The sequence below is a fragment of the Xyrauchen texanus genome, chromosome 35 (genome assembly GCF_025860055.1).
Source record: "Xyrauchen texanus isolate HMW12.3.18 chromosome 35, RBS_HiC_50CHRs, whole genome shotgun sequence".
NCBI classification, from domain to species: domain Eukaryota; kingdom Metazoa; phylum Chordata; class Actinopteri; order Cypriniformes; family Catostomidae; genus Xyrauchen; species Xyrauchen texanus.
Genome location: NC_068310.1, coordinates 1,315,265 through 1,367,764, shown reverse-complemented (window position 1 = coordinate 1,367,764; position 52,500 = coordinate 1,315,265). Strand labels below are relative to the sequence as shown.

Genomic DNA, 52,500 nt, shown 5'->3' with positions numbered 1-52,500 from the left:
TGAGGATTAGACAACTGAATTTTTATTTTGACTTTTGAGATCATTGAGATGCCACAATTAGACAGGCAAGCCACAATTCTTCTCACTATTAACTTGAATTGCTGTATAACCTTAAGAAAAAAAAATGTTTTGAACCAAATTCAGAAGTGAGAACCAATATTGCAACCAACTGATGATGTCATCGTGCTTGAATCAGCAAAAACGTATGTGCTAGTTATTTTACTTCTAAGTGCATCCCCAAGTACAGGTTGCTTTGTCACTCATGTGTCTCGTGCCACAATTCTATTGACACCGAACTCCAACCACCTCCTGCAGGTAATGCTGATGTCATGGTTGGGAGGATTACTTTGAAATGTATTCCACTACAGATTACAGAATACAGGCTGGAAAATGTCATTTGTAACATGTAGCATTAGATTACTCAAGGTCAGTAATGTAATCTATATACTTTGGATTACTTCAGTACTGGTAGATTTTTTCACTTGTTTTGACTATAAAAATTCAAAATACACGTGTTAAAAATACATTCTCTGAAAAACTGAAATATCTTATGCAGTGTTGTTTCTAAAACAAGATCACATTTATATGGCTAAATATTCCTTCCATCTGAAAGGACTGAATATTAAATGAAACAAATGACAATAAAATGCAAATTAATCTCAATGATCTAAAAAGTGGAAAACTAATATTACTAATATTTTGTATTTTAAATACGTAATCCCATTACATGTATTCCGTTACTCCCCAACCCTGTCCACATGACACATTAACAACTTTTCATGCCATCCGAAACTGCCAGTGTAAAAGCCCACAAAACTGACACTATAGCGGATTCCGGCGTTACACACACTCCACTTAATAGACACTTCGAAGACTCAGACGATACACACACCACTTAATAGACACTTCGAGGACTAAGACGACACACACACTCCACTTAATAGACACTTCGAGGACTAAGACGACACACACACTCCACTTAATAGACACTTCGAGGACTCAGACGATACACACACCACTTAATAGACACTTTGAGGACTCAGACGTTACACAAACTCGTCTTGAATGACTCTTTGGGGGACTCTGATACTGAAATACAAACAATTGAGGATAGAAAAAACACACCACACTGTATTGTACAAGCAAACTTTTTAAAATTGACTTTGCAATATATAACATTGGCATGTAATATTCTTTGCAACATCCTGCCAATGTACTACATATGCACAATCATTCTCTTAATCCTAAGAAATGCCAAGATGTTGAAAAAGCAGTGAACACATTGTAGAAGATGAAATATAATATATAAAGAGATCGAGAACCTTGGCCTAAACAATTAACTATATCTTCACTCCTCCCTCTTTTCCTCTACTTCAGTTTCACTCCTCCCTCTTTTCGTCTACTTCACTTTCACTCCTCCCTCTTTTCCTCTACTTCACTTTCACTCCTCCCTCTTTTCGTCTACTTCACTTTCACTCCTCCCTCTTTTCCTCCACTTCACCTTCACTCCTCCCTCTTTTCGTCTACTTCACTTTCACTCTTCCCTCTTTTCCTCCACTTCACTTTCACTCCTCCCTCTTTTCGTCTACTTCACTTTCACTCCTCCCTCTTTTCGTCTACTTCACTTTCACTCCTCCCTCTTTTCCTCCACTTCACTTTCACTCCTCCCTCTTTTCCTCCACTTCACTTTCACTCCTCCCTCTTTTCATCCCTTTCACTTCTCCTTTTAACAACTGTTTTTTTCAAGAGAAAATGAAAAAGTGTTACAGCTTATGAAACAAAATTCCAAAAAGTGCTGAATATTGAAAAGTCATTTTACTTCTACACGGCTACAAAGCACCCTTTGTTTTTGAGATTTGTGATCCTGTTTCAGCACATAGTTTTTCAGGCCAGTCCATGTTCGCTCCTTCAAAGCCTCTTGCTCTGCTTCAATGCATCTTTCACAGTCTTGCTTACCAGGAACTTTGCATGTCTTTATGAACCTCATCATGTGCCTTTCTATTGCTTTTACCTCAATGTCCTCCCATTTTCTTTTTGGAGCCTTTAAAGAACCTGAAAAAATAAGGAAATTAAGTTTTAAATCAGAACCAATCATGACATATTGTAATCTGTAGATTATTAGAAAATGTGAAAAGCCCTCAGATGCTTATTGCTCAGGGATGCCAACTGCTTACATTTCAGGAAAATTCCCAGCTTTGAAACCCAAATCAGTCACCTACATGATGTGTGTTTGAAAGAGTTTGTGTCGAGTGAGGATGGGGCCAAATGGCCAATGGAAGTTAGTAATATTTGTGCTATTCTTTGACGATCTGACAGGAGTGCAGTTTTGGATAAACAGCGGAGAATAAGGTGAGGCTGCCTATGATCACATAATAGTATAAACACAATACTATTAATCTTCTGCTAAAGGTGCTGTTTCTGTCCTGGTAATGTTGTAATTAAAAATGACAAACAAAATTATCACGTTACCACATGGGATTAATTAGTAAATTGTTCTTAATCATGAGTAATGCATTTACCGTTGTGTTCTGATGTTCCAGTGTTTATACTGGAGGACTTTTATAATGACGTCTCTGTTACTTTCAGTTTTTTCCTGCCTTTCCACAGGTGTGAATGTGGGTTAATACACACAAAGTTTTTTAGTAATACTCTTACAAGTGATGTATGCTTTTTTTGAAACACTAAGTTTGAGTCATTGCAGTTTATAATGGTTATGATAATGCAAGTTCCTTGTGGCGATTCGCGAGCATATGTTAACCGCTATTTACTCTTTCATTAGCATAATAGTGCACATATTCATGAACGTGGCTGTATGGTTGATGTGCAAAAAAAAAGGAAACCCATATACTTCCAACTGATTAATATTGTGGAGGATGAGTGTTAAAGAGATTTAATGCCCATTTTAGGACTGCACAATATATTTAATTTATTGATATATCGCAAACATGCATATCACAAGGGCTTGCAAAAATAAATTATTTTAATACTTAAAAAAAAAAAACTTTCATGATGACTTTTTCTTACATTGAATGAAGTCACAAAAATGTAATAACAACAATTGTGTCAAAAAATAAAAATAGACTCATTCAGAATATCCCACAATATGCTGAAATTAACTATATTCATTTATTTTACAAAGCAAATACAAATAATTGCATTTTGATATCAATCGTAAATGGCATAAATAAATATATTGTAAGTGACCTGCATGCAGTTTGGAACAAAAGACAACTTTGTGATCTCTGGGATAGATCGTAGATACTGTAGGCATCTATGCTCTTTACCATCAAATTATGCTAGCAGTGCTTTTGGGAAACACAGCCCTGATCTTTCCCATTCTACTTTTTAAAATTAATTTCAATTTAAAAGGTAAAATTTTAGCACTTCCAAAATCAGTGATTATTCAGTGATTAATGATGTCAAATTAAACGATTCATCACGATTAAAACTTTTAATTGACCGACAGCACTAGTTGTAATAAAAAACACAAGATTGTGTCATATTCTTATAAACATTGTTTTATATTATACATATGTTCTGTGATTAATGAATACAATTGTAATTACATTAAAAAAAAAAAAGATATGTGTGAAAATATAGAAGTCATTGAACAAAAGCCAGCAAAACAGCGAAAGCTTACTGAATGTACATTTAAATCATTCATTTTATTTAAACCTGCAGTCTATTTTCTCTAAAGAAAGCCCAGAGGCATACCCCAAGATATAAAACAACCTTTTTACTTCCGAACTGGCATCCCTGATTGTTGCCTTTAGTTAATATAAAAGTAATTATTGGTGATTAAATGATTGATTAAACTTTGCTTACTTTGATCCTTTTGTGATCCAGACAGTTGAGCCGTCTCTTCTGGGGATGCTGACTAAGATGGGTCGCTGCAGTCCTCCACATCACTTGACATATCATTAACGAGGGGTTCAAATTGTTCTAAAAGAAACCATTGATGAATGAAAATATAATATCGTCATAGCATCATACATTCAAATGTAATTTTCTTTTTTCTTACATTTTCTGTCAAAAAACTTGCATAGACAAAAATATTAGCATAGACATGCAAGCATGCTCATACCATTTGGGTCGATTTCAATCTCATCAAGCGTCTTTCCTTTGAAGTCCGAGAGTGTTCCCTTCTCCATAGCTAACAAGACCTTGCTCATCTTTGCCAGCTGCAGCGTCCCCTTCGGTAAACGATAGTATTGTCTGTGGATTCTGATATCATGACCGAGGAAATCAGCCAATTGATCTGCTTTGTTCTCATCAAGGTTCAAGATTTTTGACATGGCTGCTATGTGTTTCCTCAGCTTAGTTGATGACAGTGCTTCTGGATTCTTTATGCCACATTCCTGAGCAGCTCTGTAAATGCACTCTCCTCCTCGGTAGGCAGACATCGCTCCTGATCTATCAAACAGAAAAGGATTCGTAGCTGGGACTTCACAAACCTCACGTGTTTCAACAAGCAGCTCCATGGCAGAAACCATTGAAGGCTTGAGAAGCACAGGAACCTTTCTCCCTCGTTTACCACGGATCTCAACTCTGGTGAAGTGCAGACACAACTTTCTCTCGAACTCCGAAAGACAGATCGCTAGGTCTTCATGTAGCTCAGAAGAATCCCTGCTTTTAAAAGCTGCCAAAAGCATTAGTGATACCTCACCTTCTCTTCTTCTGTTGAACAGGATGACTTGCGTCAATGTGACCTTAGCAAGAGCTGAATAGCTTTTTGCCAACGGGCAGTTTCCGAGCTTGCTTAGGAACTCTTTGTGTTTCTTTTCCAGATGTGCATGCAGAACTTTGACATCTTGAGTGAAAGGAATGATCTGAGGGGTATTCCACTTGGCTTCTTTTAAAGTAGTTAAAGCACCAGCAGAAATGTATTCGTTCCATCTAGCCTGGTGTTTTTATCTGAAGTCTCGAGCACACTCAGCACGTTGATGGTCTCCGTACATCATGGCATTGCTCTCAACAATACTACAGATCTTGTTTAAAGAATGACCAAGTTTGAGAGCTAGAGAGGGAATGCGGTAGCAGTTTTTCTCTTCATCATAGCCAGATACAACTTTAACAGCTGAAATGACTTGTTTGAAATTTGCTGGTATGATGAAGTCCACCATAGATCTTAGCGGAGTAATCTTCCTTGCTTCAAGAAGTCTGCCAACTTCTTTCATCTTCTGTCTGATGTAGTCATGTTTATTAACATCAGATCCCATCCTAATTAAACATGTGCTTCCCCAGTTGCATAATGCAGCAGTCAGAGTGAACAACACGGGAAACTTCATCATAGTTCATAATGGAAAGTATATTCTTTAAACCTTTGCTCACCTCTAAGCCAACTGGAATTTTCAGAGCACAGAGTGATCGGACTCTTTTCCTGCCCTTGGATTCATCATCTTTAGGTTTCAGAGGACAGTTCTTTAAATGTTTCCAAAGGCTACGCTTGTTGTAAAGCCCTTGGCAGTAAACACAGTGAATTAAATCCTTATCTTTTTTGCTCACTTTTGGACAGTAGCAGGCAACCATCTCTCCATGTCCATTTCTTGCCACATCTGTGTTGTGGGCAAAGTTGCCCCTTTTTCTAAGGAGGTTTAACTGGATTCGCCTCTCTTTATAAGGTTTTGGAAACGCAACTGCCTTTGCAACGTCCACTTCATTGCGATGGACAAATTCAAGGTGTCTTGCCATTTTTGAATAAGGCTTAGAGCAATAAAGACAATACTGCTTCTTATATGACTTGCGATCCTGCACAGGTGATGGCATTGATTGAATAAAAGACCTATCATCAGAAGAGGGTCTGTCTCTTTGGTTTTGCATTGCACTTTAGCATTTGGTGATTGTGTTGTCACGCCTGTGTCTGATGAACTTGTATCTTTATAGCTTTGTGAAAAAGGTGGAGTTGGATTTTTCAGAGAACTTTTGACCATACCTTTTCCAGAAGTCTTTTCATTAGCTTCATCGAAGCTACTTTCAACCATGCCATATCCAGAAGCACTATCATCTGATTCATCTGAGCTGCTCTTGGGTACATGGTCAACATCACTGTAGTCTGTAACATCTGAATCACTGAGGGCTTTCCATGAGTACTGAAAAAGAGAATAACACTTGTACATCCTTATTTTCATCATGTTTCAGTGCTCAAATAAGGGGGAGTGCACTTTTAAATAAGATAAGGTGTTAGTAGTCTATGGGCATTCTGTGGTTTCTGTAAATCTAATTAGCATTGTACTGTGGTTACTTAAGTGTAATGACAAGCAAGACACTCTTTCAGGTTATCATACAAGCATTAAAAATGCTGCATAGCATGTCATGTACCTCTCACATCATTTCTCTAATAATCATATGTGATTGGAATTTGAAGTGCACAAAAATGTAATCAAATAATTACAGTTAGACATTTATGTAATAATTGTTATATATTGTTAATATCATAGTATGTAAATATCTAATGCTTCACCTGGTTGCACTGACAGACAAACATGCAGAAAGATGAACACACAAAATGCGGGACAGCATTGAATTTGATCATTCGCAAGAGGAATTTATTTTTATATAAAAAGGTGCCGTTTTCTCATGTTCTCACTAGGGCTGGTTTATAGGATGATTTAATTGTATATCGATGAATAGAGCTGGGTAGTTTCCAAATATTTTAAACAGTATCCCATTTACCAGGATTTTAAATTGGTGCTAATCAAAAATTAAACAATTAAAATCATTTAGGATTTTAGAGACAGGCTGTGTCAATTTTCATTGCTCTGTTGATTGTTGACATATTCTCTAAATAGAATCAGGCAAGAATCTCTTACATCAACGGATGACACTTTTGCACTGATATTCCTGGCCAAATTGAGAACAGATACTAAGGATGTCTGCAAAATATTTACATGTCCACAGCAAGCATTGTCCTACATAAAAACATTGGAGTAAGCCATTTGTTTTTCATCCTAGTGCCTAGTGGGCCTGTCTCACTGAACATACACTCGACTGACCGAGGAAACTGATTGCCTTTTTCGTTTTGTGCTGGTTCCGCCTAGCAGCTGAAGATTGTTTTGTGTAGTATCTGTATATCCTTCGGGACAGCTTGTGGATGAATCTGCTTGTTTTAGGTGCTTATGCCTCAAGTTGGCTGGAGTTTGTTTTGTGGAATATTTCTTACAGGACATTGGAGTGAGTTTGACTGCACGAAGAACTGAACGAAAGTTTTTTGTTTTGTTTGTGCAGTTTCCGCTAGCGGCTGGAGCTTGTTTTGTGCAGGCCGAGACCTTCAAGACAATTACCGTAATTTCCGGACTATAAGCCGCAACTTTTTTCCGACGCTTTGAACCTCGCGGCTTATACAATGACGCGGCTAATATATGGATTTTTCCCGCTTTCAGATTTTATAAAAAAAAAAAAAAAAAAAACTTTCTGTGACGTGCTCAGTTTTTTGGCGCCGTGAAGCTTTCATTAGACCAATGAAATTGCCGAACGGGTTAAGGTCAAAAACTTTTTTTGTTTACTGTTTAGATTAAATCGAGCGCGCTCAAACTTCCCATTATTCTGATTACGGTAGTCATTTTGTCACCCTCACCATGGCAAAGACATGGAGAAATGCATATGATGCTGCTTTCAAGTTGAAGGCGATTGATCTGGCTGTTGGAAAGGAAATAGAGCTGCTGCACGGAGACGTTGGAAACAGCAGCGTGAGGAATTGACTCAGTGCAAAAGACAACTAAATCTGAGGCTATTCTGAGGCTATTCAACTCCGACACCGAAGGAGATGACTTCAGTGGTTTCAGTGCACAGGGCGAGGAAGATAGTGACCAATGACTTTCTTGGTAGGCTACTGTTTACTGCAAATATTTTATTACAAGCCGTGTGTTTCAAGTGCCCTGCTTCACGTGTCCTTCTTGGGAAAACTGTCACCACGGGCACCAGTGTGACAGTTTTCAGCAGGGCACTTGACGTTCCAGGTAAGGCTTTTAATGGCCACAGCAATGTTTACAATCAATTTTATAAAGTTTCTCAATTCTTCTATCGCCAACACTAGACTGACGTGTGTCACTTTCTCAGCTCTGTGGCTGCTGCCTTTTATGCCGCTCTCCCCATGCTTACTGAAATTAGACACCGGTGTTAGACATAATTTAGCTCAGATGTAAGCTAAGCTTACCGCTTTTCTCTCCGGACGGGCGCTTGACCACGCCCCGCTGCCACACCGTGTTTCGTTAAAGCCTATTTATTTTTGTTACAAGCCGTGTTTCGATTAAAGCCTGTGTAAAGTTAATTTGTTTCAATGTACGGTAGGCACCTGCGCTTATAGACAGGTCGCGGCTTATTTATGTTCAAAATAATATTTTTTTTAAAAATCAGTGGGTGCGGCTTATATTCAGGTGCGCTCAATAGTCCGGAAATTACGGTAAGTGGATGAATCTACACTTTTTTTGTGTTTATTCCGCTTATGGGCTGGAGTTTGTTTTATAGATGATCTTCTGATGTGTAATTCTGTTTTACACATTTTTGTGTAGAAGCAACGGACTTGAGCAATCTGATGGCAAGTTTGTCGCAGGGACTATCGTAGGCGTACATGGACTGTTTGAGTTTAGAGGGATGGACACCAATTGCTGATGTCGTGCGCGGGATTAAAGCACACATTTTTCTTTTTTGCTGGGGAAAGTTCGGGGTTGATTGTTGCACCAATGTGGAATGTGGTCTTTATAATTATATTCATAATTCCTCTACTATGTTAAAATGTCAAATATTAATGAGTGGATTGTCTCTCTCCACATGGAATGTGAATGGGTTGGGACACCCCATAAAAAGAAGGAAGGTTATTTATTTTCTTAAAAGCGTAAGAAATAGGATATAGTGTTTCTTAAAGAAACACATCTTTCCTGCAGGAAGCTGAACATTTTGGGAAGATATGGGGTGGACATGTTTTCTTTAGTGCTGGTTCGAGTAAGAGCAGGGGAGTCATTACATTGATAAGTAAACATCTTCAAATATCTCAAATGGATTAAAGATAAATTATGAAACATCATTATTGTTTTAGCAGAAATTCAGGGGCAAATGTTGAGCTTGGCTAATATTTCTGCACATAACGCTGATGATCAGGGCTTTTTTATGGTGTTAAAAAATGTTTACAATCCGTTGGCACCCCTCATGATATAATGTTGGGAGGAGACTTTAATCTATTGATTGATTTTTTTCATCAGCCCATAAGATTTATTCTAGAATAGATTTTTAAATCCCTCATATCATCTATTGTTGATTGCTTAGTTGGAAACATCTTAGTCTCAGATCACACTCTGGTGAGTTTAAAGGTGTTGCCACATACAGAGAAAAAAAAAGAATATTAATTGGTGTTTTAATTTTTCCCTTTGTCACGAACCCCGCTCCCTCGCTCCGCCCCCTCGAGCTTCCATGCTCGTTCCGCCCCCTCGAGCTCCCACGCTCGTTCCGCCCCCTCGAGCTCGCACGCTCTTTTTGCTCGCTCGAGCCCTCACGCCCACTTTGCTCCTACTCGCTCACATGCTCGTAGGCAATCTCCCTTCCTCGAGTTTCTCACGCGTTTCCAATCCCCCAGAACATTATGACCACCTGCACTCGCGTCATCTGCACTCCTGCACATTAGTTTCACCTGCACTCGTCACATCACCTATCATTGTTTACACCTGCACCTTCCCCTATATATATCACTACCCTTCGTCTCACGGTTGTTGGTTATTGTATTTAGTTTCCCGTGTCTTTGCCCCCCGCTAGTCTCGTCTAGTTCTGAAACTCCTCTCGTTTCCCCCTTAGCTTGCCAGCTCCCCTTGTTCCCCTGTATTTTGCTCCCTCTAGTCCCGTCTCGCTGATCCTGTTTACCCCGGCTTTGACCCTCGCTCCCTCTACTACTCTCCCGGATTTGCCCCTTTACTCTCTCCGATTCCCGGCTTCGACCTCTCGCTCCCCTTGACTACTCTTCACTGGATTTGCCCCTTGATTGTACTTTTGCCTGCCTGCAATAAAACGCAGTTTGACTTACATTGTGACTGTCTCTTCTTGAGCGGGTTACAGAATAACCAACCGTTACCGAAGACAGTCACAATGCCCCGCTGAGGATTCGCGCAGCTCACTAGAGCGGAGGTGCACGTCACATTCGGTGCGAGGAGCTACAGTTTGGAGGCAGGACCGAGCGCCGTGACCCAGGGGCAGCAGGTATGTTCTTTGTCTGATTTATGTCACCCTGTTTCACCTGTGTCTGCCCCTGAGCCCGTTGATGCTTTCCACGCATCCGCGAGCGCCGTATGCTCTCCATCCCCGGAGAGGTTTTATGGCTCATCGGACGCGAACCAAGGGTTTTCCGTGCAAGGCAGTGGTTATGTAACTCATAACCCCGTCCTTGACATTATGGAGCCAGCGGCCCGACTCTTGGGGTTGCGTCAGGGGAGTCAACCCTTTTCTCTGCTCTTTTAAAGCGATTATAACAATCTTCATGATGTTGTCGCAACTTTGACGTTCTTGATTGAAACCACTGCTGTAGATATAAAATAGGTAATTAGCTTAAGCCAAGAGTGAAATATACATTGTCAATGTTAAAATCTGTGGCACCTAAAGACATTAAAGCATCACTGAGGTGAGCCAAAAGGTAAGATGTATGTTTTGTTAATTTAACGATGTTGTTTTATTTTTGGTAAGCACTGCTCTGGTATAGTTGAGGGAAAAGTGAGGACAAGTCAAAGAAATTTTGTATCACTTCTCACTTGACTTGTTAACACTTACATTAAGCGTCGTGGAAGAGAAGAATGTGACCAGAAGTGAAGATTTATCATAACTTTTTAATTCTGTTATTTTCTTATAAACATCATTCATTTAGCTTGGGAAGACATTAATGGCGGACTGCAGTTGTGTCGATTACTTTGGGACTATCAAAATTTGGTACCTGTTGAGTTGCATTGTACAGACCTACAGAGCTGAGATATTCTTCTAAAAATCTTTATTTGTGTTCTGCTGAAGAATGAAAGTCATATTCATCTGTGATGGCATGAATATAATGAAAGAATTCTTATTTTAGGGTGAACTACTCCTTTAAGAGTTAGTTATATTGTTTTAATGTATTATAAAATCCAGCCTCTAAGCTTCAAAATGACCCATTTTGTCATTACAAGGAGTGAAGCAGAATTAACTGTACTTACCAATTTCTGTGGGCCCAAACTGCTGACCGATTTTACATCACTGGATTCTGTTGACGCTTCAAATAAATTGCTGCTTATGAATTCTAGCATTTTCTTTATGGTACCTTATCTCTCCACGGCCAGTCCGAATCTCCATAGTTGTAAGTGATTTCTTCACCTGGTAAAATGTCTCAGTACAGCAAATAGATAAAGATGAGGCTTTTCTTCACTTCAACAGTCCTCATTTTGCAAGTAGGATTTTTGTTCTCATCGTTGACAAGTCTTCCCAGGGACTTGTCTTCCTTGGATGCATCCATACTATATAAACACACACACTTACCACTAAAATGTATGCAAGACATATACAGAAGTGTTTTTCACTTCTACGGTCTGTTTCTAAAAAAATTATATTAAAGGCACAGTTCACCCACAAAAATAATTCTCTCATCATTTACTCACCCTCATATGACTTTCTGTCTCCTGTGGAATGAATTTATGACGTGTTTTGGTCTTTACAATGTAAGCCAATGGAGTCCAAAGCTTTCAAGCTCAAAAAGGTCATAAAGGCAGCATAAAGGAAAAACATACAGGTGCTCAAAAAAATTCATTAAAAAAGTGGAACTTTCATATATTCTAGATTCATTACACATAAAATGCAATATTTCAAGCCTTTTTTTGTTACAATCTTGATGATTACAGCATACAGCTCATATAAATAAAAAATTCAGTATCTCAAGATATTAGAATACAGAATTTATAATACAGAAATATCAACCTGAGAAGAGTTTTAATCGGCTAATTAACTCAAAACACCTGCAAAGGTTTCCTGAGCCTTTAATCTCCGTCTGGTTCAGTACACACAACCACAATCATGGGGAAGACTGCTGACTTGACAGTTGTCCAGAAGACACTCATTGACATCCTCCACTAGGAGGGTAAGCCACAGAAGGTCATTGCTGAAAGAGTGCTGTTCCATTCCAAGTGTCAAGCCACTCCTGAACCAGAGACAACGTCAGAACCGTCTTACTTGGGTTAAAGGAGAAGAACTGGACCGTTGCTCAGTGGAGAGGCCAGTGTGAAGTTTCCACAGTCAGTGATGATTTGGGGTGCCATGTCATCTGCTGGTGTTGGTCCACTGTTTTCTCTCAAGTCGAGAGTCAATTCAGCCGTCTACCAGGATATTTTAGAGCAATTCATGCTTCCATCTGCTGACAAGCTTTTTGGAGATGCTGATTTCCTTTTCCAGCAGGACTTGGCACCTGCCCACAGAGCCAGAACTACAAGTAACTGGTTTTCTAACAATGAAATTACTGTGCCCAACAATACAGACAAGCTGATGGCCGCTATCAAAGCATCCTGTGCTTCCAGAACACCACAGCAGTGCCACAGACAGATTGCCTCCATGTCACGCCACATTGATGCAATAATTTGTGCAAAAAGAGCCCTGACCAAGCATTGAGTGCATAAATTAACATACTTTTCAGAAGGTTGACATTTCTGTATTATAAATTCTTTAATCTAATATTTTGAGATACTGGATTTTTTATTTCCATGAGCTGTAATCATCAACATTAAAACAAAAAAAAAAAAACATTTTATGTGTAATGAATCTAGAATATATGAAAGTTCCACTTTTTTAACTTTTCCATGATATTCAAATTTTTTAGATGCACCTGTACCTCTCAAGTGTTTAGTCCATGTCTTCTGAAATGATACAATTAGTTTTGGGTGAGAATTCAACCCAAATATGTCATTATTCTCTATAAATCCTCCACTGTAGTTCATGAGAGAAGCTTGTTTACGGTTGTTTGCACTTGACACATGTGCAGAGCACTGTACATTCCAAATGTGAAAGGAGTTATTCATGTATAAAGATTTATAGGGAATGATGACTTAAATTGGGAGTCAGATAGAATAAGAATGAGTAAATGATGAGAGAATGATCATTATTGGTAAAATTGGCCCTTTTACTCTCTTGAAGAAAATATCTCTTTGAGCTTCCCTACTACATCAAGTCAACAGTTCTTGATGTACTTACCACCAATATTTTCCATGCCACTGAAAATGAAACAAGAATGTGCTCTCAGTTTCAGTGTAGTTTTTAGTTCGTTCAAGACTCTCCTTTGAACTCAAAAGTTCACCTCTGTATTCAAGAACAAAGTCTCCTCTGCAGAAAGATTCAGTGGTGAAAACGGCATTAAAAAGTGGGAGGCACATATACAAACTGTTGTAATTCCTACACCGTTCACCTGATTTGGATGTAAATAACCTCAAATTAAAGCTGAAAGTCTGCAGTTAAAGCACATCTTGTTCGTTTCATTTCAAATCCATTGTGGCGGTGTATAGAGCCAAAAAGATTATAATTGTGTTGATGTCCCAATATTTATGGACCTGACTGTATGCCAGTAGCTCCTGTTAAATGCTTTCCGCTGCCAACGTTGTGGCTACAAGTTCCATGAACACTGCAGCACAAAAGTGCCCACTATGTGTGTCGACTGGAGCAACATCCGAGAGCATCTGTAAGTGACTTTACATCAGAATTCTTGTCAAATTGATTCAACAATATCAAGCGAAACAAGTGAGCAGGTGTATTCTAGCATGTCTGACACCTGACATCTGTTCAGTAGATGGTTTCCGATTTCTGGTGAAAGTGGACCTCCAGCCCTCCCTCCAGTGCCGTCACAGAGAATTAGGGAATCTTTGAGCAGAATTCCCAGCAGGTATTTTTTTTTATTATCATTATTTCAGTTATTTCATAGAGCAAGTCAAGTCATATTTATTTGTAAAGCGCTTTTCACAACAATCGGTGTGACACACACACACACACACACACACACAAACACACTTAGTGTAACCTGGACACACACACACAAGATGAGTCACAATGTAAGTCAAAAACTGCTTTTATTTTTAACAATAAAAGCAGGCAAAAGTACAAACGGGCAAATCCAGTGAAGAGTTGTCGAGGGAAGCGTAGGGTCAAAAGCCGGGGAATCAAAGAGAGCAAAGGGGGCAAATCCGGGAGAGTAGTCGAGGGGAGCGAGGGTCAAAGCCGGGGTAAACAGGATCGAGAGGCGGGTAAACTAACAAAGGGAGTAGACAGGGGTACTAGGGGAACGAGGAGCTGGCAAGCTAAGGAGGTAATCAAGAGGAGTTCAAGAGGGGATCAAAACTAGACGAGACTAGCGGGGGCAAAGACACGGAAACTAAATACAATAACCAACACCGTGAAGCGGATGTGCTGTGGTATTTATAGGGGAAGGTGCAGGTGTAAACAATGAAAGGTGATGAGACGAGTGCAGGTGAAACGAATAAAGGGGTGATTGAGACGAGTGCAGGTGGTCATAATGTTCTGGCCATTGGGAGCGGGCGTGTGAGCCCGAGGAGGGAGACCTGCTACGAGCATGAGAGCTCGTAGGAGCAAAACGAGCGTGGAAGCTCGAGGGAGCAAAACGAGCGTGCGAGCTCGAGGGGGCGGAACGAGCATGGAAGCTCGAGGGGGCGGAGCGAGGGAGCGGGGTTTGTGACAGTACTCCCCCCTCTAAAACGGACGGCTCCTGACGGCCACGCTCGGTTGCGAGGAAGTGGTGCTGGACGACCCCAACAAACAAAAAACCCTGAACAGACAACCCACAAAACACACAAACAAAACTGAGGGCAGTCCAAGGGGCACAGAGGGAAATAAGACAGTCCATGGGGTCAATGGGCAGTTTCAAGGCAAGGTCAGGGGAAACATAGCGGACAGGCGGGTGGTCAGAGATCTAGGGGGCAGCCATAGGGCAGAGGCTGGGTCAGGGGGTCTGGAAGGCGACTGGAGGACAGGGACTGGGTCCGGGGGTCTGGAAGGTGACCACCAGACAGGAACAGGGTCAGGAGGCCAGGGAAGAGGGCACAGGACAGGGAGAGTGTCAGGGGGCCACCGGACAGGGTCAGGGGGCCAGGGAAGAGCCATGAAAGGCGGTGCCGTCAGAGGCGGCACTGTAGGCGGCTCTGGAGGTGGGGTTCTGGAAGGCTCTGGAGCTGGAGCCGAAGGAGGCTTTAGGGGCGAAGGCCTGAAAGGCTCTGGAGGTGGAGCCAATGACGGTGGCGCCGTGGGAGGCTCTAGAGGTGGAGGCCTGGAAGGCTCTGGAGGTGGAGCCGTGAGAGGCTCGGGGAAAAAGGGGAAAAAGGTCATGGAAGACTCGAGAGGCTCTAGAGGTGGGGCCCTGGAAGGCTCGAGAGGCTCGAGGGGGGGAGCCATGAAAGACTCAAGAGACGGAGCCCCGAGAGGCTCGGGAGGAGGAGGAGCCCTGGAAGACTCGAGAGACGAAGCCCTGAGAGGCTTGGAAGGGGGTGGAGCCCTGAAAGACTCGAGAGGAGAAGCCCTGAGAGGCTTGAGGGGAGGAGGAGCCCTGAGAGGCTCGAGAGGGGAAGCCCTGAGAGGCTTGAGAGGGGGAGGAGCCCTGAGAGACTCGAGAGGGGGAGCCGTGAGAGGCTTGAGGGGTGGAGCCATGAAAGACTCGAGGGACGGAGCCCTGAGAGGCTCGAGGGGAGGAGGAACCCTGAGAGACTCGAGAGGCGAAGCCGTGAGAGGCTTGAGGGGTGGAGCTATGAAAGACTCGAGGGACGGAGCCCTGAGAGGCTCGAGGGGAGGAGGAGCCCTGAAAGACTCGAGAGGCGAAGCCGTGAGAGGCTTGATGGGTGGAGCCCTGAAGGACTCGAGAGAAGCCCTGAGAGGCTTGGGAGGGGGAGCCCTGAAATACTCGAGAGGAGAAGCCCTGAGAGGCTCGAGAGGAGGAGCCCTGGGAGGCTTGGGAGGAGGAGCCTTGAAAGACTCGGGAGGAGAAGCCCTGAGAGGCTTGAGAGGCGGAGCTCTGGGAGGCTCGAGAGGAGGAGCCTTAGGAGGCTCGAGAGGAAGAGCCCTGGGAGGCTTGAGAGGAGCCCTGGGAGGCTTGGGAGGAGGGGCCTTGGGAGACTCGAGAGGTGGAGACCGCAAGGGCTCTGAGGGGCGAGCAGAGGCTGGCAGAGCCGTGGAAGACTCTGAGAGCGGAGCAGAGGCTGGCAGAGCCGTGGAAGACTCTGGGGGTGGAGCAGAACCCGGCAGAGCCGTGGGAGACTCTGGGGGCGGAGCAGAACCCGGCAGAGCCGTGGAAGACTCTGGGGGCGGAGCAGAACCCGGCAGAGCCGTGGAAGACCCTGGGGGTGGAGTAGAACCCGGCAGAGCCGTGGAAGACCCTGGGGGTGGAGCAGAACCCGGCAGAGCCGTGGAAGACCCTGGTGGTGGAGCAGAACCCGGCAGAGCCGTGGAAGACTCTGGGGGCGGAGCAGAACCCGGCAGAGCCGTGGAAGACTCTGGGGGTGGAGCAGAACCCGGCAGAGCCGTGGGAGACTCTGGGGGCGGAGCAGAACCCGGCAGAGCCGTGGAAGACTCTGGGGGTGGAGCAGAACCCGGCAGAGCCGTGGGAGACTCTGGGGGCGGAGCAGAACCCGGCAGAGCCGTGGAAGACTCTGGGGGCGGAGCAGAACCCGGCAGAGCCGTGGAAGACCCTGGGGGTGGAGTAGAACCCGGCAGAGCCGTGGAAGACCCTGGGGGCGGAGCAGAACCCGGCAGAGCCGTGGAAGACCCTGGTGGTGGAGCAGAACCCGGCAGAGCCGTGGAAGACTCTGGGGGCGGAGCAGAACCCGGCAGAGCCGTGGAAGACTCTGAGGGCGGAGCAGAGGTCGGTAGAGCTGTGGAAGACTCTGAGGGAACCTCTGCGGTCTTGAGCACAAGATGAGACTGGGGAGAAGGGGCCCTCTTCCTTCTCTTGCGTCCTCGGCCAACAGGGGACGTGGCCATGGGGACGGTCGAGGCTACAGGCGCTAGCTCGCCGACCGTGGCGGGCATGGGCGCGGGCTCGTTGGCCGTGGCGGGCATGGGCGCTGGCTCGTTGGCCGTGGCGGGCATGGGCGCTGGCTCGTTGGCCATGGCGGGCATGGGTGCTGACTCTCTGGCCGTGGCGGGCATGGGCGTTGACTCGCTGGCCGTGACAGGCTTCGAGACTGGGGCCGTGACAGGCTTCGAGACTGGGGCCGTGACAGGCTTCGAGACTGGGGCCGTGACAGGCCTCGGGACTGGGGCCGTGTCAGGCTTCGGGGCTAGGGCCGTGTCAGGCTTCGGGACTGGGGCCGTGACAGGCTTCGGGGCTAGGGCCATGTCAGGCTTCGGGACGAGGGCCGTGACAGGCTTCGGGACTGGGGCCGTGACAGGCTTCGGGACTGGGGCCATGACAGGCCTCGGGACCGTGACAGGCCTCCTTAATGTCGAGGGCGGAGTTATGAGTTACACAACCGCTGCCTCGCATAAAAACCCCTTGGTCAGCGTCCGAAGAGCCAAAAAACCTGGAGAGTTCACGGCGCTCAAATATGCATGGGAAGCATAAACGGGCTCAGGGGCAGACACAGGTGAAGCAGGGTGACAAAAATCAAAAATCGCACGTACCTGCTGGCCCTGGGCTGTGAGCGCGCGATCATGACTCCCACCGGTAGATCCTGGGGCAGAGTGCGCTGAAAACATCCGCTCTAGTGAGCTGCGCGAATTCTCCGTGTGATGCATTGTGACTGTCTTCGGTGAGGTTGGTTATTCTGTAACCCGGACACACACACACAAGATGAGACAGTCACAATGTAAGTCAAAAACTGCTTTTATTGTTAACAATAAAAGCAGGCAAAAGTACAAAAGGGCAAATCCAGTGAAGAGTTGTCGAGGGAAGCGTGAGGGTCAAAAGCCAGGGAATCAAAGAGAGTAAAGGGGCAAATCCGGGAGAGTAGTCGAGGGAGCGAGGGTCAAAGCCGGGTAAACAGGATCGAGAGCGGGTAAACTAACAAAGGGAGTAGACAGGGGTACTAGGGGAACGAGGAGCTGGCAAGCTAAGGGGGTAATCAAGAGGAGTTCAAGAGGGGATCAAAACTTGACGAGACTAGCGGGGGCAAAGACACGGGAAACTAAATACAATAACCAACACCCGTGAAACGGATGTGCTGTGGTATTTATAGGGGAAGGTGCAGGTGTAAACAATGAAAGGTGATGAGACGAGTGCAGATGAAACGAATAAAGGGGTGATTGAGACGAGTGCAGGTGGTCATAATGTTCTGGCCATTGGGAGCGGGCATGTGAGCCCGAGGAGGGAGACCTGCTACGAGCATGAGAGCTCGTAGGAGCAAAACGAGCGTGGAAGCTCAAGGAAGCAAAATCAGCGTGCGAGCTCGAGGGGGCGGAACGAGCGTGGAAGCTCGAGGGGGCGGAGCGAGGGAGCGGGGTTCGTGACACTTAGTCGCAACCAGCAAACAGAGGCTTGATGTAAACGCACCCCCGTAACTTGATAAATACAACAGCTTCTTTATTATCAGAAACACATTTTTATATCTGTGGAAAGCACCCTTGTGCTTCCCCTCTCACCCTCTTTCGTTATCACACACACTCTCTCACACATGGACACACACACACACATGCAAGCAACAAACAGAGACTTCATGTCAGTGCACCCCTGCGACTCAGTGGGGTTGTAAACAGTTGTTTAGCATGGAGAATATACTATGAGAAGTATACTTAAACTTAGACCGTGGTCATTTGAATCATTATTATTGCTGATGTGAGCTGCAGCAAAATAGAGGTAATCCCACACGCGATCTCTCTCTCTAAAATTATATTATAAAGGCTAAACAATGTAATTGTAAATAATTATGTGTCTAGCAGCCTGTCTCCACATTTGATGAGTTCTGCATTTTTTAATGACTAAAGAAACAGACTGCATGTTACTTCATATTTGTATTGGCAAATTGGTACAGTATAAATAACATAATATCAATAATTAAAATAGGGCTACAAATGAACTTTCAAAATTCACAAAACACTGCCAACAATAACCCGTCTGGGTAATTGTATTTTCTGTTTATTTAAAGTTGATGTTTTAGACACCTGTTGCAGAAGAAAAAATGAAAGTTGACTGTCCATGGCACATTTGTATACATTGTCTATTTTCCAAACATAATGTTTCTGTGGTCTGTTTTCACCTGGTACACCGACAGTTTTCCTATTTCTCTCTAAACGCTCATAGAAACGTTCTATAGCTCAGGAAATTCAGCGACAGTGAGTATATTTGTCCATGTTGTTTTTTATTTGTTTGGTTGTAAATAATTCCAGCTCTGATTGGTCAATGATAAGCAGCAGCCGTGGAGAAATAAAATATTTTTATCTTGTGTTGTGTGGGCTGCAAGCAGTCGGGCACAACAAAGCAGCAGGATTCTGGTGAACAAGCTTGGAAAGTGGTCCCACTTCGACTGCCGCATCTCACTAATTGGAAATGAATAGGGAAAGCACTGTAAGGTATGGCGGAGGATCAGTGGCCTCAGCAGATTCATGAATAAGAAAGAACCCACTGTTAAAACCCCTCTAATCACTGAAATAGCGCCAACTAGTCTCCACGAGCACAATAAATGTATTGACAAAGAGACAATGAACTATTGACAGGAAATCCTCGTGCCTGCTAACCCCCTTTCCCATATGACTCAGCCTCACACGCGTGCTTCACCATGTGAGAAAAGGGCACGTGAAAAGCTGGCAACAGAGAGTGTATGTGTGTCTTCCATTTAAACCTAGAATTGCTTATTCCTAATGAAATATGTTTTAATCCCGTATGTTTGTGTTCTGATGTTAGATCAAACTAGTAAGACTGTTTAGTTGTGTAGTAAAACTCGGAGGCCGTATATTTAATAGCCTCAGAGTGTATATCCCCTTTTAAGTGTACTAAATACACGTTTCTTGGTATCAAATTAAACATTACGACTTGTCCTAGCTGAATATAAATATAAGATTACCTTAGAATTGTGTTCTGCTATGTTTTACCATCTTTTGAGTTATTCAAACCAAAGTCCTGACCCCGAGTCATAAAGGATGCAAATGAGCCTTGACGGGACAAAGGAACCATCTCATGATTTAAAATAAAGGGGACTTTTACGACCTCTGAAGGAATGTTCAGAGTACAGACCCTCACTTAATTCTTACTGAGAAGGAGAAATTAACCCTTTTAATCCTATATATTCTATTCTATATATATATCCATGTGATAAATGTATTGACATGTATCTAATGCTCCATTTCATGATTTTCCTAAATGTTGTTTGGTCTATGTTTTCTTGCAAACTCTAATGGGTTAATGTTTCAGACTTTGCATACTATGGTTAACCGAAATCATATGTGTGGCATATTTGGTCTCTATAACTTGGTATTTTCAAGATCGAAATGACTGGGTACATGATATGTCGATAACAACAACATATTAGTATTACAAGAATATTTCCTAGTTTCTTCATTGGCTACCACCCCTTTATTGCTCAACAAAGAGCAATAAACCAAATTCCCGCCTGGAACTTCCACCCTTCTTATTGGTCGAGCCAATGAGAGGTGGGACACGTTTTCTAAGGTTATAAATTGCATCCACAACGGCCCTTCTCTCTCTCTTGCTTCTTTCCCTCTTGCTTCCTGTCCTCTTGCTTTCTGGTCCTCTGAGCCTTGTGCTCTCTTACTCTCTTGGTCCTTCCTGAGAAGTCCTAATTAAGATGATGCTGAACTAGAAGGCCCCAAGGACTCCCAAGCGTGCGCCAGGCTACAGCCTTGTCTTTCCATTCACCAAAGATCCTCTGACTCCCACTGGTTCTCTCTCATCAAGACAACATCATCAAAGATCAACTGGAGCCTCAACAAATTGCATCAGGACAGTTTAATTCAAATGGGACATGCAAGTATCAAACTTAGTCTCATTATTTGATACATTAAGTATCCTTACCCCTTTCTAAAAGGGCGTGTCAGAACTAATATGATGGTTTGCTCAGGCTGTTGATCTGCTGAATTTCAAACAATGCTATAACTTCTTGCCTTCCTGTATTCTGCTTCAGCCCTCTTTCCCTTGGTAAACTGTATGCATGTATGTATATGTATGTTAGAGTAGTTTAAATGTTTAGTCTAGTTAATAAAGACTTGTTCATGTCACATGTAAAGTTGTCTGTGTCTCAAGCTCATATCTAAAGTCACTAATCATAGATTTTGACTACTTGCTCTTAATACTTAGTAAGAAAGACATTTCCCATGCCCCGAAATGTACATTTCTATTAATTAATTAATCAATAACCAATATTGAGTGTTCACGGGATGAACTGAGTATTTGGTTGTAATGTTAATGTAGCTACATCAAGTTAACCCGATTAACTGATCCAAATATTCATAATCGATTATAACAAGTTATGATTGATTATTAATATTTCATAGAACTGATTCAGCTACAGCACGATGACTGCGTCCCGTGTAAAACCGCCTTTACTCCAAGAATGAGCTTTATTGCCAAGTATGCTTACAATACAAGGAATTTGTCTTGGTGACAGAAGCTTCCAGTGCACAAACAAAAAATAAGTCCATAACAGCAGCCCAATCCTCCATTATTAGCCATAAAGAGGCGTATTCGATTTAAGCTCAGGCTGTATCAAAACAATATGCTGAATCCATAGCGGAAGAAAGTAGTGTCACTTACAAAAGTGTTTTTAGGAACGAAAACCAGAAAACGTCTTGCGACAAAACCCTGAACAATGTCTTAAGGTGTGGTAACTGTGATATAAGTGGAATAATTGACTCCGGACAGTTGAATTATTGAAAAATGATGCACAGGAAATGAAGCCAATGAACGGGTGAATGTGAACTGATAGGTGCAAGTCAGAATGTGTAACTTGCTTTGTGAATATGCTGTTTCCTTAAAATAGGCCCTATAATTAAAGCCCCTTTTTTGGTTTAAAATATTATTAAGTTATTTTTCTTCAATATTTGAATATTTGGTTAAAGTTTGGTCTGTTACTGTTATGAGTGCAGATGAAGGCAGGCGAGGAGGTTGGATCTACGTGCGGGTTTTATTTGACAAGAGTGAAAACAAACAAGACTGGAACAAAGGAAATAACCACGATGGGTAAAACGAAACTAAAAACACGAAACACTGGAACTGGGAATACACGGCTGGAATGAACACGGAAGATAAGCATGGGGCGAACATCAGAACACGGGAAACATCAGCGACATCACAACAGTAGAGACAACGAGCGACAAGGTAATGGAGGAACAGGCAGGGTTTAAATACACAGACACATGAGGATACAAGCGAGAATCAGGTGCGCACAATGACAGAGTGGAACATGGTGGCGGTGACCACGGAAAACACGGGGCAGACAACCAGGGATCGTAACATAACCCCCCTCAAAGGATCGGATTCCAGGCGATCCTCACCACTAAAACATACACACAAAAAAAAATATATAAATCGTCCAAGGAATGGGGGGACTGGCAGACCACGGAGAACACACGGGAAACCAGACAGTCCAAGGGGGCACAGAGGGCAGGCGGGCAGTCCAAGGGGCACAGAGACAGTCCAAGGGGGCACAGAGGGCAAGAAGGCAGTCCAAGGGGCAGGGACAGGTTCAGGAGGCCTGGGAGGCGGCCACAGGACAGCCATGGGAGGCTCAAGAGGCGGAGCTGAGGGAGGCTCTGGAGGCTCAGGAGGCGGAGCCGAGGAAGGCACAGGAGGCGGAGGCCTGGAAGGCTCTGGAGGAGGAGCCGAGGGAGGTGGCGCCGTAGGAGGCTCTAGAGGCGGAGGCCTGGAAGGCTCTGGAGGCGGAGATGAGGCAGGTGGCACCGTAGGAGGCTCTAGAGGCGGAGGCCTGGAAGGCTCTGGAGGCGGAGCCGAGGGAGGTGGTGCCGTAGGAGGCTCTAGAGGCGGAGGCCTGGAAGGCTCTGGAGGCGGAGCCGAGGGAGGTGGCGCCATAGGAGGCTCTAGAAGCGGAGCCGTGGAAGGCTCAGGAGGTGGCTACAGGCACTGGCTCTGGGACGGTCGAGGCTACAGGCTGGCTCAGGGGCGGTCGAGGCTACAGGGCTGGCTCAGGGATGGTAGGGGCTGCAGGCGCTGGCTCGCTGACGGTAGGGGCTGCAGGCGCTGGCTCGCTGACCGTGGGGGCTGCAGGCGCTGGCTCGCTGACCGTGGCTGGCGTAGGCGCTGGCTTGCTGACCATGGCTGGCGTAGGCTGGGAAGCGGAAGCCTTTCTTCTCCTCCTCTTCCTCCGGGCGGACGAAGTTGGCAGCACTGGCTCCTTGACCAAGGCAGGCGTGAAGGGACGAACCATGGGTGAATGTTCATGTTCCCACTGTTTTGATGTTTCTGGAAGGTCTACTCTGTCTCAACTGGTGTGATGTCGCTGATGTTCCTGTGTTCTGATGTTCGCTCCCATGCCTGCCTTCCCGTGTTCATTCCAGCCGTGTATTCCCAGTTCCAGTGTTTCGTGTTCTAGTTTCGTTTTACCCATCGTGGTTATTTCCTTTGTTCCAGTCTTGTTTGTTTTCACTTTGTCTTCAATAAAACCCTCACGTAGATCCAAACTCCTCGTCTGCCTCTGCCTCCTCTCGCACTTCATAACAGTTACAGTTTGATACATGTTTTTTTCATTTTGCACATTATTGTTATCTAATATGTGTTATTTATTTTGACTAAAATTACGTGCCATTTTTGGTTAGGGTAAAATTGACTAAAATTAATGAATATGATATGAGAAAATATTGACTACTTTTAAAGGACATTTAAATTGATCAAAATAACAAAAACTGTGAAATTGAACACTGGCAAAGTATAATTAAGTAAGTTTGGGGTTTGTTCAAATCAGTATGAGCAAGTAATAGTGATACTTTACTAAGTTACTCTTTTGAGAACATTGCCAGAACAGAGGTTTGAATCATGTAGTCTGTGTTTCCATTTGACATATGTTTTCATTAACTCAGTATACAGATATTTATCCCCTCACATTTTTTATTACATCAGTGCTAAAACCGGAGCAGAGCTGACCCAGAGACTGCGCTCCACCTCCACACCAAACATCGTGAAAAGCACCACAACGACTGTGGACAGCAGCCAGTTTGAGGTAACAGCATATCAGAGCACAGAACCGCTTTACTTTCAAAAAACACATATGAGAATCCTGCTGCAGACCGTCTCTTCCTCAGTCACATCATTCATGAAGATTATCTGCTGCTCTCTCTGTACTTTCATCCATTTGTTCTGTTATAGATGGTTTATCAGCTCTCTGTCTCAAGATATTAACTGAACTTCTTGATCGTGCCTGATATCAAAATGCAATGACAGATCAAACAGCACATCTGAGGCTCAGCTAATACAAATACTCCTCTAACAGAACTGAGAATTCCACTTGAAACATGTTGTGATGTAGGCTCAATAAACATATAGGCTAAAATGAAATGCTTCTGTCTGAAGAGAACAGAAGAGTAGGTAATGTGCATGCAGGCTCGTGTCTTTCAGTGTGCACTTGGCTTAAAACATTGTTTAGCAGTTGTGTGTTGTTTCTTATTTTCTGTTCTCTTTTTACTCTAGGGCGCCATACGTGGTCACTGCTCTGGTAAGAATTAATCACTGAAACAACATCCATGTGAATTCCATGAGAAATTATTTTGCTATAGTTCATTAATGCCATGAAATGGGATCATGTTATTTTTAAACGGACTTTCAGCTGGCAGTTCACCATATCAAAGCCCTACAGGCTGGAACCAGAACAAAAGACCCGTGCTGGCCCAAAGAGAGTGTGCCCTGTCCCTCAACACACAGGACAAAGTCAAAATCATAAGCTCTGTGAAGCTATGTGCTCATTCTCTTTGGTTGATGGTTTCTTGTTTTATTGATTGTATATGTAACTGTATCTTTTCAAGTGCTGTTTAATATGGTCACCCTAATTGCCACATAAATGCCAGTCTGGTTGCAAAATCATCTGATGTATATCATCTAATAATTGGATTCAAATATTTTAATTCATTTAAAAAGAGATTTCCCCCCTTAAATATATTCAATGCAGGTAGCTACTTTGTGTTTGTAGCATGTAGTATGTACTTTTAAGGGCAACTTGACTGTACTTGAAATATCTTAAATTATGAATAACTTGTGGCTTGGCAAACTGCTAACGTCCCTTATTATTTTTTGTGGCCGAGGGATAAAAGAGAATCGAGTTATTACTGGGAGATTGAAGCTACTGAGGTCATGTTGCAGTGCAGGATCGGCTCTGGCTCATTTGGGAATGTATACAAAGGGAAGTGGCATGGTAAGCATCAGTTTAAGGCCCAAGTATACTTTGGTTTTGACACAAACGCTTAGCGTATGCGTGCAGTCGAACGCTCAGCCTTTCAATGTATACTCCTTATGACTGTGTGTGCATATACAGGCAGTTGGCACATGCATGCTACGACTGCTATGAGATACTGAACTACTTCTTACAGGAGTTTAGACCAATAAAGATGTTTTTATAGTCCTTCAGACTCGAGTTATACATATGCTATACAAATGTACTTCCTGACCTCCTCACACACACGCTCTTAAAGTGCTCATCCACTGTTGTTGATCCACCTTCATCTCCAGTTGTTTACTGCGTATACATCATCTTTTGCACTTCTTCCTGAAAGCAGTGGCTCAACTGTGAGTGTTGTCACCTTGTGCATGTGCATACGGCACATTTAAAGTGTTTAGAAATATCATGCTGCACGTGTTTATTGCTCGAGCTCTCTTCTGATGATGAAATTAGCATCACGCCAATTGTTCACATATGCCTAGCGTTAGCGTCTAACCGAAATGCTTTAGGCTTAACCCTGTAGACTGCAGTTTAGTTCTGCTTCAGTATAATCTGTTATCTAGCAGTCACTATGATGTAGCACTAGTGTTTTGCAATTGATAGGTTATGACTTGTAAACTTACACTAAGATATGTTTTAGGTGACGTGGCTGTGAAGATATTAAAAGTTACCAACCCGGCCTGAGCAGTTTCAGGCCTTCCGCAATGAGGTGGCAGTTCTAAGGTGAGGCTTTAATATCCATAGTTAATGAATCTCTCATCCCACTTTGTAAGATACTTTTAGGGCAGTATACTTGAGACTTATTCTTAAATTTGATTATATGGGAATCCAGAACTTGCACAAGAGCATACAATGCCCACTAAGGCCAGAAACATACATACATACATGAAAATGAATGCAAATGCTTGGACAACAACAGTTTAATTAACCTCATCAGAAGTATTCTCTTCAAATTGTTGCTTTGTCATGACAAAATTGCAAATTCACTAAATACGCACTTTCAGCAGGTTAAAAAGATGATTAGCGCTCAGAATTGGCCTGCAAGATGAGAATTGTGCTTTAAAAACTGCATTCAGCACAGATTTTGTGGGCGTGTTTGCACCATTACCTGATCTGCATAATTTAATTTGTGAATCAGGCGCAAAACAACGCAGACAGCATGTGTAAATACCAGTCGCAATTCATTTTTAGCGATTTCTCCCCTTACTGTTGAAGAAGGCTTCTGCTGCCTCTTGTGGCAACATTGAGAATGCAAAGTGTACTAGCATTTCATAATGAATTGGGTTCTGACACATTTAGGTTCTGACACAACTCACTGATGCACAAAATTGAGCACATACTTGCGTAGAGTATGTTTCAGGCCTAAGCTGTGCTATATATGTAGCAAGTTTGTATTTGATGCATTTGCATTGTGTCCTCTTGGCTTCTTGCTGGCAATAGAAAAACCTGACATGTCAACATCCTTTTGTTCATGGGCTATATGACGAAAGACAATCTAGCCATTGTGACACAGTGGTGTGAAGGCAGCAGTCTCTACAAACACCTTCACGTGCAGGAGACAAACTTCCAGATGATTCAACTGATTGATATCGCCAGACAGACAGCTCAGGGCATGGAGTGAGTCAACGCATCTCAAATCCTGGGATTCTTGGATTATTCTGCTGTAAATGTGCATGACTTTATCCTTTGTCACAAAATTTTTTAGCATGTTGTATTCCCTCTTTCAGCTATCTACATGCAAAGAGTATCATCCACCGCGACATGAAATCAAACAGTATCCTTATGAGATATCTAATTTACTTGAATTTAGGTCTGAAGGCAAAGTCGACAGTTTAGCAATTTTGCTGTAGTTGCACAGTTCTTCACAAACTATCTGAAGCACAAAAAGCCAAGAGCTTTCAAATATCCAAAGCTGCTACAATGAGTGCCTCTGGATTTGAGAAAAGGTTTGCCATTTTTTTGACCTATAAAAATATTTGAAAGATGTTCAAGAGATATTAGTAGCAAAGGAAGCAGGATATCGAGCACAACTGTATATTCTGGTTTGCGTTCAGAGTTAACGTTAAATGAAATAATGTTTTTTTTTTTTTTTTGATTCTGACCAGGAATCTACACTATTTGTGTAAGTCTATTATTGTATAATGATCAATTTTATAGTAGCCCATGTGTTGGCCACTTTACATGTCAGTCAAATGGTCTTTTCCTGTTTAACCCTTTAAAATCTGTGACCTATCAGCGGGGCAAGTAGTGTGTAATAAATTTACACCAACATGTTAAAAAGTCATATGTGGGACCGTTTGCAAGCTTAGCATCTAGAACTTTTCACAGAACTCCATCTCCATATTTGCATTTATGCTACTTAAAATAACAAGGTGAAAAACTGCCATGTCACAAAGCTTCTAGTCCTCTCTGAGGCCGAGATATTGGATGGAACAGTGGTGAAGATGTGTGGGATCACAAAATAGACAATGTCTATGGGCGAGCACTTGGCGAATGATCAGCTGCGTTAGAGCGTCACCTGCATTTCACATCTGTATATTGTGATGGATAGAGGAAAAAAAAAAATTCTAGTATTTGCTTCCATCTAGTGGAATGAATTTACACTTTTAGCACAGACAAAGAGCAAACAGAGCCTGAATTACAGGCTTAAAAATGTATGTTCATCATATGATTGCCATCTTATACAATGTTTTTTATGAATTATTGGAACCTTTTTGTTATTTGAATGGTCTTCTGTAAAATAAGTCCTATATTTTGCAATTATTCCACAGGATGTGTTTAAGGTGAGCCTTTAAATTTGGGTGTCGAAAAATTTCAGGCGGCAGCCAACACTTGCAGCAGAGCTGAAGGGGCCAAGTGGGCATTGACACTAACTCAAGCACAGACATCTTCTTACATGAAGGATTGACAGTGAAGATTGGAGATTTTGGACTGGCCACAGTGAAGGCTAGGTGGAGTGGATCTCAACAGGTGGAGCAGCCCTCAGGATCAATTCTCTGGATGGTCAGCATCTAAACATCTCACATTTGACCTGTTTCATATCATTTGGACTGAGCATCAGTCACTATGCTTCACCCATGTTTGTGCTTGTCACCTCTCAGTCTCCTGAAGTGATCCGAATGCAGGACAACAATCCGTACAGTTTCCAGTCAGACGTATATTCATACAGCATTATGCTGTTTGAACTGATGACCGGAGAGCTGCCCTACTCGCAGATCGCCAACAGAGATCAGGTGACACGTGCGAGAAATAAACACACACTTGAAAAGAAAAAGTTGTACTTTAATATTCAATAACTATTAAATCTGAGGCATAGCAGCAATATAACCGACATTTAGAAATTTCTCAAGTCGTTTCTAAGGGGATGGTCTAACCTGTTATTTTCCCAGATTAAATGTGCAAAATGTGAATGTATTTGATAACATGACACTAGTGAAGACCCAGTTACTCATGTTTAATGAACATACTGTTGCACTATTTTTATGAATAATGAATCGGAAGAGGCAGTCATTAAAGTACTTGAAATGTATTGTTAGTGTATATATGTACCTGTATGTGTGTGTGTGTGTGTGTGTGCGTGCGTGCGTTGCAGAGTCTCACCGCTAAATTTAGATGTGTAAACTAATCTGGGCTCTAGAGTCTCCACACTATGCAGTGGGATGAACCCCTGCCGTGTGTGTGTGTGTGTGTCTGTCTGTGTGTGTGTTCATATTTGTTCATACATGTCAGCATTGATGTATTCTTTTTTGATCAACTAGCAGAGAGGCCGCATTTAACGCTCTGGGGTTGACGGACACGCTGGCGCGTCCTGCTGGATTTTTCCACAAAACAATTATCTGGATTTTTAAAACAAATATTCTCCTGCAATGTAATATGTATGAAATGTACAGTTTTCCTGGCTCAGCTAATTATCCCTAATGTGATCACACCCACGGGCAGAGGGCGCTATTCATATGCTAATGTACTGAGACGTTCAAATCAAATGGTAAACACCCCCGACTGTGCCTTAAAAGCAACAAGTTCATTCACTTTTCTGCACTTTTGAAAGATAGCACGATACACAGGCGGGAATCTCCTGGATAGTGAAGAAGAGTTAACATTTTCCTCAGAAGAAGAGCGGTACTCCGATGAACGTTTGTATTTTGAAGAGTGACTTGACCCAGCAATTTCGGACGAGTAAGTCATTTAGTTTTCATTAGTTGACATGCTATTTTATATAAACATGTACATATTTTATTAGTGGGACTGTTTTCATACTTGCCAGCCAGGATTCAGAGTATGTAAAGAAAATGTATAGTCTCCTGCAGGAGAGGCTGGAGGGGAGGCTGTCCCCTTCCACCTTGAAGGTGTATGTTGCTGCTACCGCGGCCCACCACAACGCAAGCACGACTTAATCATCAGGTTCCTAAGAGGTGCCCGGAGGTTAAATCCTTGCCGGCCAAGCTTGTTCCCCTCCTGGGATCTCTCAGTCGTCCTCAGTCGTCCTCTTCAGAGACCCCCCTTCGAGCCGCTAGAATCAGTTGGCCCTCTCTCTAAAGACTGCCCTGTTGATCGCGCTCGCCTCCATCAAGAGGGTCGGGGACCTGCAAGCGTTCTCTGTCAGCGACACTTGCCTGGAGTTTGGTCCGGCAGACACACATGTAATCCTAAGACCGCGTCCGGGCTACGTGCCAAGGTTCCTACCACGCCCTTCAGAGACCAGGTAGTGAACCTGCAAGCACTGCCCCGGTAGGAGGCAGACCCAGCCCCTTCGTTGCTGTGTCCGGTACATGCTTTGCGTACCTACTTGGACCACACGCAGAGCTTTAGATGCTCTGAGCAGCTCTTTGTCTGCTTTGGTGGACAGCGGAAAGGGAACGCTGTCTCCAAACAGAGGCTTTCCCACTGGGTGGTGGACGCCATTTCACTGGCCTATAACACCCAGGCCGTGCCCCCCCCCCCCCTGCGGGCCCGAGCACACTCAAGAAGGAGTGTTGCGTCCTCGTGAGCACTGGCCAGAGGCACCCCCTGGCAGACATATGTAGAGCAGCGTGTTTTTCTCAGGTCCGAGCGGTAGAACTTGGTAACACGCTGACAGACTGGTCGGATGGAACGCTTCAACCTAGCGCCCTTTCCCTCGGCCGTGGTAAAATTGTGCGCTTTCTCTCCCAGGAGATCCCATTCATTCAGATCTCTGGATGACTCCTCCCTAGCCCTATTGGTCCGCAATTCAGCAGAGGAATTTGCCAACCCAATCCACTGCGGGTACTCAAATCTACCCTGTATTGGAGTAGGTGCTCCACAGATCGGGACTCCTGCGTGGACTCCTCCTGTGTGTATTTTCCTTGGTACGGTCCCCTTACTAGTGGACCCGCATCTCCCTTAGGCAGTTCCAGCTGCCCTCCAGTCACCGTGTTGTAGCAACTTCCCCCTCCTTGATGCTGGATCTACCTCCACGCCAATTTTCCACATGTGACCTGAGTGGCCCATGTGATGTATTTAGCCCCTTTTACCTCCCCCTTCCTGGGCAGGTGTGGTCTCCATGAGGGTCTTTTCCCCCTGAAAGAATAAGAAACTGGGTAAGACCCCTTCCCACGATGCGTGTAAGGGCCCCAGCCCTTTGGCTCTATGCGAGAAACATAGAGTGAAAAGAGGCCCAGTTAGGCTTGGCCTGTTTCCAGGTTTGCAAACGTCGCCTTGTTCCCCTGTTTAGGGTAACCAGAAGGATTCCGACGACTTTTATGGGGCATTGGGGATGGGTACGTGCAGTCTGACACAACTGGTCGCCTTTGCACGTGAAATACTTGCCCGCTCTTGTGTCAGCAGTGCACTTACACGGCTCAGCGCATGGCGTGATTTAAATTAGACCCCTAGTGTCGCGTCTTCGCACAACGTTGAAGTGAGCGACAGACGGGGAACGTCTAGGTTACGCATGTAAAATGCAAAACAATCTTCAAAATTCTTTAAATAGGCTTTGTTTCTTCATGTGAAATATATTGTGCATTGTGTGTGTATTTTCCTCTTTGATTTTAGTGTGAAATGTGATCTGGACTTTTCAGCCAGTATTGATTATTTGAGAGAATAAGAAAGTCTCTGAAACCATCATCAGCCTGTGAACAAATTAAAAGTGAATATTGTGAAAATGAATTAATATCCTGCACATAATTAAATGTCGAAAGGGCTTGCGATAATATGAATTATAGATATCTAAAATTCAACAAAATTTTCTCTTGTTAAAATGCAATTCTTAAGATCAACAAAGGAATGTTATGTGAAAATATTTTTTATATAAAAATGACCTCATTATTCACAAAAATGCATTCTTGTTTTCAAAAATTATAATTTTGATAAGTAATTTTCCATAATGATTTATCATTCACTCCTGTTCAAAACAATTACAGATATCTAGAATTATTAATGTGAAATATTTTTGAAGTTATATAGAATATTAACAATATAATCTAAATACTTTTGCTGATGTTGTAAAATTGAGCAATATTGTGAATATCGCAATGATTTTAATGTGCTTTCATTTGGCCATTAAGTTTCATAAAGAGTGCATCAGTAGACTCAATTCAAAGTCGTTCAAGTCTGCACAATTAATCAAAATAATGAGTTGGTCATATGTGATTATTAAGCCACAAAAGGCTGTGATTTAAAGAAAGATAAACATGGTCTGTGTGTGATTCAGAATAAAATATTGAAGCACTGAACTGTGTGCACACGCATGGCAGTGCTCTCAGACTCTGATCAGTTCACGTGCATTGTGAAATCAAAATAATGCAGGTTCAAGCATTCAAGCAATTCCAAACATTAGTAACCGCTACAAGTTATTATACAAATCTACAAACACAGCTCAGAATAACAGAAAAGGAAAAAATTACATTTCAGGAAACATGGAATATTGTAAACTGTCAAATACACATCGCCTTTTCTGTGTCAAAATAAAAGCCACAGGTGAAGATGAATTAAATTTAACAGCACTTTCGGAGACAAAATAAAAGCCCCACGTGGAGGTGAAATAAATATGACAGCACTTTCGGTGTCAAAATAAAAACTCCATGTGGAGGTGAAGTAAATATGATAGCACTTTCGGTGACAAAATAAAAGCCCCAGGTGGAGGTGAAGTAAATATAACAGCACTTTCGGTGACAAAATAAAAGCTACAAGTTGAGGTGAAGTAAATATGACAGCACTTTTTTGTCAAAATAAAAGCCCCAGGTGCAGGTGAAGTAAATACTGACAGCACTTTCAGTTGTTAAAATAAAAGACCCAGGTGCAGGTGAAGTAAACAGGACAGAAATAAATGACTTTTGTTTAATGCAAATCTAATAATCAATTTAATAACGATAATTCAGCATTATATTATTATAATCAACCTGATGTGTCACAGTAATAATTTATTATTATGCAATGTTTAACTGGGGTTTTAAAAATATGTCAGTGAAGTTGCTTTGCACAGTAAAAACATTTGAAGGTAAATAATGCTTTTTAATAATCTACTATGTATTATTGTGTATGAAATATAATATAAACAATTATTGAATTTCATTCTTCCTTGTGTTTATTAAATGAAAGTAGGGCTGCAACTAACAATTATTTTGATAATCAATTAATCTAACAATTATTAGAACGATTATTCGACTATTTTAATGATTAATCATAAGCTCCTAACCGATTATTCAGCTTGTGCCCCAACTTAAAAGGTTGTATTAAACGTGATTTAAGGTGATTTTAACCAGTAAGAAAGACTTTTCTCCAAAATACTGCTGCCGTTCCTCTTCCATCCATCTTTTAAATTTACTCAAGCATAAATCTCTAATTGGGATTGGCATCTCATATCTAGCAACCTTGAACATGTTAAATGCTAGTGTAGATGCGTTAGGTCCCAATGCAAGATAACTCAAATATCCAATGAATAAAAAAACATTTTTTAGAATAAATGAGCCTTGGGCCAGTTTAAACCATGTGGAGGCCCGTGGGACGTAAATTGCCCATGTGTGAGTTACCGTAATTAGAAATTACAGCTTTTAGTAGTTGCAATTCCGTTTTATTGTATGATATCAAGAATTATTATTTCCATAAGTAATGAATTAATTTAATATCTAGAAAAAGTTATATCTTTTTCCTAGTGCAAACCTGATTACTGAGAACGAAATGTGCATTTTCACTTGTAGAAATTATTTTGCTGATCTTAAGAATTATCATATTAACTAGTAAAAATGTAATTATATATATATTTGTAATTCATATCATGCAGGATTAAATGTCGAAAGGGCCTGCCATTGTCCTACAAATAAGAGACATTAGTACTTCATATCTGCTGTGTTATCATCAGTAGCAAAGTATATTGCAGAATATGAATATTTCTAAAAATCTCAAAGTCTCAATTTTCATGGTAGGTCTGGGGTATCTGTCTCCAGATCTCAGTAAGCTTTATAAGAGCTGTCCTAAAGCCATGAAGAGACTGGTGGCCGACTGCATCAACAAGACCAAAGACGAGAGGCCTCTTTTTCCACAGGTACATCAGTTTGCCTTTGACATATGACGTAACTGGACAGACATGACATAAAATCAATGAGCAAATAATACAGAGGTCAACAAACATCCATTGTTGATGTTAAGGTAACACTTTGCTAGGACACCTGTGTGAACTTGAGAACCAACTTCATAAATCTACTAAAAATCACTAAGGATTGTTATACTAACAAGTATACTAAGTTATGTGATGATGTATTTGCAGATGACTAGGGCTGAAAAGTTTAGTTGACGATATCGATAAAAAATAAAACATTGTCACCAAAAACGTATTTGTCGAATAGTTGTTTGATTTAATTTAACATAACATGAGATCATTTGAAACTAATAATGGCGCATGAGAGGAGCACCGACCGCAGCTTACATCTGATTGAGAAGAGGAAGAAGAGACAGCTCACAGTCCAGACGCACTCCAAACTTTCCAAACAGCTTAAGGTGAATGTAGTAGTGTAAGTATATATAAAATAAATACAGAAGCACTCTAGTGGAATAAAGTGAAGCCGGAGCTGCCATTCCACTTAAGCAAAACTTGCATGTTGAGCATCTTTAAGGAAACACCCGCTGTTATATCTTTAATGCATCCTTTATTAAACGCTTCATGAAGTCGCTTTAAGTGTCCCGATCTAAGGGGAGAGATTGAAATTGCACCGTTGATGCACACTCTCTCACAGAGACACTCATCCCTCACATGCACTCGCTACAACTAGATTATAACGTGATGGCCCGTGACATAGTGAATCAAAATACATATGTGTTGCAGTGTGAAGGAAATCGGCAATAGGCAGCTCTATTAAGAAGAGAAAGTTAAAAATGGAAAGAAGTTAACAGCAAGGTGAGAGGTTAGTCTTCGCCCCATTATACACTGCAACAAAATACGTTTTTGCCTTGTTTTCCAATATAAATATCTAAAACTCCTTTAAAACAATGTGCATTTATTTTAGCAGCTATAATGCAGAAGAAGAATTTGTTTTCTGAGAATGCTGAATATAATATGAAATATTTTAAAATAACATAAGACTCCTTAAAACAACAAATATTCACCTGAGCAGCAGCATATAAGATATTGAGACTTGCTTTTAGAGAATAGATCGTGAATATAAGAATATTTTGTCTTTACTGCACTCACAAAATACACTTATATACAAAATACTCTTATGTTCAAGCTACATTCTCTGAAAACAATTCTAAACATCTTATATGTTGCTTCTCAAGGAAATGCTTCTTGTTTTAAGAATTAATTTTATATTTTTAATGGAAAACAAGACAAAAACAGTTGATAACAATAGGATTTTTTGGCATTTAATTATTTACTGAATTAAACTTATTTAAAGTTTTTTTCCAGTCATTCAGTAAATGTAATTTAGAGGTATTTTTTATAGATCATTTTGTCCTCATTATTGTTAGTAAGCATGTTAGTAAGCATACAACCATTTAAGTCGGGGGACAAGCTGAATAAACGGTTAAGAGCTTATGATTAATCGTTGCAATAATCGCCGTATAGTGGAATAATCGTTCTAATAATTGTTAGATGAATCTTTTATCAAAATAATTGTTCGTTGCAGCCCTACTTTACAGCAATTTTCACAAGTTATTACATGGCCCTCAGGAATACAATTTTTATTTGTCAGTGGTGGTATTCTGCAGTCAAATATTTTATATACTAATGACCACTAAAGCCGCAGTCACACTAGGCTTTAAGGATGCTAAAATTACATCAGACACCGCTACGGACAGGATGTGATGTCACGCTCAAGGTTTATGCTACTATTTGTTCTCTATAAAATTAATTATTATATGGACTATGTATTGTATAAAAATCATACCCAAGATCATAAATATAACCATTACTTTTGTCTGGCATTTACATTTCTTTTTTGGATGCCATCACAGCATTGCATTATGGGTGATACTACAACCTTTTAATTCAAGGAATAAGCTAAATAATCGGTTAAGTGCTTTGATATTTTGTTGATATTAATGATATTGAATGATATTGTTGAAATTAAATTCATACATTTTTAAGTGTCTTAAAAGTTTCCACATAATTTTGGGGAAATTATGTGAAATATTACTTGTTATTTAACCCCATTAAAAATCAATAAGTAAGCATATTTTGCAATAAGGAAATAAAGCCTACATTTAAGACCATTAAGTTGTTTTGCTTTGTGACATAATTTGCAGGACAATTAAACACATTTTACCTCCCAGTTCTTGGTACTGTACCTTACCTTGTCCAGACGTCTTACCTTTACTATTCTTATTGTTTCTTATGATGATTGTCATTACTGTAACACCGCAATTTACAGTGCATCCGGAAAGTATTCACAGCGCTTCACTTTTTCCACATTTTGTTATGTTACAGCCTTATTCCAAAATGGATTAAAATCATTATTTTCCTCAAAATTCTACAAACAATACCCCATAATGACAATGTGAAAGAAGTTTGTTTGAAATCTTTTCAAAATCACATGTACATAAGTATTCACAGCCTTTGCCCTGACACTCAATATTGAGCTTAGGTGCATCCTGTTTCCACTGATCATCCTTGAGATGTTTCTGCAACTTGATTGGAGTCCACCTGTGGTAAATTCAGTTGATTGGACATGATTTGGAAAGGCACACACCTGTCTATATAAGGTCCCACAGTTAACAGTGCATGTCAGAGCACAAACCAAGCCATGAGTCCAAGGAATTGTCTGTAGACCTCCGAGACAGGATTATATCGAGGCACAGATCAGGGGAAGGGTACAGAAAAATGTCTGCAGCATTGAAGGTCCCAAAGAGCACAATTGCCTCCATCATCTGAAAATGGCCCACTACGCCACTACCATTTTATATAATGAATCGCACTGAATTAACGTGTTAAATCGACAGCCCCAATTGTTATGCATGTACAGACAAACAAAAATCCCGTTTCATGCAGATATTAATATCTGAAATACCTGGAGAAACCACTACATATTCCACAGTTAATGTAGCCTACAAATTCAGCTTCATCTGGTAAGAAAAAAATAATAACAAAATATTATTGTTTTTTAAATATTATGCTATTATTATTTAAAGGCATATACAAGGCATATTTAATTAATAGAATCTATAAATGTAAGAGTAACACTTAAAATGGCCATTTCATTTAGTTTTGACGCACTTCGGTTTAAGCCCATTCCACTCCCGACTCTATCCAAATACAGAGACTGATACAGATAATTTTGTTATATGAACAGATACAGATAATGGCTTCACACCCATAATGCATACCTTTCACCCCAGATGTCCCCACATTTGTGTACAATAGAGAAATTGAATCAGTGCTTTGAAATTGGCCAGTTTACGGTTTAATTTCACATAATTGCTATTGGAGGAAATATCAAAAGATGATGTAGAATTGGAGCTTGTCTGTATCTGGGATTATTAGAAGAAATTTATTAAAATACTAGGAAAAATACAACACAACTGGTGGAATTAGTGCGCATTTAATCCTGTATTACACTCTTGAAATAAAAATATGGAAAGCCTTTTTACATTATGTAATTTCATTAGTCCCTGCAGAAAATATTTAGTGAAACACGGGCTGCGGTGTCCGAACAACACACAAAATGTATCAATCCTCTTCACTCTGCTCAAATCACAAAATGTTGTGCTTGTATTCTTTTCTAACCAACATAAAACGCTAATTTATTTTTCTTTTGCAAGTGCAAATAAACACGATGGGATGAAATGCAAATACAAACATGAATTAGTCTTTACTGGAACAGCCAGCATTATCTGCAGTCGATTTTTCAAAGAGATGTTGGAATTTACATTAAAACTCTGTCCACCACTTTAAAAAACAAAACATCATAATAGTCCGTCCATCACAAGTGGTCCAGTATGGGCTGCTTGACCATTTTAATTTTCATAATTTTTTATTGAGGCAAAATGTAATTTTCTTTTTTGAGGAGACGAAGTCAAGTTTTTAAAAGTAAAAATTGTATTTATTAACAAGATAGAATAAGTACAGAAACCATTTCCCCAGCTGGGGATCCTGTCTGCATCACCCGTGAAGCTCCACTCAAAAAGACCCCGTTTCTCCTGTGTTCCCTTCTTTTCTACATTTCTGACCCATGGTGTATTCCTTTGTTCTCAGTTTTTTACTCTTTTGATTGGCTTATTTCTGCCGCAGGGACATCTCCAATATTCTAAGAGATAAGTTTCATTTATTCCGTTGTTTCGTTTTTGCTGCCATGGGATTACTGGTTTTGCCTCCCATTGGTTCACTCTTATCAGTTCCTTGCTTAAAGAATTTCCAATGTAGAAACATTTTCTAGGTTCCCCATATTTCCTGTGTCAGAAATGCAGCTGCAGTTTATCACACCTTATTACCACTTATCCTTTTAGCGTTTTTGGTTTTAACATATATTTTCTAGTTAGTTACACACATCATTCATCATTTGTTAGCAGGCATACATTGTTTAAAATTTGTCACACACATATATACTGATTATGATTGTAATACACAACAAAGTATTTTTTTATTTTAATTTTACTTGGTTTAATCACAACAGCCATCTTTGTGTCATGGCACATGACACATTTCAGTTATACAGCTGTTTACGGAAACCTCAATATCTCAGCTCAGGATGGTCCTAGCTACAAAAACTAATCTCTAGAGCACTGTCACGGTTGTAGGTGAAGGCAGACAAGAGACAAGGATCTAACTGCAGCAATACTTTATTGGAACAACGGGCAACACGAAAACACACGAACAAAGAAAACATCCAACAGTAGGAAACAGGGAACAGTAAAACAAAAACACGGAAGGCATATGAAGATAGAACAGGCGGGGTAACATCGACGGAAACAGGCATCCACATACATCAAAGACCGACAGGGGAATGGAGAAACAAACAGGGTTAAATACACAAACACAATGAAGACTAAACGAGACACAGGTGAGAACAATGAAGAGTGCAGGCAGTGAGAGAGGCCAGGAATTGTGGGAATTGAGTTTTCTTAGACAGAGTCTGGTGAAAACACGGGCCGGTCCACAAGGAACGTGACATGGAGTGTGAAGTGCTGAGTGAAACAGAAAACATGGGACAGACAACAAGGGATCGTGACATAACCCCCCCTCAAAAGGATCGGATTCTAGACAAACAAAAAGAAAACAAACAAAATCATCCAAGAAGTGAAGGGGGTCCTAGCAAACAAAGAAGGTACATAAGGGGCAAACAGACAGACCAAAGGGGCCACAAGGGACACAAAGACAGACTAAGGAGGCACAAGGGCAAGGAGGCAGTCCAAGGGGAGCACATGGAGCAGACAGGAAGTCCGGGGGGCACAGAGGGCAAGAGGACAGTCCAAGGGGCAGAGACAGGTCCAGGAGGCCTGGGAGGTGGCCACAGGACAGGGACACGTTCAGGAGGCCTGGGAGGCAGCCACAAGACAGGGACAGGTCTAGGAGGCCTGGGAGACGGCCACCGGACAGGGACAGGCCCAGGAGGCCTGGGAGGCGGCCTCAGGACAGGTTCAAGAGGCCTGGGAGGCGGCCACAAGACAGGGACGGGTCTAGGAGGCCTGGGAGGCAGCCACCGGACAGGGACAGGTCCAGGAGGCCCGGAGGCGGCCCCAGGACAGGGACAGGTCCGGGGCAGAGCTGAGAGGGGCTCTGGAGACGAAGCTGAGGGAGGCTCTGGATGCTCAGGAGGCGGAGCCGAGGAAGGGGCGCCGTAGGAGGCTTTAGGGGCGGAGACCTGGAAGGCTCTGGAGGTGGAGCCAAGGAGGCTCAGGAGGCAGAGCTGAGGAAGGCTCAGGAGGAGGAGCCAAGGAAGGCTCAGGAGGCAGAGCCGAGGAAGGGGCGCCGTAGGAGGCTTTAGGGGCGGAGACCTGGAAGGCTCTGGAGGTGGAGCCAAGGAGGCTCAGGAGGCGACAGCTGAGGAAGGCTCAGGAGGGGAGCCGAGGAAGGCTCAGGAGGCAGAGCCGAGGAAGGGGCCGTGAGGAGGCTTTAGGGGCGGAGACCTGGAAGGCTCTGGAGGCGGAGCCAGGGAGGCTCGGGAGGTGGAGCCAGTGGGAGGCTCGGGAGGCGGAGCCGTAGGAGGCCCGGGAGTCTCTGGGGCGGAGCCGTAGGAGGCTCGGGAGGCAGAGCCGTAGGAGGCTTGGGAGGCGGAGCCGTAGGAGGCTCTGGAGTCTCTGGGAGCAGAGCCGTAGGAGGCTCGTGAGGCAGAGCCAGTAGGAGGCTCGATAGGTGGAGCCAGTAGGATGCTCTGAGAGGCGGAGCCCTAGAAAGCTCTGGAGTCTCTGGGAGCAGAGCCGTGGGAGGCTCGGGAGACGGAGCCGTAGGAGGCTCGAGAGGTGGAGTCATAGGAGGCTCGAGAGGCGGAGCCCTAGAAAGCTCTGGAGTCTCTGGGAGCAGAGCCGTAGGAGGCTCGGGAGGTGGAGCCGTAGGAGGCTCTGGAGGTAGAGCCCTGGAAGGCTCGAGAGGCTTGAGAGGCGGAGCCCTGGAAGGCTCGAGAGGCTTGAGAGGCGGAGCCCTAGAAGACTCGAGTGACTTGAGGGGCGAAGCCCTGGGAGGCTCGGGAAGCTCAAGAGGCGGAGCCCTGGAAGGCTCGAGAGGCTTGAGAGGCGGAGCCCTGGAAGGCTCGAGAGGCGGAGCCCTGGAAGACTCGAGTGACATGAGGAGCGGAGCCCTGGGAGGCTCGAGAGGCGGAGCCCTGGAAGGCTCGAGAGGCTTGAGAGGTGGAGCCGTGGAAGGCTTGAGAGGCTTGAGAGGCGAAGCCCTGGAAGGCTCGAGAGGTGGAGCCCTGGAAGGCTCAAGAGGCAGAGCCCTGGAAGGCTCGAGGGGCTGGCCCTTGGGCCGGTCATGGCTGCTGGCGCTGGCTCTTGGCGGTCATGGCTGCTGGCGCTGGCTCTTGGGTGGTCATGGCTGCTGGCACTGGCTCTTGGGTGGTCATGGCTGCTGGCGCTGGCTCTTGGGTGGTCATGGCTGCTGGCTGGCTCTTGGGTGGTCATGGCTGCTGCGCTGGCTCTTGGATGGTCATGGCTGCTGGCTGGCCCTTGGATGGTCATGGCTGCTGGCCTGGCTCTTGGGCGGTCGAGGCTACTGGTGCTGGCTCAGGGATGGTCGAGGCTACAGGCACTGGCTCAGGGACGGTCGAGGCTACAGGCACTGGCTCAGGGGCGGTCGAGGCTACAGGCGCTGGCTCTGGGACGGTCAAGGCTACAGGTGCTGGCTCTGGGACGGTCGAGACTACAGCGCTGGCTCTGGGACGGTCGAGGCTGGCAATGCTGGATCGCTGACCATGGCTGGCGTGGGCTCAGGCTCGCTGACCATGGCAGGCGTGGCGCTGGCTCGCTGACCGTGGCAGGCGTGGGCTGGCTCGCTGACCGTGGCAGGTGTGGAGCTGGCTCGCTGACCGTGGCAGGCGTGGCGCTGGCTCGCTGACCGTGGCAGGCGTGGGTGCTGGCTCGCTGACCGTGGCAGACGTGAGCTGGAGGCGGAGGCTTTCCTTCTCCTCCTCCTCCTCGGGCGGAAGAATTTGGCAGTGCTGGCTCATCGATCAGGGTAGGCATGGGCTCAGGCTCGAAAGCCGGAATCAAGAGGGGTGGTTCCTCGGTCGCGAGTTTCCTCAGAACGAGACTCACGTACTCCCTCCACGGGTGCTCTCCGGGTTCCGGCGCCTCTCTCCACCGGGATGATGGTAACCCGACCCAGTAGATGGTCTTCAGGGCGTCGTCATCGAACCTGGTGTGGATGGCGACCGTGGAGAAGAGTCGTGAGTACACGCGGACGGTAAAATTTGCCCGGGCCAGTTCGATGAAAACCGCTGCTAGATCCATTATTTGGTCGGTCTTTCTGTCACGGTTGTAGGTGAAGGCAGACAAGAGACAAGGATCTAACTGCAGCGATACTTTATTGGAACAACGGGGCAACACGAAAACACACAAACAAAGAAAACATCCACAATGGGAAACAGTAAAACAAAAACACGGAAGGCGTACGAAGATAGAACAGGCGGGGTAACATCGACGCGAAACAGGCATCCACATACATCAAAGACTGACAGGGGAATGGAGAAACAAACAGGGTTAAATACACAAACACAATGAAGACTAAACGAGACACAGGTGAGAACAATGAAGAGTGCAGGCAGTGAGAGAGGCCAGGAATTGAGATTTATACACAGACAGTGAAACACGGGGCATACCACAAGGAACGTGACATGGCGTGAAAGAAAACATCCACAATGGGAAACAGTAAAACAAAAACACGGAAGGCATCACGAAGATAGAACAGGCAGGGTAACATCGACGGGAAACAGGCATCCACATACATCAAAGACCGAAGGGGAATGGAGAAACAAACAGGGTTAAATACACAAACACAATGAAGACTAAACGAGACACAGGTGAGAACAATGAAGAGTGCAGGCAGTGAGAGAGGCCAGGAATTGTGGGAATTGAGTTTTCTTAGACAGGGACTGGTGAAAACACGGGCCGGACCACAAGGAACGTGACATGGAGTGTGAAGTGCTGAGTGAAACAGAAAACACGGGACAGACAACAAGGGATCGTGACAAGCACATTACAAGGTACATGTACATATAAACATTTTGCACATTCTTGTTCCTTTGACTTAAAACTTAAGTCCTAATGTAATGGTCAAGTTCCACTTTTAGGGGTCTCAGTCTAAATTTTTTTTAGGGGGTATCTAAGGAAATATAGTGTGCATGCAGAACATTTCAGGTTTGAGGTTTGAAAAAATGCACAAGTTGTTTTCTAGACTCGCTATGCCCGACAGAATCTAATGAGACATGTTTGATGATTTTAAGACAAACTCTTCAGAAGTTATAATTAAAAATAAGCTTTTTCATATCTCGTGACCAGTAGGGGCACTGCACCAAAATGCTGCTGGTAACATCAGGTCCTAATGGTGATGACACGTGCGAGTTTCATCCCAATCCCTAAAAGCGTTGCAGAGATACAGACTCAAGTTAAATGTTGCATGATCTTTATCAAATTCGTTGAAGTTCCATTCGAAAACAGTATGGTTTATCAAAATTATGTGAATAAATTCATGTCGTGAGTGCCCCTAGATGATGCAGGCCAATTCTCGTGTAAATTGGACAAACGGCCTAGGACAAGTTTGAAATTCAAAATGGCGGAAACATTTTCATGGCGTAAAATAACATCATAGGGGGCAACCGAAGCGTCTTGAGCCAAGGAATCAGAGGAAAAAATTATTTAGTTTACAGAACTCACGGTTCATAAGTTATTAACATAAACACATTTGCAAATTTGGGCAGTTGGTGGCGCTAGAGGATTTGAGGTAGAGATACCAAATTTGCTATAGTAACAGATCAGATGGTTCTCTATCTGTGTGCCAAATTTAATAACCTTCCATAAGCGGTTCTATGGGCTGCCATAGACTCAATAGTGGAAAAAGAAGAAGAAATATAGCCGCAAGCAGCGATACCTGGGTAAAGACAATTATCGGCACCATGAGCAGCAAAAGAAGCTTTGTGACATGTTTTTGTCCGATGAACAGTGTATGAGGAGTTAGAAAAAGTAACCTTTCCATCATAAAAACCCATTTATTTAAAAAAATAACTAAAATAGCTATTTCCTAGAATTTTAAACCAGTATGTGGCACTGTTCTGAAACTGCTCAGATAGTATCTGGGCATGATGGTTATCATGCAGGAAATCGTTTAAGAGTTATAAGCCAAAATAGGTATTTTTCTATCTCCTGGCCAGCAGGCAGTGCTTCAGTTAACCTCAGGGCCAAATGGTGATGACACGTACCAAGTTTTGTCTCAATCCCTCAAAGTGTTGCGTAGATGCAGCCTCAAGTACAATTTTATGCGTTCTTCATCAATTTAAAGCGCATTCGAAAGCGGTATGGCTTATCAAAATTCGGTGAATACATTTTTGTTGTGAGTGCCTCTAGATGATGCAGGCCAACTTTTGTGCAAATCGGACAAACACTCTAGGAGGAGTTAGAAAAAGTAGCTTTTCAAACATTTAAAAATAGCGGACAGGAAGTTTGCTCGATCATGACATAATTGGGATCATTGTTCTCGTCATGAACCACAGAATTTATCAAGACCAGTATCATGACAGTAGGCAAAATGAGCCAATAGCTATTAGCATTTTTAGAAATAGCATTATAATTTTTTACCACAAGGTGGCGATGTCTCAACGTTTTGAGTCCCGTCAGTGCATGGTGACAGACACATACTGAGTTTCGTAATGTCACGTCAAGTCTTTGGTAAAATACAGCATTTCATGTCTAAATTCAAAATGGCTGACATAGGAATTTTTCATATCGTTGGACTCGCTATACCCCACTGAATCTAATGAGAATTTGATGATTTTATGACAAACTGTTCAGAAGTTATAAGCAAAAATGTGCCTTTTCATATTTCGTAACCACTAGGTGGCACTGTTCCGAAACTCAGCAGGCACACTCGAGTCATGGTGCTTACCACAAATAATAACTTTGATATGAAGATGCTAAAGCATTACAGAGATATACCCTCATGTCCATTTTGGCATGCTCTTTGTCCAATTTGTTGAAGAGCCATTCAAAACGGTATGGTTTATCAAGATTCTGTGAATTTTTTTTTGTCGTGAGTACCTCTAGATGAATAACTTTTTGTCGAAAGCACCTCTAGATATTGCAGGCCAATTTTTGTGCAAATCAAACACAAAACCAGTTTGAAAAAGTAGTTTTTCTGAAAATTCAAAATGGCCAGCGTTCAAAAGGGGCGACATAGGAATTTTACATATTGCCCTACTGAATATAATTAGACCAATTTAATGATTTTATGACAAACTGTTCAGAAGTTATAAGCACAAATTTGCTTTTTTCATATCTCAGTAACCAGTAGGTGGCAGCGTAACAAAACGCTTGACATGGCATGTACCAAGTTTTGTCCCAATCCCTCAAAACATTATGGAGATACATCCTCAAATTACATTTTGCACTTTCTTTGATCGAATTAGTTAAAGCGTCATTGAAAAACGATATAGTTTATCAAAATTCTGTGAATAACATTGTATCGTGCGTGCCTCCTAGATGATTCGGACAAACAGTCTAGGACGAGTTTGAAAAAGTATGTTTTTCAGAAAATTCACAAGTTTTTTTTTTCACTTTTACAGTTAGACTGACCTGTTTCACTGTCCTGCCTCTTTGTCTCTGCTGTATTTTTGTGTAGATTCAATAGAGTTGCTGCAGCACTCACTGCCCAAAATCAACCGCAGCGCATCCGAGCCGTCACTGCACCGAGTGTCACACAGCGAGGAAATCACCTCCTTCACGCTCACATCCATGAAGCTGCCTGTCTTCTAGTGTTGCTACAGCACTTTTTATACAGAGCTGGTGACTGTAAGCTAAACTTCATAAGAAGAGTCACACAGCAGAAGATGAAGGGAACTCATGAATTGTTAACAGAATGAGATTCGTCCAACCTTTATGATGTTCTTACAATGAAGATGGATGTGTTTGACAAATGCACTTTGACAATGAGCTTTTAGGAATCATTTGCTATAAATAATCAATTCCTTACAATTTTTATCTGAAGCATTGGTGTCAGAAAAGATGTTGCCTTGAATGCATGAGGCACAAAAGGTGTTTAAATCATAAACAAAATAAAAGAACTTGATGAATTAGTCAGTATTCAGCTGCCATTAAACACTTTTCATTAGTAAGATGAAGATGGCTTGGCTTTAAATTCAAGATTTATTTTGTGATGTCAGATATAAGGTTTAATTAAAGATTCAAAGCAAAAACTGTTAATCAATTATTTTAATAAAATTAAACACATTTTTCTGCCATTCTTGTAAATTGTAAATTGACACCAATGCTTCAGATAAAAATTGTAAGGAATTGATTATTTATAGCAAATGATTCCTAAAAGCTCACATCCATCCAACACATCCATCTTCATTGTAAGAACATCATAAAGGTTGGACGAATCTCATTCTGTTAACAATTCATGAGTTCCCTTCATCTTCTGCTGTGTGACTCTTCTTATGAAGTTTAGCTTACAGTCACCAGCTCTGTATAAAAAGTGTTGTAGCAACACTAGAAGACGGGCAGCTTCATGGATTGTTGCACTGGGTCTGTTTCTAATGCTTTCTTTAATCATCAGTTGAGATGGGAATTGATTTTGCTTCCAACTCTGATTCTGCTTATTGATTCCAGTTCCTTAATGGCTCCATTAAAAATACTTGTAGTATGTTTGAGAAGGAGCAATTTTTGTTGGGTTTACGGCCCTTAGCGTATCGTTTCATATATTTTAATGAAGATATTTAATTCTTTAAAAAAAAAAAAAAAACGTAATTACAACAAAACTCATAATGCATACATTTTCATATCAACAATCATTGAGTAATTACTTTGTCTCACAAGCCATAAGCACACAGTTCTTGGTTCGTTTGCAATCGGACTTGATGAAATTAATGACTTAGCGGTTCAGTACATTTTTGATTCAGTGAAAAGAACCACCTGAAATGAGCCATTAGTTTGCCAATCGGACAGCACTAGTTGATTTTCACCTCATAGATTCAGAAGAACCGACTCATGACAGTCATTCGAACTGACCCATAAGAATCATTTATTTTGGAATCTGGCTTCACTGTATGTTTCTCGCTGTAGATTCAAAAGAACTGACTCATAAGAATAATTTCTTTTGGAATCTGACTTCAATGTATGTTTCTCGCTGTAGATTCAAAAGAACTGACTCATAAGAATCATTTCTTTTGGAATCTGGCTTCACTGTATGTTTCTAGCTGTAGATTCAAACGAACTGACTCATAAGAATCATTTCTTTTGGAATCTGGCTTCACTGTATGTTTCTCGCTGTAGATTCAAAAGAACTGACTCATAAGAATAATTTCTTTTGGAATCTGGCTTCACTGTATGTTTCTTGCTGTAGATTCAAAAGAACTGACTCATAAGAATCATTTCTTTTGGAATCTGGCTTCACTGTATGTTTCTCGCTGTAGATTCAAACGAACTGACTCATAAGAATCATTTCTTTTGGAATCTGGCTTCACTGTATGTTTCTCGCTGTAGATTCAAAAGAACTGACTCAGCTCATTAGTTTGAGAATTTGGCTAAACTGGTTGCACTGTATGTTTCACACTGTAGATTCAGAAGAACTGTAAAAGTCATTAGGGAATTGGGATTCACTGGTTGCACTGCATGTTTCTAGCTGTAGATTCAAAAGAACTGACTCATAAGAGTCATTCTTTCAGGAATCGGGCTTTGCTGGTTGCACTGTATGTTTCTGGCTGTAGATTCAGAAGAACTGATTCACAGGAGTCATTCAGTACAGGAATCAGGCTTCATTTGTTGCACTGTATGTTTCTCGCTGTAGATTCAAAAGTATTGACAACTCAGTTCGAGAATTGGGCTTCACTGGTTGCACTGTATATCTCTCACTCTAGATTCAAACAAACTGACTCATAAGAGTCATTTGACAGGAATCGGACTTCACTCCTTGCACTATATGTTTCTCACTGTAGATTCAAAAGAACTGACTCAATTGGGGTCCCGTGACACCATGCAAGCAGATGTGTCAACAGCGAGCTCTGTGCACTTTGCTAGTTTTTTGTTTTATTTTCATGTTATAATCCAGTGAGATTCAATACACCCTGTAGGATTATCCATGAAGCCATCAAATGAACAAACATCGCATTCCTCAACGTCATACATTGAATGCATGGCACCTGAATCGATGAAGGAGTTCTCTCTCCCAGGCCTGCTTAGTATCCAACTGAGGGCCACTGTGCAGAGAAGTTCTAAGTGCAGAGGTCACTGCCCATAAAAGACAGAGAACACACACAATCCTGGAATTCCCAAGAAAGACTCAGAACACACTGTTTTGTCCTCAGATATAAACCAATTTGCTACACTTGGACTCATCAGATCACGAGACATCGTTATTATCCTGCAAACAGCAGCTAAAAAGGACATTTCATCATCCAGGCGTCACTTTTGAGTACTTTGCTGAATTAACCCTATAAAATATACAGAATGCATTTAAACCCCAATATACACCATACCTAGGCTTTGCTAGATAACTCTGAAAATGGCTTTGAACTGTGGTAACTTTTATAAATTATAAATGAATGATTATAATGTAATGTATCTTTTTAAAATATGTGTAATGGTTTGTAATCTTCTAACTAATCTTGTATGGTAACTTCAAGGTTCAAATGGATATTATACCCTGACAATCAGGTTTCTCATAATGTGTAATGTATTATCCATGTTGTAAAACCAATGAATTGTAAACAGGGATTTTCATGTTTTGTTACTTACATGTTTAATATTCCTGAAAGAATGTCATATTTTCTTTGCAAACACTTGCTGGGTTAAGTAGAGTATGTTGATGACAACGAATATCATGTCTCTTGTACTGTTGTCACGATATAAAAGTTCAGGATTTAGCGTGCACTATTTTTGAGCAGGAAGTCCCAAGAATCACCCCAAAAAAGTGTGTGGAGCGGAGGGGGCGGGGCTGGTCGGAATATCGCGTGCCCGGTCCCCAATCGGCCTGATGAGGTGCTGCGAGGATAATGGCGGCCGGTGGCGATAGTTCGAGAGAGAGAGAATTACGGGAATGTACGTCATGTGTGTGTTTGTTTATGCTTTTGGTTTAAGTTTTCATTAAATATCATTTATATTGCCAAGCCGGTTCTCGCCTCCTCCTTGCCCATCCTTTAACTGTTTTACATTGGTGCTGAAACCTGGGAAGGAGGAGGGATGCCCGTCGCAGAGTCCTCGACACTGCTGTCCACCCTGGGGAGCGCCGCTTTCATCTACCGGGTGACGGAGTAGCCCGACCGCCCAGATCGCGAGGTGCGGCCGTCGTCTGCGGGGCAAGTGGGGACTGGATACCCGACCGCCTGGGCGAGGGAGCCGCTGCCGGGGCGGAGGTGCCCTGCTGTCCCCAGAGGCAGCGGAGGGGTCGAGGGAAGACCGCCGTCCGCGAGGGAGGAGGGAAGAAACTCTCCGACCGCCGGAGCAGTAGAGCCGCTGCCAGGGGCGGAGGAGTGTCCCCATTTGCCGCCAGAAAGCGGGCGCGTTCTGCCGCTGTTGGTCGAAGGTTTCACTCGGTTAGCCCGAGGTTGGGCGGCTGTCGATCCGCCTGAGTGTGGAGGAGTGTTCGAGGACCGCGTGAAGGTGTATCAGAGAACAGGTGAGTGAGCTTTCTCTCTCTCTCTCTCTCTCTCTCTCTCATTCGCACCGTGTTGGCCTTTTCCTCGCCTATTTGTTGTTGTTGTGGTTGTTTTCTTCCCTCCTGTCTCCTCCCAGGGCGAGGAAGGCGGGGCTGACCACGCGGGGCGCAAGATACACCCTGCCCCAGGGATGGGGGGTGTACATCATGCAGTGGCACCCGGCCTGAGATAAAGCCGGGAGGAGTGTGGGGTGGAGGGCGGGGCGGTCAGAATATCGTGCGCCCGGTCCCCAATCGGCCTGATGAGGCGAGGATAAAGGCGGCGGTGGCGATGGTTCGAGAGAGAGAATTACGGGCATGTCCGTCATGTGTGTGTTGTTTATGCTTTTGGTTTAAGTTTTCATTAAATATCATTTATATTGACAAGCGGTTCTCGCCTCCTCCTTGCCCATCCTTTAACTGTTTTACAAAGGGTCAGTAAATCAATTCTGAAAAGGGGCAGACCAGTTGACCATGTGACTCTGAAAAGTCACTTCTGATTTGCAAAGGACACCTTTGGGTATTTGGCCATTTTCAGTTAAAATGTCTATAAACAGGAAGATCCTCTTCTCTCTTCTCGGCTCTCAAACTCTTCTCCGGCTCCTCTCATGCCTCCCTTCTGCTGAAGAGTTGCTTGCTGCTTCCAGATCCTCCGGGCCAAGGAAGCTCAAAACTCAAAGTCCTGAGGAAGCCTCTCACTCTTTGCTCTCCAGTTCATACACCCAACAGGAGTCGTGAGTCCTCCTTGCAGAAGGAGGACTCCATTCCATTATAAATTGCCTTACATAATAATGTAGAATAAGGACAGTTTAATTTAGTTCCTAGCTCACACATACTGTTTCCTTACATATATTGGTGTGCATCTACATCAACCAAATTCCCTACATATATTGGTGAGCGAATGCAGGCACTTTAACTGATCCCGTCAACATTTATACTTACAAAAATCCTACAACCCAGTTACACATTTGTTCTTTGAGGTAAACATGACAAAGAAGTCAAAATCCTCAGGCTCTGGAGATATTAAAAGACAATTATATGCTCAAGATGAAACCTTTGATGGGCCTGCAGAGCGGGGACTCGATTTAGATAAGCGTAGCCAGGGAAATTCAGCATCAGCTGTCCAACATGTCGGTGATGCTGGCGAAGGTTGTTGCTGACTTGGAGGAACTTCGCTGTATACTGGCGATTGATTACGGCGATGGAAACAAAATTCTCTGAGTTGGTTACTAGAGTGGCAGATGTTGAAAAATGGATCAATTATCTGGAGTCATCGGAAGGGAATTATCCGCTAATCCACTCACGAAATTATCCGTTAATTAAGCTGTGACCAAAATAGATGTGGGATATATCTTAAAAAACAGAACAATCTCGAAAATAGGAGCCGGAGAAGCAACGAGCATGAAGAAGGCAGAGATATGGTGAAATTCCTAGACAAGCTCTTCCCGAGTCTGCTCGACATAACAGGCCATAACCTGGAAATCAAGTGAGCTCACAGAGTCCCGGCTCGCTAGATCTGCTGAGGGAAACAGGCCCGATCAATTCTGGCCAAATTTTTTAGATTATCCGATAAACACGATCTCGTGTTGCACAAAGCGAGGAGCAAAGGAAAGCTTTCTTGGAAGAATCACAATATTTTCTTGTGCACGGACTGTTGGCATGTGGTCTGTATAATCTTGTTTTTGAAACTATTTATTTTGTCTATTATATCAAAATGTCAAATGTTAATATGAGTGGGTTATTTTCTCCACATGGAATGTGAATGGGTTGGGGCACCCAATAAAAAGATGTAAGGTTATTTATTTTCTTCGCAAGAAATGTGATAGTGTTTCTTCAAGAAACACATCTTTCCTCACAGGAAGCTGAACATTTGGAAAGATATGGGGTGGACAATTTTTCTTTAGTGCTGGTTCAAGTAAGAGCAGGGAGTCATTACATTGATTCAGCTTTTATCAGTCATTACACAGATCCTTCCTCCAAGCCATCAGACTCCTCAATATTTACACACACACACACACACACACATATGTTGTGTTTCCATGTTTTATGGGGACTTTCCATAGACATAATGGTTTTCATACTGTACAAACTTTATATTCCATCCCCTAAACCTAACCCTACCCCTAAACCTAACCCTCACAGAAAACTTTCTGCATTTTTACATTTTCAAAAAACATAATTTAGTATGATTTATAAGCTGTTTTCCTCATGGGGACCAACAAAATGTCCCCACAAGGTCAAAAATTTCGGGTTTTACTATCCTTATGGGGACATTTGGTCCCTACAAAGTGATAAATACACGCTCACACATACACACACACACACACACACACACACACACACTGTACACCATCCAACTTTTGCACATATACAGAGTTGCACTTTAATTCATTGTCACTTATACCTGGCTGCTACCTCAATAACTACTATGTCCATAGAACACTATTTCATAGTATGTTATGTTTACATTTGGCATTTTTAGAAAATGTCATCTTTTTGCACTACTCAGATTACAAATGTGTACTCTTACTGTGCCTATTGTCCTGTTCCTTTTAGTCATTTATTGTACTGTCCATTACTTTTTAGAAATGTTATTTAGTCTGTGTAGTGTCATATGGTTCTGTGTTTGTCCTATGTTGTTTTTATGTAGCACCATCCTGGAGGAACGTTGTCTCGTTTAGCTGTGTACTGTAATAACTGTATATGGTTGAGCGACAATAAAAACTCACTTGACTTGACGTGACTTCGGTGAAGCAAAAGTGTGTAAGTCCCCTAGAGCAACATTGACGCTACACAGGATGTGTAAAATCTTGGTCTTGCAGATATTTGGAGACTTTTGAACCCATCTGGTAGGGACTATACATTTTTTCATCAGTCCATAAGATTTATTCTAGAATAGATTTTTAAATCCCTCATTTCATCTGTTGTGGATTACTCAGTTGGAAATATCTTAGTCTCAGATCACACCCTGGTGTGTTTAGAGGTGTTGCCACATATAGAGAAAAAGAAATCATATAGTTGGTGCTTTAATGTATCCCTTTTGCAAAATCCTGATTTCCAACAAATGTTAAAGACTGAAATCAATGTTTATATGGAGACAAACTGGTCCTCAGCATCTTCTGTGGGAGTGGCTTGGGAGGACTTTAAAGCGGTTCTTAGGGGCGGATCATACAGTATGTCTCATTTACCAAAAAATACAAAGCACAACAACTCATGGAGTTGGAACAGAATATTAAAAGTGCCGAGGCAGAGCTGAAGCGCTGAATGTCGTCTGATGGCCTCTGAGAATTGACCCGATGGATATACATTGGTAGTTACTCAATAAATAAAAGTTCATCAGGAGGCCTGACTGAATTCAATAGTTATTGATTAGCTAATTGTTACTTAACACAACTATAAAATGCTATTACATACTGATTAGTTAACACATCTTCCTTAGTAGTTAATAGTAGTGACTTAAGTGTTAATGTAGAA

General features: G+C 42.6%; 1 pseudogene; it reads left to right on the top strand.

The window, feature by feature from the left end:
• The first annotated feature begins 13,520 nt into the window (after window positions 1–13,520).
• Window positions 13,521–45,149, top strand: LOC127629285 (RAF proto-oncogene serine/threonine-protein kinase-like; annotated as a pseudogene).
• Window positions 45,150–52,500: the final 7,351 nt, after the last annotated feature.